This window comes from Rhamphochromis longiceps, linkage group LG11 (assembly GCF_057381845.1).
Source record: "Rhamphochromis longiceps isolate RC_006_pf linkage group LG11, R_longiceps_female_GT1.1, whole genome shotgun sequence".
Lineage (NCBI taxonomy): Eukaryota > Metazoa > Chordata > Actinopteri > Cichliformes > Cichlidae > Rhamphochromis > Rhamphochromis longiceps.
In genome coordinates this window covers 32,396,815-32,468,903 of record NC_140567.1, presented here as the reverse complement: position 1 = coordinate 32,468,903, position 72,089 = coordinate 32,396,815, and the positions used below count along the sequence as shown (strand labels likewise).

The window sequence follows — 72,089 nt, the reverse complement described above, 5'->3', positions numbered from 1 at the left end:
TAGAGGATGTGACAGACACAGAAATTCGTTAACCAACCTTCCATCCATCATGCATTTTCCTAACCACTTATCCAATTGAGGGTTCTTGGGGGTGCTGAAGCCTATCCCAGCTGACATCAGACAAGATGTGGGAACCACCACAGATGCATTACTAATCCATGACAGGGCTTACAGAAACAGACAATTTAGAATCACCAGTTAACCTAACAAGCATGTCGTTAGACTGCGGCAGGAATCTAGAGTAACCAGAAGGAATGCATTTTGCAAACCCCACAGAGAGAGGCCTCAGCTGGCCAGCAGATTCAAACCCAGAAACGTTTTCCTGTGAGGTGACACTGCTAACCCGTCCACCATCATAAGTAATAAATTATATGGGTAAAAAAAAAATTCCAAGTCTTTAAACATGTCTACAAACTGTGACAAAACACTTTTGGACTCTATAGCTAATTTCCTTCACACAAACTGTAAGTAATGCTTAAAGTTAGGCCACCAACTATCTAATAGGCTTCACCTCTAATATAACTTACAATACTTAACTGTTTAACAGAGATTCAAATTAAGTCTCTGATCCAGTTTTGGAGAAAGTTTGGTGGAACTTGTTTTTTTTGTTGTTGTTGTTGTTGTTTTTACAAATTTGCAGATATTTGTGTTTGCACACATGCAGTTTATGAACTGCTACTTTAGCTTAACACACCATTTCCTGTCTAAATATGGTTACTTTTTACTTCTGGGGGGAAAAATTCACTACAGTTGTACTGTACGTTCAAAAAAACAATTCTTCTGCCTCAACAGTGAATAAGATGTACTTAAATGTATACCAGTCAAGGAAATTTGTATTTTACGATTTTACCCTATGCTTGTAAAAAAAGAAAAAGAAAAGAAAATTCATGGAAAATTTACATGGTCCAGTCATCTTAAATGTACATGTGAATAATATCCATCCATCCATTCGCTTCCGCTTATCCTTTGCAGGGTTGCTTGGGGCACTGGAGCCTATCCCAGCTGTCATAGGGCGAGATGCAGGGTGCACCCTGGATAGGTCGCCAGTCTGTCGCAGGGCTAACACACAGAGACAGCATCGCAATCACATTCACTCCCGCATTCACACCTATAGGCAATTTAGATTGTCTTTGGACTGTGGGAGGAAGCCGGCGTACCCGGGGAGAACCCACGCAAACACAAGGAGAACATGCAAACACCACACAGAAAGACTCTGGACCTTCTTGCTGTGCAGCAACAGTGCTAACCACCATGCTGCCCATAACCCATATGAATAATAATCCTGGACAATCTACAGAAACTGATTACTTAACAGACACACCAATGCTTAGTGAAAAGGAAGACATTTACACACAGATTTTTAAAGTGAATTAAAGGCTTATATATAAAATAATGTAAAAGGTCAGTTTTTATAACACGAGTATTTACATCCCCCTTTCTTAATAAAATGAAACAACTGACAGCGTATGCCCTGAGAATATTTAGTTACTGTATATCCTCTCTGGCTAATGTCAAATTAGTTCGAAATATGCATGATTCTGATCCCTACATCAGCATGGATTAGCACTCTCATCACTTGTGTGTTTTCCGAAAGAACGAGCTGGGATGGCACCACAGCATCAATTAGTCATGTAAATGTCATCATCATTATTTAGACTGGGTTTTGATGCCTTTATCCTGAGAAGCCGGTTTTAAATGAAAGCTTAAAATGAAACAAGAATGGGGAAATCTCCGCTGATGATATCCACACAGCTGTAGATAAAATATTAAACACAGACCTCCAGGGCATGAAGGCTATCTGATTGGCAATAAAAACGGCTTGAACAATTTTAAACAACGCTAATTGGGATGGGAAAGACAATGAGATACGGCAGCAGAGGAAACACAATGAGAAAGTTCAGAGATAGCATGTGATCACAGATCAGTTTGCATTATGTTCCCCTTTATTACCTAAGATTTAATTGTACACGAAAACAATATGCTCTATCCTCCCGCCTGTTTCATACGCCTCACCATCTGTTGTTTTTCTTACTCAACTGTTCTCTTATGTTGCACTTCGCTCTAACAGTGGCCAAGATTGTCTAACTGTACCTCAATTTCTACAGAGATGAAAAAATGAAATGAACAAAAGGCCTCTTTCGACACACGTATATTTTCTCTCAGTCCAGAATAGAATGATTCTATCTGCGGCCATCACAGAAAATCTAATCATACAAGAAAAAAGAAAGAAGAAGAAGAAGAACGTGGCCACCTTTGGCTCCTCGTGATGTCAAACTCAGGATAAAGGTAGACAGATAGAGCTGCATACCTCCTAAAACTCTGAGTACTGTCAGTGCACAGCATCAACAAAGTACTTTTCTCGGTGCTTCCTCTCAGGCCTTTGATAAGCTTTAATAAATGTTAATAGAATACAGACTGCTTGGGGTAGAGTTTAGGAATTACAAATTGCTGAGCTCATTCTCAGGCATCCTCAAGGGACTTCTTGGACTGCAACACCTTGACACATTCCCTCGAGGGCACAAACGGAAAGGAATGAGAATTGTGCAAGAATGTGAATTTGACTACAGGGAGATGCTGCCAAGCAAGCGCGCAGATGGCTGTGTCAAGCTGGCAGAGAACGACGGAGAGAGGAGGGGTGGGTGGCACGTGGCCGTCTTTGGCACACCACAAGCATCTGGCACAAGAGGAACGTGCATCCCACCAACATCACTGCCACCCTCATCGCTGACGACAGCCCCGCCTCCCCCCTCTATATTCGGTTTATCGCACCACCCAGCATCTATGAAGACAATGGGACAGTGAAATTCTAGCGTGTCTGTGTCCCCTCGTTGCTGGAGCATTTCTCTTTGTGATATGAATGTGCATGGCTCAAGGTTTATGATAATCTCATCCCAGGGCTGATGGTGTCATGCAGGACTGGGTGGTCGCAGGGAAGTGAAGCATAGAGAAAATTTGCAGCTGTTGTGAATGAGAGGTTTTGTTATAAAGGTGGGAGCCTTACTGCAATGGCACAACCTTCTTTGCAATGAACTGATGAAGTTGTACACATTGAGCTCCCAAGCGGTACCCTCTTACACACCGCATGGCCGTTTTGTAAGGTTTGTCTTGGTCTTGCACACATTTATGGGTCTAATGGCTATAATAGGGGATCTTTTCCCCTGGTGCTCAGTTCAAAAAAGGCTCAAATACAGAAAAGGCAGAAACATTTCAGAAGTTTTTCAACATTATATGAACCCAAGTAGTTTGCATCTTCTTTAGTCTTTAGTTGTCCATAATTACATCTTTTTGTAACTGTCATCTCTAGGCTAACAAATTTCACGATACCATGTGCATTTAACATTTATCACATTTTCTTACAGAACCAGTACTTTACACAGATATGCATCCTGGCACTTTAGCATGCATCTCGTTAATGAGTTTAAACATATGAGATCAACAATCTGGTATCCATTTACCGCCTGTGAGGAGATTCCTGCTAAGACCCAATCACTTGGCAGAGACCTGGCCTCACAGCATCCAAAATGAGCTGCACAGCGATACATTGAACACACTGGCAAAACACACAGCAGTGTCTTATCTACACTGGCATGCAAACAAGCCAACACATTACAAGGGCAAAACATTATGGCAAAACACATTCATTTTCAACAATGTCTCACACAGTTTAATGAGTTTTACAACAAAACAATGTACGCCATTGCACTATATTAGTATCACTGCTATGCCTTTATAGTACTTCTCTTTTAGCCAAACCCTTAAGATTCACATTTATATGACGAGTAAATGCTTTAGATATATGACATAGATTTGTTGAGCATCAAATGTATTATATATATATTTGTAATCTTTAATCTATACCAAAATAGAAACTAATAGGCCACCTGATTTCCAAAACATGGAGATACAATAATGAACAACAGTAGCGTATGATTTAAATCAAATTTTGTGACATTCAAATCTGGAGAATTCATTTTTTCTTTATGTTTGTCTCTTTTTGTTTTAATACATTTTATGTATTTGTGTAACATTATTGCAGTGCACATGCTGTAGTCTCATAGCATTGTATTATAAAGCTCAATGTTACACCACTGTATATGATGGTGATGTTTCCTGGTGTGCTAAAAGCATTTTTGCCCAAAATCAAAAGGTAAAAAATGTAGATCTCTGACTTGGTGACAATTGTAAGAAGTAAATAAAATACAATTTTGTTTGTCTTTTACTCTTTAGTGTGAACAGACTGGCCTAAAACATCAAACATCTTAGATAAGAATGACATTGCTGCAAAGATGACAGCAGACACTGATGCACACAGCCATGAATGATAAAAGGACCTCCCACTGCACGGGGACAGCGAGGGTCAAGTTCAAATTTTTTGTATCATCTGCACTCCAGAAGAATCTATAGAGAAATAAAAAGGATTATAGATCTACTCCCAACCCATGCTGCAGGGCTTCATCATCAGGCCCTGTGCTGGGAAGGGGAGCGTGCAGAGGGCTTTGACAGACTCACACCATTTCAGTGTCGAGACAAAAGCACCATGCTGCTTTATCCAGCAGGAGGTGTTTAACCAGCTTCAGAGGGCTACTGGGACTCGCTGCCTGCCAGATGACCTGTTTACTGCTGCGTGCTGCCAAGATTTTTTTTTAAGGACAATTCATATTTTAGACTGTTTTTTCTTTGTTATGTTGTGTTTTCTGGATATTCTATGGCCAATTATTGTGATATACATGTTTGTAGACCTTTTTTTAATCTTTACTCTGACATTTGTTTCTTACTTTTCTAGAATTGATTTTCCAACACTGAAAAATAAACTGTGCAGTTATTTTTATTAGTTTTGGGTAGAAAAGGATATATAATACATCATATATAATACATCAAAAGACAAACCATGCTATTGCTGCATTGTAAACTTTTCATTTTCGCTAACTGGATTGTAAAAATAGTTTTTATGACTTTCTTTGAACATATCGCTGTATCAAAGCTGAACATTACCTATAGGGAAATTATGTCTACTCATTTTTCATCATTTTGAATAACAATAAAAATATCACTATTGATGTTTTTTTAATTATATTAAGTAACACTCACCATGCAGGTTTACTTTACTTTACTATTGACATGAGAGGTGCAGTGGCACCAGCATCTTTGACAAAACTGTTATATTTACTAAACTTTACTACAGTAAAAAGAGTTGACCAGTCAAGTATTATTCAATTATTATTGAATAATATAGTATTATCTCTGAAATAATAACAGAGTGGCTGGGTAGTAAGCATGACCCATTATTACCCACAAAGCATTTCATTACCATTATCATCGACCTGCAAGTAAGAATTCTTAGGTTTCAGGCTGTGCTAAATGACAGTTAGTGACGAATGTGGTTAAAACTGAGATTGAAGTTCACCCATTATTTCAGTGTAAACAATACTTCAGCCGTGATCTCCAAGCCTCTGCCGCATTGTTGTGTGAATGATTTACGACACGCACTGCTGACTGAACCGCTACACCACTGGAAGCCCGTGTGTACATGTAACAAAATACAGGTAGTGCAGAATTATTAGGCAAGTTGTATTTTTGAGGAATAATTTTATTATTGAACAACAACCATGTTCTCAATGAACCCAAAAAACTCATTAATATCAAAGCTGAATGTTTTTGGAAGTAGTTTTTAGTTTGTTTTTAGTTTTAGCTATTTTAGGGGGATATCTGTGTGTGCAGGTGACTATTACTGTGCATAATTATTAGGCAACTTAACAAAAAACAAATATATACCCATTTCAATTATTTATTTTTACCAGTGAAACCAATATAACATCTCCACATTCACAAATATACATTTCTGACATTCAAAAACAAAACAAAAACAAATCAGCGACCAACATAGCCACCTTTCTTTGCAAGGACACTCAAAAGCCTGCCATCCATGGATTCTGTCAGTGTTTTGATCTGTTCACCATCAACATTGCGTGCAGCAGCAACCACAGCCTCCCAGACACTGTTCAGAGAGGTGTACTGTTTTCCCTCCTTGTAAATCTCACATTTGATGATGGACCACAGGTTCTCAATGGGGTTCAGATCAGGTGAACAAGGTGGCCATGTCATTAGTTTTTCTTCTTTTATACCCTTTCTTGCCAGCCACGCTGTGGAGTACTTGGACGCGTGTGATGGAGCATTGTCCTGCATGAAAATCATGTTTTTCTTGAAGGATGCAGACTTCTTCCTGTACCACTGCTTGAAGATGGTGTCTTCCAGAAACTGGCAGTAGGACTGGGAGTTGAGCTTGACTCCATCCTCAACCTGAAAAGGCCCCACAAGCTCATCTTTGATGATACCAGCCCAAACCAGTACTCCACCTCCACCTTGCTGGCGTCTGAGTCGGACTGGAGCTCTCTGCCCTTTACCAATCCAGCCACAGGCCCATCCATCTGGCCCATCAAGATTCACTCTCATTTCATCAGTCCATAAAACCTTAGAAAAATCCGTCTTGAGATATTTCTTGGCCCAGTCTTGATGTTTCAGCTTGTGTGTCTTGTTCAGTGGTGGTCGTCTTTCAGCCTTTCTTACCTTGGCCATGTCTCTGAGTATTGCACACCTTGTGCTTTTGGGCACTCCAGTGATGTTGCAGCTCTGAAATATGGCCAAACTGGTGGCAAGTGGCATCTTGGCAGCTGCACGCTTGACTTTTCTCAGTTCATGGGCAGTTATTTTGCGCCTTGGTTTTTCCACACGCTTCTTGCGACCCTGTTGACTATTTTGAATGAAACGCTTGATTGTTCGATGATCACGCTTCAGAAGCTTTGCAATTTTGAGACTGCTGCATCCCTCTGCAAGATATCTTGCTATTTTTGACTTTTCTGAGCCTGTCAAGTCCTTCTTTTGACCCATTTTGCCAAAGGAAAGGACGTTGCCTAATAATTATGCACACCTGATATAGGGTGTTGATGTCATTAGACCACACCCCTTCTCATTACAGAGATGCACATCACCTAATATGCTTAATTGGTAGTAGGCTTTCGAGCCTATACAGCTTGGAGTAAGACAACATGCATGAAGAGTATGATGTGGACAAAATACTCATTTGCCTAATAATTCTGCACTCCCTGTACAACATGACTGCACATGCACAAACGTAAAGGGGCCTACAGCAGCCGGGCTATGACCCTGTTTTAAATTACTTCTTTGTGATGCAATTACCTCTCTTGCTGGAAACTAATGTTGGCTTTTTGTCTCACCATCTTTTGTTTTGTCAGTGTATCCTCTGGGGACCATCTTCACAAACACTCTGTGACCTTGCCTCCTATTTAGACACCAATACCCAGCCACGCAAAAAAATAAATGTGCTACTCTTAGAGACGTTCGGGATGATGACAACTGTCAAAGGACTCTCAGTGGAAACATGGGGGATAGGATAGGAATAGGAAATGGGATGCTCAATGGTGTGTGGAAAGTGTGTGTGTGTGTGTGTGTGTGTGTGTGTGTGTGTGTGTGTGTGTGTGTGTGTGTGTGTGTGTGTCTGTGTGTGGTGTGTGTGCCACTGTGTATGTGCATTGATGTGGCAACAATAAACTACAAAAGGAGATGAAGGAAAGCACTGAAGGTTTATCATCTTTAAGTTGTTGTCTCCTGTTTCCTGTGCTGTGTGGTCAATGCAACAATACCAGGTAAGAGAAGAACTGCTGTCTTCAGCACTTGTTCAAGTTACCAAAATAAAATGCAAAACTTTTGTTTACCTCACAACCACTCTCTCAGTGCGTACTCTTTGCCTGCCACTTCACAGGGGCAGAAAAACTTCCACGACTGGAACTTTCTGTTTCCACTTTTGAAGCCTGCAAAACAAGAATACACAAATCATAATTGTGAACTGATCTTTACGAATAATATAAAATGCAATGTGCCAAATGGTTGTCATTTATGAAATTGCATGTGAAGTCACTACCTATTTTTAGCATAAAATCAAAACAGAATTGATGCCAGCATTACTTACAATGTGCTCAGTTATCTGCTTTTCGGTGTCATTCATTCCAGTGTGGGCTGTTTGGACCATAAAAATCAATGTGGGCAGATGGCTGAGCAGTAAATTACATATAAAAGTCAGTTAATGCAGAAACCCACAGACAGAAAACAGATAAATGGAGCAAATGCATAAAGTACTGATAGTCATAATCTGAATTAAATACCATGCCGCCACCCTCCCCAGTCAGTGTCCTTACTTCACCCACTCTGTGCATGCAATGTCTCCTGCCTACTAATAATACAATCTAGGTGTGAAATCAACACGGAGCTGTAGCATCTGTTTGCAAACTGAAGTTACTCCAGTAACAATTGAATTTCTTGTCTGGAAGAAAATGCTTTAACTCTGGTGAAATGCTGCCTTTGCACACAGACTTGACTAAATTTACCAAATACAGATCACTGGCTTGTCTACTAATTTGGAGGAAAAATCCAATCCAGCAATATCCTTGTTATAAACCATATTACACATGCCAGCTTAAGTAAATATGATACAAAAAATACATTCTGACAGAGTAACTATGATTTCAGAACTGCTGTTAACTTGTCTTAAGTTAAGAAATATTCAATATGGACTAAGACCACCGGACTAAGACCACCAGGTACCGGAACAGCTTCTTCCCCACAGCTGTCAGACTCCTGAACTCTGCCTCCTGACATCTGACCCACGTTAAACTCATGGACTGAACATACACACACCCACAATGGACAACTGTACCCTCAAACACAATAATAACATGGACTGAACCACCACTCACAACCACTAGCACTTTATATAGCCTCTGTAGAAACTATCTACACCCTCACTTATCTTAACTGCACTACTGTATAGCTCTGTGTAAATAATCATTCTGTACATTCGATAATTTTTAATCCTACAACTGTTTACAACTTGCATAGTTCCCATTTCTGTATAGCTGTATATCTCAGATTTCTGTAAAGTTATTTATTTCATATTCTGTATAGTTTTTCATATTTATATCCTGTTCATATCCTGTACATAGCTTGTACTCACTACAGCCTGTACATACTTATAGTTATAGAATATTCACAACATACTTCATACCGTGTACATTATAACATACCATAATAGACCCATTTCTGTAATATACTCACATATCTATATTATTGCTAATATATATTGTAATATATCTATATCACTAAAGCACTTCTGGATGGATGCAAACTGCATTTCGTTGCCCTGTACCTGTGCATGTGCAATGACAATAAAGTTGAATTCTATTCTATTCTATTCTAATATGATTCTTTGTATAGAAATACTAAACTTTCCTTCCCATTCCCACATATTCCTGCTTCATGAAGTTTACCATCCTTCATTCAAGGCTTAGCAGCTCAAGAACAATGTCATACTACTTAAAGCCACATCTCTGATGAAGAAAAGTCATAACTCACTGATGATATGACAGCCACTGGAGGTCCCTCAATCTTGGGTTGCCAGAAATCTGGACATAAGAGCAATAAAAGGTTGAGGCCTACAAAATTGTGAAGTGATGCAATATATTCTTGAGGTAAAAAACAAAAATGCAGCCTTGTGTTTGTGTGTTAAAAGATCTACAGATTTCAATTAACAGTTCACAACCCAATTTTGAGTTTCTATTGAGCAGTAATATTTTTACCAGACCTTTAAAGAACATTTTTGGTGTCGTGCTGCATTTCTTACCGAGTTTGTTGTATGGGAGTGCAATTTTCTCATTTCCAGCAACTATAATGGAATTTCTATACCATCGGTTAATGTTAGCCATTGCTGTCAGTCACTCTGAATCAAAGAGCCATGGACTTATTCCTAATCTCACAATTCTGCACCAAGATTCAATAATCAAAGAGGGAGAAATCCATCATGGAAGGCGCACAGAGACTAATTTCTCTACCAGCAGTATCCCCAAGAGGCTGATGCAATACAGCCATGTTTCGTGCTGAGAGTAAAAGAAAGACTAACACAATGTCTAAATCTGCTTCAGAAGTCTAGTCATGTTAATTTAACAAAATTGGAGTGTATTTTTACAGTTAATGAATTCTTAGTAATATGGCAGAATGTGATTGGAAAGTAAAGCAAACACTCAACTCTGGAATTATATTACTGCCACAATACAATACTATAGCATTTTGTCATTTACTTAGATATTGCTCAAGCTTTCAGCAGCAAGTGAACCTTGAGTTTTGCTCTATCACAGTAATATAGTGGGGTTTAAAGGATCAGTTCTTCCAATATTGAATGAAGCCTGTGCATTATTAAGAGAAACTAAGTAACAGTTTTTGGAAAGGCATGTTATTGTGGAGATTTTTGTTTCTTGAAATTATTTTTGATTAAGGAAGCTTTTTGATTTGTAGTCTCGAAGCAGGTAAAGGCTTCTAGCAGGTAAAAACGTCCGCGTGGATAGCATTCATCAAATCTCAAAACCATCGACCAGTGTCTGATGATGATGATTTACCCTTCTTACTGTTTTTATGAGTGGGTGGGAAAAGAAAAATTGGCCCGGACAGCTACTACTGTAGCTGCCTTTAGAATGGGTTTCCAGTCTCATTTTGGTAAGTCTTGCTGATAGATACATTAGAACCTGAGCAAAGATTCCCTTCATACTGTGTTACTAGTCGTGTTTTGAACGTCATACAAATGTGTGTGAGATTTTGTGCGTATGCATTGTAAAGTGCACACCTGGACATATATGTATCCCTCAGCGTGTGCATTGTGTAGATACTGTATGTGACCTTTCAAAGTGTGCATGAACCACTTATGTGTTTATGTGGGTGCATAAGGCGGGTGGAATCGGTACACCAAACCACGTTAGAGCTGTCACAAGCAGAGCTGAAATTGGATTAGTGTCACCCGTGATAAGGAGAAGGGGCGAAAGAGGGAAGAAGAGAAAATTGGAAGAAAGGAAGCGGCTATTTCACCACCAATACTTCCCTCTCTACCTCCACCTCCACAATAATTTCATTTCAAATTCTAGGCTCTGAATACAAAACCGCAGAGCCATACCGTTATGGAGCCAGCTGAAGTTAATAGAATATTTATATGCAGACTGCGGAACCCTGAATTCTCTTTCTTTCCGAATAGCACCCCCCCTACGCACTTCCCTTTCTCCTATCTCTAGTTTTAGAATTGCCTTTGTTAGGATTTGACACTATTTTTACACCTCCAAGAGCACTGTATTTCCATTGGTTGCAGTTGAAAGGGCCTGTAGAGAGACTGAGTGAATATGAGCAGCGTTTGGTCAGGTGCTGTTACCTTCACCTCGCAATGGCACACAGAAATAGGCGTAAAAACATCCTCACACCACATGCTTTTAAATGTCAAAGGAAGATTCAGTTAAATTAATGCAGAGTAACGCAGACGGGGGGTTACTAGATATGTTAAACCAAGAAAACACTTAAATAGAGTCTGTCTGATAAATTAAAGTTGGTTAAATGATTTCCAAAAGCAACACATCATACCACAATCTAAAGAAGCAACTGAGAGACAAAGTCATTAACCTCCTTCTAGGTTGGAAGCAGTTAAAAAGCCATTTCTAAGGTTCTGGGACTCCAGCAATCTGCGGTTAGAGCCATTATCGACAAGTGCAGAACAACTGGAACATTGATGAAACTTCCCAGGAATGGCCAGCCTACCAAAATTACTTCAAGAGAGCGTCAACAATTTATCAGTGAAGTCAGAAAAGAACCCAGAATGACATCTAAAGAACTTCAGGCCTCACTTGCATCAATTAAAGTCAGTGTTCATGATTATACAATAAGAAAGAGACTGAGGAAAAATGGCATCAATGAGAGATTTCAAAGGAAAAAACCACTGCTGATCAAAAACAGCGCGAAACCCCAAAACATCCTGATAACCTGAAGACATTTGAGAGAATATTCTATGGATTGACAAGACAATCTGTTAACTTTTTAGAGTTCCGTTACACCTGGCATAAAAGCAACATAACATTTCATAAAAAGATCATCATACCAACAGTCAAACATGGTGGTGTTAGAGTGATATTCTTAGGCTGCTTTAGGGACCAAAACAAATCTGCAATTCCGCTCTCTAAAAGAAAACCATGAAGGACCCAAGTGTGCTGAAGTTCAAGCACACTTGGGTTATGTAGTAGGACAAACATCTGAAACACACTAGCAAGTCCACCTCTGAATGGCTAAGAAAAACACAAAATAAAGCTTCTGGGGTTACCTAATCAAAGTCTGGACTTAAATCGGACCTTTCATGCTTGAAAACCCTCAAATGTGGTTGAATTAAAATAATTCTGCAGAGAAGACTGGGACAAAAATCACTCACAGTTATATGGAAAAAAAAAACATTGCCAGTAAAAGCAAATTCTTGATTGTAGTTCTTTGTGCCAAGGGTGAAACAGGTTTGGTGATCTTTTTTTCCTTTAATAAATGAAATCATCTCTTATGAAAGGAAAAAAAGCTACACTTTCCAACCCAACTACATTTCGGATTTCCTTTGGTTATTTTTGTCTAATATTAACATTTGTATGATGATCTGTGTGTGACAAATGTGCAAAAAACTAAGGAATCAAGGAGATGGAAAACACGTTTTCACGGCTCCTTATTTGATGAATCATAGCAATAATCTGGAAACGCTGCCTTAAATGATGGTGGAAAGCTGGAGACAGCTGGTGTTGGAAGAGACTGAGAGTTGGTCTTTGTAGAAATAGTAAAAAAAGAGAGAGAGAGGGAAAAGTATCAGGTGAAGTAAAGAGTACGGGGAAAGATAGAGATGCTGACAGGTGAAACTGAAAAGAGAGGGAGGGAAGACAGGGGGAAGAACTCACAGAGGAGCTATAAATACAGCAAAAGTGAGGACCTTGGTTGCTGCATAAAGTCACAATAAGATGCTTCGACATTGTTAGCATTCAGCTAGCGTCGCTTTATGGAGCAGCTCCTGCTGTGTCTACAGTAAAACCAATAAGAGTGTGGTATCATGGGATTGTGCAGGATAAATATGGAATATTCGTTTGCAGTGGGAGGTGTGTGTGCACGCGCATGTGTGTGTGTGCATGCGGGGGAGAAAGGGGTAGGTGTGGGGGGCATGGTTCAGTGGATTGAGAGATAGGACGGCTGGGATACAGATAGACTCCCATTAAGTATTCCACCACAGGGTCACAGCAGTTACAGCTCCTCCACAGAGGCAGAGATTTCCATTTTGTCACATCGCAGAATTCATACCTGCAGCTTTAGTGCAGTCACAGCCCTGCTACAGCAAAGGGATGTGTAATTTTATCTTGAAGGGCTGCTGGTTATAAAATATAAGCAGCAGTTTATGGTGCGAGTTTGTCACCCGATAACTCCATCGCCCGAGTCTGCTGAAATGCTCCAATAACCTGATTGTGCTTTGTGCTGATGCTTTAATCAATGTCTCTTATTTGAATGGTGAAGTTGTTTCGTGCTTCGATGATATAAAACTTATATAAACCGCTATCTTTTTGCCGTAGCTGAATAAGCCCAACTATGCATGGCTTCCTCCAGTGACCCCGATTCTCTCCAAAGATTGGATCCCCGCTCTGTTAGGGGAGTTATCAGCATCAGCCAGCCCAGATAACCAGCAAGGACAGAAAAGAAACATATATGAGTAAGAGTGAAAAAGATACGGCCAGTGCATGCGGTGGAGTAATAGGAAAAACAGGGCTGGGTGCCCATTTGTGTAAGTGTGTTGCTGTGTGTGTTTCTGTTGTTCACATCAAACAATAGGAGGGAGGTGTTCCTTGGCTCCCTGTTAGCATTTGAAAAATGGTATGAATGGACACCTTTTGAAACAGCGGCACTTCTGTCTTTATGAGAACGGAAGGAAGGCGGGGTGTAATATTGGTGAAGCAAAAGAAGATGAGTCATGTCATCTTTAATGAAAGCTCTCGCAGCATCTGTGTGGAGTTGTGGTTGGCACCATCAGCACATTGTTATCTCCCTCTGTTCCCAGGCTAAGAGGCAGCAGCAGACCTCCCAGACCAGAGTGTGGTAAAAGCTGCACTAGAGGCCATTAAAGACAGAAGGCAGCATGTAGAATATGGGGGACAGCTTGGAAGAAAGAGGCAGGGAACGGGGCAGGAAGCCATACAATAAATGGAACAGAGAGTGCCTCATTATCGCTCAGAGCAGGTATTACAGGTTAGCTGTCATCACCCTTTTGGTTGCCTGGTGGAGAGTAGGTGCGGTGGAAAGCGGTGGCTAGATGGCTCAAAGTGTTTTCTTAATTAGACCTCCACATGATAGGAGTAAGTCTCTCAACCTTCCAGGTCAAGATTTAAATATTAAAAAAGTTAAAGTAAAAAACGTATTTCTCTTTGTTCATGACTAAAACCAGTCTTTTCATGGAGTAAAAGGATATTTTGAACTAGGTCTGTATATTTTGCAACAGGCCAAATATAAAAGGCCACAAATGTCAGAAAATGACAGAATGCTTGATCTTCGCTGTCTGGCCTTACCAAAAGGCCACAGCCACACATTTTTTAGTTTTTAATTTCTGCCAGTGGAAGCAGAAGAAGAGCCAGTAATAAATAAAAGATGTTGTAACAGTGCCCCCTTGTGGATATGTTTAAATATTTACCTCATCTTAGAAACTGAGTAAGCCCCAATAGCTGACAGGTTTTTTTTTGTTTTCTTTTGTTTTTGTTATTTTAAATAAAGCTTCACTTATCATATGTGCCTGTTCCAGTATGACAAAATACTCTTTTCAAATGCAAAAGTACTTTCTGGTGGTCAAAACAGTCATGATATGAGTCAAAACACAAATGTTTGTCAAATTTTAACCTTCACTGATCAAGGGGTAGATAATAGTAGCCTTAACAGGAGGCCCGAATGTTTTGAATGGATCCATTTAGCTACACTTCACAAAGCAACAAAACCTTTCAAATGCTAATCTCAACACAATGCCTGTCAGTTTAATGTGCACCTGACTGTAATTATGCAAATTTAAAGTAATTAGTCAAACAACCTGTAGCCCTAATGAGTTTTTGCAAAAGAGTACAAGCTAATTTCGGATAATGAGCCTGACACTGTGAACTAACATGGAAACTGAGCTTCTTTTTAAGGGATTCCCATAACCAGTCACAACCAGCCACAGACCTCTTTCTTAACAAATGCCTCACAAATTAAACTTTCTTATTTTTTTATTACCTGCCACAAACATGCCTTGGTGTTACTATGTTGGATGAGGTCATCTATTGACCTGGCATCCAAGAGTCAGGGGAGAGCACACGTCAGCTGCAGGTGGAAACTCTCAGCACTGGGTAATGCTGGCAGGCACAGTCGGAGAGCCTTGGGTAATACAGCACTAAGTGAATGTAGGTAAGGGGCCTTGTCTTTGCACTTTTTCATGCTTTGCAGAGTTTTTTGTCTTCATTTTATGGATTTTATTGTCGATAACTGATGGGTTACAAGCATTACACACTGGTTGATTACCTAGCGATGCATCTTCAGTGCCTTGTATTTTCTATAACAATAAAATTTTACAGTATGTGTAAAACAAAGCAGCAGTGGGTGTGCACAGCTATAGCAGTTTTTTGTTTAATACTTTCCCTGACATTCTTTCCTAGATGTAGCTGGAGTCTGGAGAAGCTGCCCGAGTTTCCATGACTGTTGTGTGTGTCACAGGTAAAAAGGATATTATCTTGTTCTAATCAATGAATACATGTGGACTCAATATGAACTGTATGCCCTGTTTTTTTTATTTTATGGAGACTGAGAGCTGACCCAATCTCAAGTTTCTGAGACATCAGATGTATAAGTCTGTTTTTGTTTTTCATGCCACAGTATATTGTGATGATTGCTTGGTTTAGGAACAATCTTCACAATATCTTGGATTTCTGTACTTAAACAGAAATAATCAAATTCTGAACAGAAACTAATGATGCTGCACAAAAGAGAGAATACCCAAAAAAGGGTATTCTCTCTTTTATACAGTGACAACTTGTTCCTGCAAGGTAATATAGGGGGGGGAAACCTGTATATAAGTACCTTATATAGCAATAGTGGGGTTGAATTGTGATCTTCAACCCCAATGAGGAGTGTGTAGAAACAGCACAGAGTAGGAACAGATTACAAACTACTAAGTTTTGTGGCAACATGAAAAAAAAACCTTTACATTAAATGTTATTTAAATTATACAAACAACATTTTGTTTTACTGCTTATGAATAACCGTGGGACCATTTTTTTAGGTTTTGGGGAGAAATGTGCATGATTTCATCAATAAGTTTGGCAACTTGCTTCCCCAAGCTGCAGCCACCAAGTTTCTGTGTGGAGGAGGACTGTGAGACGAGCCTCATGCTGCACTACCGCAGCACCCGCAAGGGCTTCACCCTGTTTGTCAAAGGTAACAAGAAACATGATGGGGTAAACAGCGGGTGTGCAAAATGGTTTACCAGAGCAACAGGAAATTGGTTTGATCCCAAACCCTAGACCTATCTGTAATGCAATGCTTACATCTCTCCTGTGTTTGTGTGACTTTCTTTTTTATTGCATGCTGGGAAAGGGTCTAGTCTAACAGGTCTAAGTGTGATCAAGTAAGAAAAAGTTCTTTAACAATAAAAGTTGCTTTGAAGTATTTTGGCCAATTTGTGCCAAAAACACAAAATGAGTGTTTTTTAACACTCTACACTAGCTATAGTATACATACAAAGTGTGTACATGTGTATGTACTGTATACTATAGCTGCTGTAGTATATTAACAAAGCTCTGCTTTTAATCTGGCCAAACTACTTCAAAGAGTATATGTATATGTATATGTATTTTAAGGAAATGGAGAGAAAAACCTTTTGTCAACAAATGAATGAGCACAGTTGTTGAAACGGAAAGGTTTAACCTATTCAGTCCTTCATTTAAAATAAAACTAAATATAAACCTACTACAGACAGCTCATAAATTAAGGTTACGCAAGCCGATTGTAACTTAATTTCCTGTGCACGAAGTTGACCTCTACACATTCATGAGCAGCATGCGCTTGTCTGATTGCAGCAGGGTAGCTCTCCTAAGTGGGACGACAATTCTACAACACAGATATTGAAGTAGAAATCCTATCTTAGGAGGAAACTGAGAAAATGACATATGTGGTAGGTACTCAGACTTTGAACTATCAGTCCAGCTACTGTATGCCTGATCTTGACCCTATGTCAGTTTGTTGAGCATGCAAAAGATATCATCCTCTTCAGTGAGGCACCAGGCAGCGTTTGTGTTTTCACTTGGAGAGCAAGTGGTTACTGCATCTAGATAAGTGTTTATTGGGATGGGACTCTGGGTAAAGACAGGATTCACAACGGAACAAATATGAATTATGCAACCTAGTGAAACCTGCATGATTCTGTCAGTATTGTCTGCAGTTACTTGTACACATTTCTTTTCTTCCATATTTACTTGTGATTTCAGATTGGCTTACATGAAATGGGACTCGCTCTGGTATTTACATGCACAGATGCAATTAAATTGAAACAATGTAACAAGTTTTGAATATGTCATGCATGTTTCTTCCAGAGCGAATAGCTTATTTCATGTGTTTGATTAGCTTCCTGAAGATAAATATCTATCTCCTAGATCTTGTTATTATGTTGCTCTTAATTCGTTAAGAGTCTTAACTCTCTGCAGAGGATCATTTCCTTCTTTTCTTCCCTTTTGGATCACTTTGACACCACACTTAGAATTGGAGTGAGTCAAAGGAACTGGCAGTCTACAGATATTCTTAAACAATACATGAGTGATTTGGTCTTTGCGATGCTTGGCGCTCATATCAACATCACCCCACTCTCAGGGATTACACCTTTTCACCAGTACACCACTCACTGTCTCACTTACACTAGTTTTTAGTTAGCAGTGTCATTTTGAGGGATATCACAGACACTCAGATTCATCCTATCACTATCAACAATCATGCACCGATATCTATCTCTCTGACAGAGAAAAGAGTCACACCACCAATAATGAGCTGGAGATTTAATACATCATTATTGGAAGAACAAGATTTCATTAATTTATTTCAAAAAGGAATGGGCAATGCATTTAAATAATAATGACCTGCCAGGAATATCACCGTGTGTTTTATGGGGAGCAGGAAAAGTAGTAATGGCAGGCAAAATATTATCTTACTGTTCATATAAGAAAAAGAAGGGGAAAAATGCTGGTATTAGAACTAGAACAAAAAATTTAATCACTAGAATCTGCCTATGCTGCCTCACCACAAGAACATGTAATTAATAACCTGAGAAAACTAAAAGTAGTATTAAATGAAATAATTAACAGAAGAACAAACCTTCTGATGCACAGTTTGCTTTGGGAGAACTTTGGAGATGGTAGTAGGTAGTTGGAAAACATTACTCATGATCCACAACAAAGAAACAAATCTTTTAAAGAATTTTATGATGCTTTATACTCATCACAGATTAATCCCTCCAACGCTGATGTCGCAGAATTTCTTAACAATATAAATCTAGCAAAACTAAATGACAAACAGATTGTGGCTCTGGATTCACCTCTTTCAATCTCTGAAATCCATGAAACCCTACAGTATCTCCCAAACAATGAAGCCCCAGATCCAGGTGTTTTTTCAGCAGAGTTTTACAAAGATTTATGGCCTATTAGTCTACTTCTTAAACCAAGCAAGAATCCTGCTTCCCCATCCAGCCCAGTATCTCTTATAAACATAGACCTTAAAATATTTTGCAAAGTCCTTGAGAGAAAATTAGAAAAACAATCACTCCATTCATAACACAACCTGATCAAACAGGTTTGATTAAAGGCAGACACTCATCGAATAATACACAGACTAATATATATAATAGGCTATTGTTCCATCAAGAAATCTGAAACCACAGTTGTCTCCCCAGATGCAGAGGAAGCATTTGACTGGGTAAACTGGAAAACATACATTTGGATTTAGTTCATTCTTCATATACAGGATTAAAACACTGTACAGCACTCCAAATGCTTGTGTTAGAACAAATGATCTTACTTCACAAAGCTTCAACCTACAGAGGGGCACCAGACACTTTCACCTCCCTCTTTGTTATTTTTATCAAACCATTAGCAGCAGTAATCTAAGAAAGTGTAGATATCAAAGAACTGAAAATACCGACCATAAGATAAGCCTATATGCTGATGATGTATTACATTTACTCGGGAACTCACAAACCTCGCTTATAAAGACAATCACTACTCGATCAACTGGAGTAAGTCAATAGTTTTACCTTTGAATTGTAATTTTCAAAACACCACCACTTCACTACAGTCAGGTAACATTAGATATCTAGGTATTAACTTTTCCACCAAGGTCTCAGACCTGGTACAGTTAAATCATATTCCTTTATTAAAAACAGTGGAGGATGATCTCACACGTTGGAGAACTTTACCTATATCACTCATGGGAAGAGCTGAGACCATGAAAATGATGATTCTGCTGAAAATAAACTACTTATTTTCACTGATCCTTAATAAACCCTCTCTTATTTGGTTTAGATCACTAGATTCAAACATTTGGAACTTTTTATGGAAAATCAAACCATCACAGATAAGCCTAAAACCAAAACACAATGGTGGTGTAGAACTACCAAATTTTTATCACCACTTCCTATCCAATAGATTGCTATATCTTTCAAAGTGTTTTAAACCAAGCGTATTCGACAGCTCTTGGCTGGGCCTAGAACAAGCATTCTGTGGAAATGTAAAACTGCCTTTCATTAGCCCCACTATTAAACATTTCTCTGACAGCCTGGTGGGAATTCTAAAAAAATAAATAAATATGTATCACTTATCCATGTAAACTAACACCCATTTGGAACAATCTAGATATTTATCAGAAGAAGAATATAATAAGTTTTTCATTGTGGCAAGAGAAAAGGTTAAAAAAAATCTGGAACATGTTGTACAAGATGGAAAGTTTATGTCATTTGAAGAATTTGTATCAAAATCTAGAATCAGCAAAGGTAAATTTCTTGAATTTTGGCAACTGAAATCCATACTGGGAAAAATAAATCCCTATTATTGTTTTTTCGTGAAGGTGAAGCAGTTGGTGATACATTATGCATTCTCCCTAAATCCCCACCCCCTCTTCCTTTTACCCCCCTGCCTTTTCTGCTTTGGACATTGTCATACTATAACATATAATAAATGAAATTACCCAAATAGAAATTACAAAATAAACAGATAAATGATTCACATGAACAAGAGGAGGCTATAAAGATTTTATATAGCTGTTCTTGGAAAAGAAAAATGTGTTTGGCACCACAGTGCATTCAGATCACAACTCTGATTGCAAAAGCTGCCAGACAGAACAGGATTTTTTTTAAACTCTCTGCAGAGGATCATTTCAGTCTAAAGGCCAGCATTTTTGGAAAGAGCAAAAATGGACCCACACATTTACAGCAAAGATGGATGGTTGAATCATTGGCATTATAAATTTTTTTTCCACTGATCAATTTCCAGAAATATTTAACTGGGGCCCCTGAAACTAACTGAAATGTCAATCCATTTGAGGCCATTAATCCTGACAAGGACTTTTTTTGAGAATGTTTATTCTGTTTTAGCTTTTACAACCATAGAACATATAACATGTGAATTGGGATATTATGTTATTTTTATAGCACTGTTCATGATAAATATGACAAAGTGCTTTATAACAAAACATTATCTGAAACCATAAAGATAAAAACTAACCATAAGCAAGTTTAATAAAATGAGTTTTTAGCTGCTTTAAAAAAAAACAACTGATTACCAAGTCCACAGATTTCAGTCTCAGTAGGAGAGCGTTCCAGATTATGGGGGCCACTGTTGCACAAACTCTGTCTCCTTTAGTTCTCAGGCCTGTATACTGCACACCCAGCAGGCCCTGATCACATGACCTTGGGGACCCGCTGGGGATGAATGGATGTAAAAGTTTACTGATGTACACTGGTGTTTGCCCATGCAGAGCTCTAAAAGTCAAAACCAGAATCTTACAGCGGACTCTGAAGTTAATGGTCAGCCACCACAACAATAGTGCAATGCAACAGTGTGAAATGTGAGTAGTTAGAGGCCTCGCAGCAGACGTTCCAACACAAGCGAACACTGAATTACAATAATCCAGATGTGGTGAAATAAAGGCATGAATAATAATTTTGTATTCAGACCGTGACACAGTAGAGCTTAACCTGGCAACATTTCTTGAGTGACAACAAAGAGCAAACCACAGATTTCATGTGAGTATCCAAAGTGAAGGCTGAGTCAAAAGTCCCAGGTTCCTGATAGAAGATTTAGCAACAGTGACAAAGGAATATAAAGTTTCCATTACCTTAGGCACAAATCTGTCAGGGCCACAAACAAGGACTCCTGTTTTCTCAGTTGAAGAAAATTGTCCACCAACTTTTAATAGAGTCTAAGTGCCTATGCAATATCCATTTAGACACATCTTGGGAGTTAAAAGAGGTATATAAGTGAATGTCATATTAGGCTTCACATGGACATTGTCATCCTTATTATTCTAGAACTGTTCCTCGAGCTAATGTTTCTGAAACAGTAAACCAGCACTTTATCCAAATTATTTGCTCACTACTTGGTGTACTGGGAAGAAACAAAATCTTAATATGACCAACATGTACTGGCTTCAAAGAGATCTTCGCCAACCCCCAAGGCAAGAAAGTCAATGAAGAGTTCACTCTGGTCAGACCAATGTGGAGTTCAGCTGGAATAATGTGAGTTTGGCAGGAGTTATTTGTCATAATTCAAATTTAGTTTAAAGTCCCACCTTCCTGTTTTATCGTCACTATTGAATATACTTAACAAAAATGTATCTTCTTACTTGTTTCTACTTGTTGATCTACGCCCATTTGAACAGTGTGTTTGAGCTTTTGTCGAAATCTGTGGTGGAAAGCAAGCAGAAGATAAATATCCTGAAACTCAGTACGGAGGAAGACGAGGAAAGGAAGGAGTTTGACGAAGCAAAAAGAGGAGAAGAAAGGGGTACTGGTCTTGCCATGTCATTTTTTATTTGTTTTTTGCTTGTCGTTTCAATGTCAAATTCATGGTGTATTAAAAACATTTTTAATACGGTAAATGGGATCACAACTTGATGGAAATAAAAGTCCCCATCAAGTTTAAAAATGTAGAAAGAAATAGATAAACTTTCAGTACATAAGAGACCCTTATGCAAACCTTGTAGACCCAGTACAGACTGAGTAATATGTCTCAAATATTCATCACTAGAATAAAAGGGGATTAGAGGAAATGAAATAAGGAAATTAATCTGAAGCACAATACTGTGTATAATTATTTCGAGAGGATATCCCCTTTATTTTATCCTCTTGCCGGCCAGCGTTATTCGGCTATTGCCCAACTGTGTGATTTGGATTTGCATCTTGACACATTGTTAATTTTGCATAGTTAACTTTTCCTGGTTCATTCGGCCACCTATCCTCTCACAATTTCCATTTCTCACCCTCCATCAGAGCCAAAGGCAGTGGAGGAAATGAAGGGTAGAAGAGTACAGCAGTTTTCTCACTCAGTAGAACAGCTCTGCCAACTCCGTAGGCGAGGACATCAAATTGTTGGCATTCCACACTGTAACTGGTCAGAACATTTTACCCTTTTCAAACAGCCTTTGTCTTGAAAAGACAAAAACACAGCATATCTTACTTTCCCTGTGCTTATCAGTAGGATTGTAAATAAATAGCTGTTTTAGGAAAACCAATCTATCACTGTCCCTCCTTAATTATCTTAATGAAAATATTTTTAATTAATTTTATTAAAAAAAAAAAAACCTCTGTAATTAAAATGCAATTTAAAAAAACTCTCTTAAATGATATTCAGGCAAATGTAGCGAGACCATCTCTGAAGACATGTGGGAGCCTCCTAAGAAGCCTCTACACCTGAAGAGCCAGATTAAGTCCCCTAGTGGGATTCTCATCTTCCTAGGAACACCCATGTAAGACCAAGGCATACTGTGACAATAGTGACTGATGATACTGATTCAGGACTAGACATCTAGGCACATCCTTAATAATAGAGACCTAACACAAGCTGCAAGAAAGACTGGGTATATTCAGTCTAATCATGTCTGACTGGCCATATAGAGGGTCAATCAGACAGTCGTGTTAGTCTGTAGCTTATTGCGCCTAACACCAATATGGATCCACCTACATCATGTTTAATCATTATAGTCGATTTTTTTGTCTTCTAAGTATTAAAAACACATAAATTGAGGCTCTCTTTACCTGAAGGATCACACAGCATCATCAACAAATCAAGACCAGAAATAGAAGATTAGAATGTAGACTTCATACTATGAGATATCCCCGAGTGCTCGAAGAGACTTATCAAAGTGAGGGCGAGTACAAAGTATATTAGCCCTGCTCACAACCACTCCACAAATTAAGGCACAACATAGCAGAGCAACCTCAACAGGACAAGACTCTACTGTACACCTGCACTTCAAAGAGAAAGGATACTCTTTTGAAGAACCCAGCGTTCACATTTTTGACTATCTTACAGATCTTTCACATCTTGGCATCTTGGTGATAGGCCCAAGCAGACTCTCAGTCAGTTTTAGATCCTATGAAGTCTCTTAGATAAGAGGTCAAATGTCTTTTCAAGCTCTCTTAATATCAAATTTACATTCTGATTTCCTCCTATTTGTGGTCTTAATTTGCTGTTGACACTGTTTAACTGTTTAAGATAATTCAAGACAGCATATTCCTTTGATTTCCTTACAGTGAAATGGTTTTATTAATATCAGCTTATTAGAAAAAAGTAATAACATCCAGAACAGAACAGAAAATGGGCTATTTCTGTTGTGCAACAGTGGAAAAAACAGAACTTCCACATTTTAGCCTAATGTGCTGACATTTGATACTAAATTGTGTGCTTCCCAATCACTGCCTCATTTTCTTTCTTTATTCTTGTAGTATAGACTGCGGAGGACATGCTGAAAATGGGTGTTTATGTGAACGATCTGAACCTGCATGATTCTAGCACAGCTGATTTTGGCCTGAACACAGCAATCAGCAGAGCTGCAGCTGGCCCTGGATCAGGTGAAGAAAATACCCAGAATGCCCATTCCTTCGAGAGAGGGAGAGAGAGCACATTATGCCAACAGAGCTGACTTTTCTTCAACAGTGAGAACCGAACAATGCTGCATTTTAAAGGGAGTTTGAGGTAGCTCACATAACCTTATAAAAAGTAAAAGGCTTGTATGGCTTAAAGCATCAGTGATTTTGTAGAATGATACACTAAGTGCACAAAATAATGCCAGCTCTCCATAAAGCAACCTGACCAAGTGAACCCAGGTGAAAAGCTTTGCTACCCTATTGATTTCACCCATTAAATCCACTTCAGTCATGCAGGAAAGATGTGGATTAAGAGGATTAGAAAATGCAAAGAGGGATTTTAGAGCTTTAAAAGAGGTGAGACTGTAACTATAGACTCTTGTGTCCCATTTCTCATCCTGTAAAAGCAACAAAAATTTACTCAGCTTTAGGAAATTCTCAAGGAGCTGGACAAAGAGAAGAAGAGACGCGATTTTGGGCTGTACCGTAAAGTCGTTGCTGACCGCCTCAGAAAGGGAATCACTGCTCTGGAGACATGCCAGGTAGAAAAAAATGCTTGGTCTGAACTACATATAAAAACATTATGCTATTTAAAAAATGGTCAAGAGGGAAATTGAGGTCATAGACTTTTCTTGTTATTTGAAAGTCCTGCTGTTCTAGTTATTAAGAAATGATCACCAAAGCACCCAAGTCATGCACAGGGAAAGCACATCTTGCATCTAAAGTAACTTTTATTCATTCACAAAAGAACTCAGGTGTCAGAAGAACACTTTATGAATTAAATGCACTTTTTCCTGGCAAGTGCAACAGTGCAGGTTTGTCATCATTTGAAATACACGTCTTGTGTCCCGGGTCTTCCAAGATGCGATTGTCCTGTCCATGGACAAAGTTAAGTTTAGCGAGATCTGTATCCCCATTACACCCATACAGGTGGTAGACATGTTAATGAGATCTACATTGTCTTTGACATTTTAAACACAATGTCTACAAAGTCAGTCCAAGAAAGCAACACAAACAATTGTATTTGTATATTACTCTGAACCAAATTATCTGACATATGCAGTTTTTAGGGTCTGTCTGAAGCCTATTTTCATATTTCAGAATATGACAAATATATTTTAGCACATTTACTTGATAAGAAAAACAAATAGGAAAGGGAGGGAAACACATCTCAGGTTGCAAACAGAGAAATATATTTATTTGCAGAACATATAAATATTTATTGCGAGTTGAACAGTGTGTAGGAGTCTGGTTGTTATTTCTGGAAAATAAAAGAAAAACTGATGATTGTTACATTTGGCCTTTTCCCTGTTCAGCATGCAATTCTGTGGAAACAGATCCATCCATGTATGCCTATCCCAGCTGACATGGGGCAAAGGTGGAAACACTTCATTTGATAAAGGAAAAGGAAAATATCACTTATGTGAATAAATACATGATTTAAAAAATGATACATTTCTGAGTTATTAAATGAAATTAATATTTAATGAATTAGAAATACTTTAAAATACCTACTGACTTTATTTATACACTGAGTTTTGTTTGTTTGTTTGTTTGTTTGTTTTATTCTGTCTTTCCTCCCCACTGCTGTCAGACTCCATAATAAAGACTTTAACTGATCAAGCACACACATCCATACATATGCAATAATACTAAGTGCAATAATCCTTTCTGTCATCGTTGTATTTTTACTCAGTTGTATATAGTATTTGTATTCTATTTTTATCTTATTGTATATTTATTTTATTCTACTGTATATAGTATTTTATTTTATTCTATTCTGTACAGTTGTGTACTGTATTTATTCTTATTGTATTCTAATTTTTGCCTCATAACTTTTGCACTGTCCACTCCTGCTGTGACAAAACAAATTTCCCACGTGTGGGACTAATAAAGGTTATCTTATCTTATCTTATATTTTAGTTTTAAAATAAAGCATAAAACACATTCTGGCATTTGTTGGCCAAGAGAAAGAATTATATTTTCACTTTGAATTTCCACTTTCTGTCCAGGTGGAAACAATAATGATGCTTACATGGTGGTTGCAGGTGCGCCTAACAAGAGCACCTTCCATGCTCACCATATCTGTGATATGGTGAGCATGGAGCTACATCGCATAAATGGAGCTACATTGACCATATTAAAGATCATTCTGCCGGGAATAACATCCAAATCAGAGTTGGTGAAACAGTAAAACTGTCTGGAACTTTGGTGGCTTCAAAGTCATAAGGCACCAAGATTATTTGGATGTTTGTGGTTTAAATATTGCTGTTCATATGTTGGTGATGGTATACAATTAACTATACTTCTTGAAAGGATTCAGCGGATTGATCCTTGCACTTCAAACAGTCTTGGTTTTGGCATTTTATCTACTCAGCTATTCAGCAATGTTCAAGCAACCGTTCAAAAACAGAAATTTTGAGAGACAGAAGTTTAACAGATGCATCTTTTTTCAAATACACAGATCACAAAGGGTCTCTATTTTGATTTTGTCCCTGACATCATTAGAGCAAACGGGGGAAATCTAAATGCTTCGATTTAAAGGAACATTAAACAATGCATGACTAATGTACTATACTACGCAACAGAACAGCTGTTTTATGTGTTTTCCTACCATCTGTAACAAAATGAAAAGTCGTAATGTTGCACTGGGGTGTGACATATACACAAAGCTAAGTTAAAATATCACTGTACTAAACTGTACATCTACTCTGTAAACAGCTTATTCTGATCAGCTTCTCGTGAAGCCTATCCTAGCATGTACTGAGATAGATTATTGTAGATCATTATTGGCTCAATTTTAATATTCTAGATTTTAAACATCTGAAGGAAGCACTGCTATACAGAAAACTTTGTTTTTCAACTGGCAGAAAATTTGCAGGTTGGAGACACTTATTAATTGTGATTAAACATGTATCATGGCTATGTTAACAATAGCAAACATTTAAAATTACTGCACCTTCAAAGAAAGAATGGGTGAGTTTTTTATTAATGTGAATTAGTTCTGAATTAATTGCTTAAACTATGGGTGGAAGCTAGAGAAATAAATGTAAACCTCTTCTCATATGTCAGCAATAACTACACTAAAGGTATTCATTCGAGTTTGGGGGTGGCTGGCGTTGCGGGTCTGAAGAAGCCTTGCTACTGTCTGCGTGGTGACACTGTTAACGCAGCCTCAAGGATGAAAAGCAGTGGAGTGGTGACAACAATAACTTTGTTAATAACCAACTGTCCTGCAAAATGTTCCAAATAAGCAACAGCAAAAATATAAAAAAAACGGTAATAATATTCATGACTTCATGCAGTCAAATTTCATATAGTTTAGAATAGAAAACCATTTTCCGTGTAATGATGCCACTATGCGTGTTACTCTTTGGTTGATGCAACATGCTATTCACTTCATTTCCTTTCAATTACTTACAATAATAGAAGTTGATGTCATGTTGTGTATGAAATCTGCTCTTGATGAAAAGAAAAGGAAAAAAAGGAAGCCGCTTGTGCAGACATAATTTCCTCGCTATACATTCCCACAAGGCAAGTAAAAGAACTGTCATTTACGAGTTCAGTAAACTGCACAAAAAAAGATATTTCAGAACAAATAGGCCTTATATCTCAATAGCCAGCTTTAGCTTAGTTTTGTGTTTGTGTGACTGAGCAGGGCATGCAGATCCACATACATTAGACCACCAAAGACCACTTGGAGCATGAGCCCTATATAACTGAGGCCAAGGGCAAAATTGTTGTAAAAGCGAGTAGAAGCCAAGCATACATATCTTTTTGCTGTCGGTCATGCTTCGGACAAAAAAAGCATTCTTATCCTCCCAGAAAGCATCGAGATGAACATTTTGATTACAACTTTACACACTTTCTGTTGTTGTTGTAACTGTGTTGGTGGTTCTTTGTGTCTGGGGGTGGGCGTCCGGGTGCACACCGGCTCACTCCTTGGCGGCCGCTTGTCGGGGCCTGGGGCCTGGGGCTCGCTCGGGCCCCTTTGGAGGTGGGGTGCCCCCGGCCTCTCGGCCTAGGGCTCGGTCACTCAGGCGCAGCTGGGGGCCGGCGGAGCTCACGGGCGCGTCACTGCAACTCCCCCTGACTTCTGCTCCGCGGCTGCTGGGCGAGCCCTCATCTGGGACTCTCCTCAGCTCTTACTGGGACAGTGGCGCGGCTGCCCCTCTGTTGGTCTTCCATGGTCTCTTGTGTTCTGGGGGCCTCTGGATGTCTGGAGTTTTGATCTCCTCCATACCCGCTTCACACCCTGGAGGACGGGGCTGTGGCCCCCCCCACACTCCCTAGCAGATCATTACATGGAGAAACCTTTGGAATGCAAGCATGCTGATCCACACAGGTATGCACACATGGGTATTCACAGACGCGGACTAAAGCTTTCTTGGCTGCTGCCTCAAAGCACACTGTGCGCTGTCTATCTTGCGTGCTGCACAATATCGTTTATTACTTAGTAAATACTGATATCTATGACTAGCTAGTTTATTGTGATGGTGCTTTGTTTTCTCTATTATTATGTTGCTCTTTGTTGTTTGCTGTCTCCTCTGTTTGTTTTTGTTTGTTTGTTTTTTTTGTTTTGTTTTTTTTCTCCATACAGGTGACCCAGGAGTTTTTTTTTTTTTTTTCTCTCTCTTCCCCCCCCTTCTCACCGTCTCTTCTCCCCTTTGGTTTTCTTTCTTTCTCTCCCCCTCTCTCTCTCATTCATTCCCCCTGTCCTATTTATTAAAAATAAAAAAAATAAATAAATAAATGACAAAGGATGAACTGAAGCTCTGCCATCACGTAATGTCGCATACTGCTGTTTCTGATGTCATTTAAAAAAAAAGAAAAAAAAAAAAAAAAAAAAGCTTAGTTTTGTGTTTGTGTGACTGAGCAGGGCATGCAGATCCACATACATTAGACCACCAAAGACCACTTGGAGCATGAGCCCTATATAACTGAGGCCAAGGGCAAAATTGTTGTAAAAGCGAGTAGAAGCCAAGCATACATATCTTTTTGCTGTCGGTCATGCTTCGGACAAAAAAAGCATTCTTATCCTCCCAGAAAGCATCGAGATGAACATTTTGATTACAACTTTACACACTTTCTGTTGTTGTTGTAACTGCAGTTGTAAGCAATTTAATTTACGATGAGATGCAAAATTCAGGGGAACATTGCTGTTATGTATTCCTAAAAAATGCCCCCTATCTTAAGCCACTCTCTGAGATATTGCATGAAATATTCATTCCAAAATGTACACAAGAATTTCTTTTTTTAATCAAATAATATATCTTCCACATTTTTCCAGGGTAAACATGAAAAACTACTGGCTTAAAGGAAAGAAAGATCTATCATTCAAGCCCCCAGCAGAGCTGCACTACAGCAGTGAACAGAAAGACTCTGATGAGCTCTAATGGGTGAGTAGAGAAAAGCAGAGCAGTCAGCACCAAAGAATCACTTATCTTTTTCACACAGTGTGGACTCAGGATGCCCCCTGTTGATTTAGTCAGAGTTGTGCTCATTGCCCCCTGCAGTATGAGACAGAAAGCAAACTGGAAGGCACTTAAGGTGCGTTTGTCTATTGGAAGGAGCAATACTGCCTACGAAGAACACAACTTAGCCTCACATTGGGCCTGAAACAATGAAAAAAGAAGGGGAAAGATTCATTAACTTTAGCAACATAACTGCACTTTTTACTCAGTGATGTTTCCCTTATTTCCCGAGGTTTATCTTAAAAATAAGCAACAATTTGTTGAAAGAGTGGATTAGAAATGCACACATTTTATTTTTGAGGGAAAATATTCCATTTAATGGAATAGTATTACTTGAAGGAGAGATGCTGTAAGAAAATAAGACTTTTTTCCCCAAACTATTGCCCGTGTGATCAGATGTACCAAAGCCTGCTTTAAGCCGTAGAATTTCTGAACATTTTCTATGTTGTATCTGTGAATTCAACTAATGTATAACTGCACTAGCACCAATCCTAAGCACATGTCCTGTAGTCTGCACATTAATGGCAATGAGGCATATTCAGAAGGTAAACCAAGCCCAAGTGACCTTCCCTGCAACACCTTGCCTACACGAAAAGCTGCTAATGAGCCCCCCACCACTTCAGCAAAACTTCAAGCGAAGGAGGAAGCCAAAAAGGCGAAGAACAAGTGACGAAAGCTCAATAATGTCAGAATCCTCTTCCCTTGCTGATAGGCTGGAGAACCCTGGTCCTTTACTCAATAACAAGAGAAACAGCTTCAAACAGGACTACGCCAAACTGCCCGCCAACCCACTTCTGTTCAGTTTTGCCTGCTGCATCCTATAAGCAGTGTTGTAGTGCGATTAAAACAAATAAAAAAATTATATCTTTTCACGTCAATTAGGGACAAGATAAAAAATTCTTACTAATGAACAGAATTGTAATGACATTGTCTTGTTTTATAGGTTTGTTACTATTCTAAATAATGAGACTGTGCAGGTTTTACAACATGCCTGCCTTATGGGTTGGTTTTTTGTTTTGTTTTTTTTCTCAAAAAAGAGGAAGTCCAATTTCCTCTACATGCGAGAACAGCAGGCATATACAGAAGCAGAGAACCTAAAACTTGTACTACAGGTAGTGACCAGCATGGGAATTGTTCGTGTGCTATTTGCTGCATTTTATATCAGTAAAACATTTATGAAGTCACTGCAAATAGTACAGTGATATTACTTTCCACTTTTCTTAAAAGAGGTGCGGGATTATACAGAAATGGAAGCCTGATTAATCAAGAATAGATACAATCAGAAGTCAACTTGTTTATCCTGTTTTGTCCAAGTATATGAAAAATCTATGATAGACTTTCTTCTTCCTGTTTGTGATTACAATTTTCTTTTGCTGACTGTGTTGTTTTTTTAAACAACTGCATTTACAACCTCAAATAATTCTGTTTTGGAAACGACAGTGACACGGCAGTGACACCTAAGTGATGATTTGATAAAATACTGACCTACAGAAATACACATCTAATGTGTTCTTGACTTGGAATGTTTGTGAACTCTCAATCCTGATTTCTAAGTATGATAATGAGGTGACCTCAATTTACACAGGCATAAATTCCTAAAAATTAGGCAATTTCTTATATCACTTGATAACATTTATATAAAAAAAGAAGAATTTCATTGAAATAAGCAAATATTCATTTATGAATGTTTCATTATAACTATAATGGTCAATCTCTATTAGACAAAGTCTATACTGTGGACAACTAAAAGTTTATCTGAATTACAAAAATACAGCTTAAGTGGTGATAATAAGCTGCTGTTGTAGTTTCCCAAAACTTAGGAGATTCTTGAAATTGTAAGGACATTAAAAAGGTGTGTCTAAAAAAGCACGAGATTGCAAAAGGATGATGATAAACAACTACTGTTCAGGTGTTATCTGTAAACAGATGGCATTAATTTTAACAACCACTAGGAGGTGATGCACTAGACACACAGCAACAAATAAATGAATTAGAGACCATGACCTAGTTATTTTTTGGATCATTGAGGTTCTTCACAGCTAAAAAAAAAAAAGCTGAGCTGTAAGGGTTTAAAAACTGATTCTCTGTTACCTTCAGAAAGACCATATCACGCCTCTAGCCTCACCTGAAACAGCATTTGTTCACCGTATAACACAAAGCCAGCATGAGTGCAGAAAGCACCTAAGCTCACCAAATCCTCCATCCAATTCAGACTCCAAATCTTCAGGTCCAATTTTCTGACCTCAGTGGTTATTCTTGTCTTAGTCATCTGGTGATAACACACTGCCATTATGTGAGTGCCTGGATGTGTGTGTGTGTGCAAAGTTGGAGGCTTTGAAGGTTCCTGTGATCTTTTAATGAAACATAACAGGCATAATTTAAGATGCTCACATTATCTCATGACCAAAAGAGGAGCATGCGTCAGATGTGTACAGTATGAAGGTGAGAGAGTTAAGAACTCAATTTCACCGCGTGCACGTTCCTTCACAAAAACACACTCGCTCATATGCACAAACATAGGCAAGGGTGTAAACTCTCACTCACAGATATACAGCTGAGTACTCCCTGCTGATGTTTCCTTGTGAGATGTCATTACATGATAAAGAGGAAGCCATCAGGAAACCGCTTAAGCACTACTTCCTGTCTGTTGCCAAGGCGACAGACCTCATTCTGCAATTGCAGAAAAGTTTACCACGACTTTACTCATGTTAATTTCTTGCAGAAGGGCAGGGTAGGTGGCAAAACAAAGAGGCAGGTGTGCTCGATCGGATACTGGTGGGCTGTATCCTGTCCAGGCACTCCTCTTAGTCCAGCTGGGTCTCAGTGCGACTTGTAACCTCAACATCTGACAACAATTACCATTTGCAAATGCTTAGTGGATATGTCTTTTTGAATGGCACAGGCCTCGGCCAAAAGTCTTTCAGCACAGCTGGTTGTCATTCAGAAAAAAAAAAAAAAAAGATAAACACACAGCTCAAGAGGCAGGGGACACTTCCTGATTCTAAATGAATCGTTGAATCGCAGACATTTGCTGTAACTGCTGAGACTTATTGAGACCTTTATGTGTATTTGCATGCCTCCGATTCAGATAAGACTTTATGAGTTTTATGGCCACTGATTGAACAATAGTTCATTCAGGGGAGCAACACTTTTGGACTTTAGTTTTTATTGTAATCTGATAACAACAGAAACATTTCAGCGACAATGCGCTAAGTTAGCTTGTAATTAAAATGTTAGTGTAAAGATTTAAAAAAAATTTAAAATGGACAACTTACTACAACATTATTAAACAACTAAAGAAAAGAACTAATATAAAGCTTTAACTTTGTTAATTATCACATTGGTGCTGTGTTTCTACACAATCTTTAAACATAAAAAAAAAGCTGTAGAACAGTTAGTGATCTCTGACTGTTTGTGTACGTCAGACACACTCCTGGCTACTCATTGTTTTGATTCTACCTTCAAAAAGAGACATGCGGGGAGGGACATGGCGCGCAGCAGAACTGACAGGAGCCACATTCCAGCGAAGGTGAACAGCAGTAAAAAAAAGAGTTAAGCCTCTCCCCTTTCAATGGGCTGCATCACTGGATTATTCGTAAATTCTTTCTGGGTTTTTCACTAGTCAGAACAAGCAGAGGCACAGCGTCAGCAATACAGAGAAGAGCAGGGAAAGAGACAAGCCGATTCAGAGTGCCAAATTGTGAAGAGCGAGGCTAAGAGAGAAATACAGTGGTTTGGAAGAGTTTGAATTTGAATTTCAGAGGGAAACACATGATAGCGTATAGAGAGAGAAAAGGCAAGAGAGAGAGAGGAAGAGAGAGCGAGGGAGAGAGAGACATACACACACACTAAGGGGTGTGTCACAGCAATTTAGTTCCTCAAGGAAGTACAACTCAACACTATCTTAAGAAAAGGGTGGCAAGCACTGACAGAAGCGCTGCAGGAGGGCTCTTTTTAGGTTTTGGTTCTGTTCGTAGTTAAGATGAAGGGATCCCGTTAAATTGACCAGCCTGTGCTGTCAACTTGATACACAGAGCAGAGGCAGACATCTGACACAGACAAGGAGGGAGGGGGACTCAGCACGCACACACAGGTAAGAAACTTCTGCTGTGTTCATATGCCAGTAAAAAAAACAACCTCTGGGACTAGATATCTGTGGTCTCTCCATTTCTTTAATCTCCTAAAAATTAAGAGTATTAATTAAGGGTTTCCAACAGAGGTTAGCTAAGAAGAGGGATGACTGGAAACTGTGTGACTTTGCTTCACTTCCCCATCTTGAACACGAGTTGGAAGATATGCATGTATGCTCACAGTCATGCTGGGACAAGTACAGTGACAGGCACAGATGTAGAGCTCTCATTTTTTTGTTTGCACAGGCTGAGAGTTGCTCAACTCAAATCTCAAGGCAGTGAACTTTAGTTCTTCTTTGGCCTACTTTGATTTGAAGCATGTTAAGCCCAAGCCAAAGACAGTGAAAGCTTGCAACATAGCTCTCATGGCCGCACACATTCAAGGGACAAATACAACGCTGAGGGCCTTTGGTAATGACTCCTCGCCAGTGCGCCAACGGCTCTGTTTCGCTTCCCTTTTGAGGCAGTACAGATGTGTGGCAGGCTTGAACAACTCTGCTAAGTTGTGCAATGTTGAAAGAGAAACTGCAATATCTGCTTTAAGAGGATTTCAAAACGCTTCCTCGTTTAACCTAAACCTATAAAGCAGTCATCTTTACTGAAACAAAAGTATTACTTGGTTAATAACAATAACATAAAGCAAAATTAATTCTTAGAAACCTGTATAAAACACTTTATATACTTATATATTTATATAATTGAAAAACAGGATCACAAACTACAACAATTACCCACAGTTCAAAACATACAACGGAAGTGACATTTTATTCAGCAAGATACTGATCTATTACAAAAACCTGCTGAGTAAGGACACAGAAACTTCTCCTATTTTTTATGCTGTTATTGTCTCAGGTTGTCCAGAATATCATCAGGTACTAATGCAACTACCGCCAATCAATGATGACCTTTCTAAAAATGGCATGACAGACTCGTGTCTCTGAGCTGTTCCCAGAATATTCTCAGTGTTCAGTATGAAAAAAGGCAACTAAAGGGAACATACATTCCTTTAGGTCCCAGAAGCTACAATCCAGTATAGAAATCTCAGGGCTGGTATGAGAAACAGTGAGGATTTCATAGATAATGCTCAGCTGCACTCTAGGAACATTACAAAGAATATTTAGATTGGCTCAGTCAAAGGGGGCGTGCGAGCAGATCTATTTTCATAACACAAAAACAGTAGAATAAACAAAGATGCAAGCACGTAAGTACACACGAAACATCAAACAAATCTTTTATTGCTAAAAAGTTGCAGACAAAAACTGCAGGAAAATGACTTTTGCTTGGCCATACACTCTGTCATCCTTGCAACTAAAAACATGTAGAAACACGAACAAACACAAAAACACTCAGGCTTAATGCTTGAGTCATCTGAGGAATGCTAAATATTTACCTCTCCTGCCTGCCTGGATGACTCCACCAATAAGGACAACTCTCTTTGACTGTCCATTAACCTACCATTTAAAGATTCTGCACTGCCTGGATGTTACAGCAGCTCTGAAACTGATTAAGGCCATCTCTGCTCTGATAGTTCTACTTCTGCATTTTTGTGCTTTTCCTTCCAGCATTAGATTTCACACAGCATGCAGTTTCAGGCATTTGGGAGGGAAACAAACACTTGAACATATAATGGAGTCACTCCCTGTGGATGTCAACAACAAACTGATAAATGCTCAAAGGCCCTCTTCTATCCATTTGTACCAGAAAATTGCTGCTCAACATTGAGCGCATCCTCGACATGATCGACTGAATGATGTCCATTACAAAACACTGGTTTTATGGCAATATGCTGCTGTAGCATCGAAATGTTCCAGTGTTACCCAAACAGCCTCAACCCCCTGACAGCGCTGCATAAAATAAACAATGCTGATGCACAAAAGGCCAAACAGCGACCTGTCTCGTGCTGTGGGAGTTTCACTGTGTGGAATACTGGCTGATGACTGCGCACAGTGCACATCCTTCCGATCCCAGTAGTCTTTTTAGCAAATAAATGAGACTGAAGTATGAAACTGAAATAGCTGTCACACTGCTCTACTTTCATTATCACTGTTAAGGGAAATTAATCTTATGAATGTTTTTGAATTCCCCACAGGGACCCCAAAGCTTTTGTAACAAAGGGAGCTATTAGAAATGTGACACTTGTTTGAAATTAATGGTTGTGCATGTAAAATAAACCCTACTAGAGATATGCTATAAAAGTGACTGTTTGCTTATAATGAATTTTGGAGCTGGGAGTGGGATGCATAACAGTGATGGGGAGAATCACAGCGAGTGCTACTTATTTGCATGATATGATCGTTAATGTGACTCGATCACTTTTTCATTCATGAGTGAATGGTGGAGTCATTTGCTCACACTGCTGACTGTGCATTGCTGGCACTGGGCGACTTGAACATCATATTTTAAATGATGTTGCTAATAACAATAAACAGGGAGGAAAGAAATGCATCACAGGAGTTACAGTTGTTGATAGCTGACAGCTTACAGAAAATATGCGCTTAATAAATAGTGTTTACATCCTGTTTCGACGTTCCACTCAAAGGTAGACCCAGTTAGAAAAATTGAGGTAGCGTGTGGATTCAGGGTGCTCACTTCCTGTTCTTGTTCTAGCACTGATGCAATGTGAAAAAAGCAGGCGCGGACATGCTTGAGCTATGCAGCCTCCCTGCACCCCTCATATACTTGTCCATACAGGCCACAAGTCAGGTTTAGTGCAGAAAATGACTCAGAAAGAGGTTCAGAAACAGTCTTATTAACTGGAGACCTGTTTAGACTTTGAGATTCTGCACATGTGACAATACTAAGTGACACAGGAAGTAGGAGAGAATGCACAGCTGCCTCGGTGGCACTGATGTTTGCTAAAGATACTGCATATCTGTTGATTCTGTGTTACTCATAAAACATGGATTAATATGAAGCAGAAGCTAAGCATTTAGGCTCATGCTTAAGCTGCCGTGTTTCTGGAACTGGAGATATAAGGCTAGCGCTTATCTACTTAGCATTAATATTCTACAAACACACTTGTTTGCTTCATCCATTGTAAGAGTCTTATTGCTGTGATACTTTCAATCTTTGTTCTTTTGGTGATGTGGGAATTAAATCTTATTTTGCTTGCCCACTCTTTGCAACACTCTAACAAGAACATCAGAGAAATCAAATTCAAATGTAGTTTTCCTCTGAGAGTGATCCACTTCATATCTGCTTGCTTCCATGTTAGAGATTAGAGGGAAATTAGATGGAATTAAAAAAGAATTAATTCAAACTGTGTTGACAATCAAAGATAAAACTGTGGATTTTGTAGTTCTGTCATAGTGTGCTGTATGCATGCTGATGACTTCCCGAGGGGGGGGTTCTGTGATGGATGTTAGGTGTGGTTAGAATCCCAGGAGTGAAAATTAAGTGCCTCTGTGGAGGCTCCTCCATGGTAGTTTTCCCTTTTGGCAATGTAAGTACATGTCAGATATCAAAACAAACACTGTAACTAACATAAGATGAAGGCATTGCTTCAGAATTTAACACACTACATGTTCAGTGTTTGTGTCGATGTATGTTTCTAATTTAAAGATGACAAATAAAAGGCTTGAACTGTTACTAATATTGACACTAAGATGGAGTTTTATGATGTGTAAGAAGGGTCAGTGGATGATAATCTGAAAGTTAAAAAGTAATGAGGGAAGACTCGCCACTTTGCTGTAAAACATGTTTCTCCTCCCTTTCCAACAGTTAAACCTTGTAGTCAGCAATCGTTCTCCAACTACTCAACTGGAACTGCTGTTTTAAATCGAGGGCAGAAAGAAAAACTGTTTTCTTTTAAGAGTGTACTTGTGTGTCTTCTCCTTTCAGGTTTAAACAGGACCTCTTTAGCACTTCCATGCTAATTCATTCAGCCAAAAAAAGTTGTGCAATCTAGTCTTTACTTGCCTACCAACAGGATTTGCTGTCGATTTACTGTGATGGGTATGGGTAGTGACAGGAAATCTGCCTGAAGAGACAAATTCAAACTTTCAAACTGAAAATGGTTACCAATCAGTTTAATCACAGGAAGCTGAAACTGTAAATGTTGAACATTCTGCCTCTATAGCTGAGAGAACTACACACTGTGTAATGATATCCTGTTGGGCTATTTATGAGCATAAAGTATGAATATTTTATTTCTTTTCACTGCTTTCTTTCTGCAGGTATAATTATGAAATTTTTTTGTCTATACACAAATTTAATTGCGCTCAAACTGAGCTGTAAAATGTTTATGTGGATATTAAAACAGTTGAATAGTTGTATAATAACTTTATCAGGACAGACATTAAAATGAAATATTAAATTAATTGTCTTCATAATTCAGGCAACAATGGATGCGTTCAATGCCAAGGACATGGCCATGAAGGCACAGAAGAAAATCCTCAGCAGCATGGCCACAAAAAGCTCTGTACAAATGTTCATTGATGACACCACCAGTGAGATCCTAGATGAACTGTACCGGGTCTCCAGAGACTACTTGGGAAATAAATCAGAGGCTCAGAAAGTCATCAAAGACCTCATCAAGATTGCAGTCAAGATTGGCGTCCTTTTCAGGAACAACCGCTTCAGCACAGAAGAGCTGGCAGTGGCCCAAGACTTTAAGAAGAAGCTCCACCAGGGAGCAATGACAGCTATCAGTTTCTATGAGGTACACTTCCCAACTTTAATTTTTTATCACAGTTTTCAAAATTGCTAGAAAAACTCTTTGCACAAAGACTTGATAGTTTTATTGAAAAATATCAACTAATACATGAAAACCAATTTGGATTTCGTAAAAATAGGTCAACGGCATTAGCGTTGTTGACTTTTATTGAAGATATTTCATCTGCAACACATAATAATAAATACACAGTGGGAGTATTTGTTGATTTAAAAAAAGCTTTTGATACGATACAACATTCTATTTTGATTTCTAAATTGTATAACTATGGAGTGAGAGGAGTAGCATTGAATTGGTTAATGAGTTATTTAGAGAATAGGTTGCAATATGTTTATTATTTTGGCAATACTTCTGAAAGACTGAAGATTGTATGTGGTGTTCCTCAAGGTTCTATTTTGGGACCTAAACTCTTTAATTTATATATTAATGATATTTGTGACGTATCTAAAAGGTTAAATTCGATTTTATTTGCAGATGACACAAATTTTTATTGCTCTGGAGAGAATTTGAAAGACTTGGTTGAAATTATGACTTCTGAGATGTTAAGAATAAAAAAATGGTTTGATGTAAATAAATTATCTTTGAATCTGACAAAAACGAAATATATGATATTTGGCAATCGTGTAAAGGAGGATAAAGTCATTATGTTTATAGAGGAAGAATTGATTGAAAGAGTTACTGAATTTCGTTTTTTGGGTGTAATAGTGGATGAGAATTTGACATGGAAATCTCATATTGAACATATTAGAAAGAAAATGGTCAAAAGTATTTATATTTTGGGTAGTATAAGAGATTTATTAAATTATAAAACAATGCGTATTTTATATTTTTCTTTGTTTTTTTCATATATCAACTATTGTGTTGAAGTTTGGGGGAATACATATGAGAATACCATAAAACCTTTAAACCTATTACAGAAGAAAGTTATACGAATAATTCATAATGTTAAATATAGAGAACATACAAATAAATTATTTATAGAATCAAAATTATTAAAATTAGGAGATTTAGTGAAATTACGGACATTATTAATTATGTTTAAGGCTAAAAATAATATTTTACCTTTTAAGTTACAAAGAGTATTTTTGATGTGTTCAAGGGGAGAAGAGAATAGAAGGAAATTTTATTTTAAACATCAGTTAGCCAGGACTACACAAAGATTAATGAGCACAACGGTTAGGGGTATAAGACTGTGGAATTCACTTCATTATGATTTAAAGAATTGTATAAATTTACAATGTTTTAAAAAGTGTTATATGTTTAAAACGATAACTCAGTATGAAGAATGCGAATGAATGTGATGTTGGTTTGGGATTCGACCGGAGAGAAATGTCAATATTAGTTTGTTCCTGATTTTTGGTGCCCACCGGTGATATAAGTTCGATGGTAGATAGGGGGCAGGGTTTAATAAGAATATTTTCTTCTTCCTGCTCCTTTTCACACATGGTTGTTGTGTTTTGTTGACAGAAGATGTGGTTGTTTTGTTTGATTGTAGTACCAAGTGTGAAATAAATAAAAATGAAATGAAATGTATGAGTAAGCATACATCACCTGAAAGAAATTTGTGCCAATGCACTTGTTTTCTAGCTCCAATTGCAAAAGAATGCCAATTACTCTCAAATGGGGAAAATGTTTTGTGCGCAGCATGAACTTCAAGGCTGGAAAATCAGGCAACTTCAAGAGGTTTCTGACCTTAGTTTTTCCACAATAAATGCAATTTGCAGTTGTGTTAATATTTCCAATTAAAACAGATAAATAAATATATTAATCACATGGCATCAAAACGTCCAGGTTAATTCACTGTTGAATAGGATTCTCTTATGCATCAACGCGTGGCTCAGACGTTGCTTTAAAGGGTCGCTTGTTTTATTTCAGTTCCACATAATCAAGTGCTTGTTTCTCTGCTTTGGTAATGTGAGAGAACAATACGTTGATATTGAAACTTCTGTATTGGGATTAAAACTGAATATGCAGGAAGATTAATGATGCAAAATAACAAAAATATGCAATCTCTAAGAAGTCTTTAAACCTGGTAGAATATTCATACATCATATCCTGCTACTTCACATTAAGATATTATACAATTTGACTTGTATGAAATACGTAACATGAATGCATGTCTTGTCTGACGCAGGTGGACTTTACCTTTGAAAAAACAGTGATGGCAGACATCCTGACCAGCTGCAGGGATCTGCTGCTGAAACTGGTCAACACCCACCTCACCACTAAATCTCATGGTCGCATCAACCATGTCTTCAACCATTACTCCGACCCACAGCTCCTGACCCAACTGTACAACCCTGATGGGCCCTTCAGACCCAACCTCACCAAGATCTGTAAAGGACTGAATAAACTAGTGGAGGATGGGACAATATGACATCAGAACTAAATTTCAAACAGACACTGGGAGATCAACAGACAGACTCAACTAGGACTCCGAACTGCTTGTTTTTCTGTTACTGAGGACTGGCAACATAAAACAAGTCATTTGAGAACCAACCTGCTTTCCCATAGTTCTCAAAGAACATGAGGGATACAAAAAAAGCTTTGTGGAGTCATTCAAGTTTTTGATATTTTGGGTCCATAAATATATATTATGTAAGTGATGCTAATCTTCTATTCAGACAGTGTCCAGAGAAAACAAACTTGAAATTAAACAGATATATTCTGCATTGATTATTTTACTAGGACACAAAGTATCATCTAATATTTGTGACTTTGAACTGTATTATTCAGAACTACTGATATTATGCATTATAATCACTGATATGAATCAGGTGGACCGATGCATAAGCAAGTTAGGCCTGGGAACAATACCACTATAGTACAGCACTGCCATCTGGTGGTTAAGATGATGCTTCTGCAGCAACAAACTGTATTTACTGAGGTGTCCAGACAACAATCAAGCCAAAAATAAAGATAATGACCCCAGAGTGCACAATTACTGCGACCATGACTGTATTTTAAAAACATGTTTAGCTCAACAAAAAGACAGACTCTTTACTCATGACTGCTTGGACATCCAATCTATAATTCATGATTTTTGGATCGCAGTAGGGCTTAAAAAATGTTTAAATTCATTGGCCTACTGACTATTCGTTGGTCTTATATGGCAGTTAAAACAGATAAAAATCAACTCCAATTGGACATTAAATCTCCCAAAACAGCTAAATCTACATGTTATACTAAAAGAAATATTTGTTAGCAGTAATGTGAACAAATGTCATTTAACATGGGATAAAAATATGTATTTTAAAACAAACAATACAAAATTGAAAAGACATTAGAAATATAACCTTAACAATACAATCATTGCTATCAAATATTCTAAAGCCTACAACATTTTTTCTTGCATTTTCAGCATTAATAGAAAAACCATCATTCTAACCAGTTCATTGTCATCATCATTATTACAGTAAACACGACTTGTGTTTTAGATTCCATTTCCTAACGTTACAAGTCTGAAAATATGAGGCAGTTACACACAAACCCTTTTTGTGTTGACCATATGATCATCTGACTATAAATATGATTGATTTTTAATTCTTCAAATTTCAAGTTTCCAACTTCCCAGATGTGAATAGTCATATGAAGCTTTTCACAACCTACAGCATGTCTCACCAAATAAATAACAAGTCTACAATTGTGCAATATAAATTTTTAAATGGAAGTGTGAAAACACTTTTATACTTTAAGCAGCAGCGGGATCACCGGGGATTCCTTTTCATTCCTTTATCCGTAACGCTCCATTATTCTGGAGATCAAACAGCGCATCACGGCTCCCTGGGAAAGCTCCATTAACGTTCTGAGTGACAGACATGTCACAGTTCAAAGATCTCATCTTCCTTGTCTCTCAGTTTCCTGGTCAGTTTGGTGACAGTGAGCGGTACTGTCCCCTGTACTGCCATCCTGGAAGATGAAATGACACTCTGTGACCTCGTAAGCAGCCGGCAATCTGATGTCCTGTTGTTGCAAGTTGCTTCTAGTGCAGCAAACCTGGCAAATAAAATAAATATATAACAGAGCAAGTCGTTCAGAGTGTACTGACTTTAGGCTAAATTGATTGGTATTCTTAAAAAAAAAATATCGCTGTTGCACTGGTACTATCACCAGGCCATTAGAAACTGCATTTAAAGCAGCTATTAAGCATTGGGAATCTTTTGAACAGCCACATTGTGAGTGGCTGATGAAATATTAAGAAGGCCAGAAAGGTGGATGACTATACTTGACATGACAATCTAGGCTAATCTGACTATCAGATACTATCCATGCATATCTATGCTTAGCATCAAAATGCATTATATTTGACCATGACCTCAACATTACTTACACATCAGTGAAGGTACAATATTTGCAAATTACACTGCCACTGACCATTTCTCATGCAGTAATATGTTCCAATATTAACCTGGAGGAAAAAATGTTAATCTGAGTAACATAATATTTCCACTGAACTGTGTTTAGGAATACGAATGGCATGAGTATAATGGCCCAGGGATTATGACTAAAAACATATGCATAAGCAGGACCAACTGATCTAACTATTAGTGACTTAAATACGAAGAGAGTAAGTCTCTGTAATGCTACAAATGACCCTGACTGGACAACAACTGTGCAAAGAAAAGAGCAACCAGCGACAGGCACAGTTATACCTTTTCTCTGCTTCCTGGCATCCTTTGACTGCAGCCTGCTTGGACTGGCTTATCAAGTCATCCAACCTTTTCAAAAAATCCCCTGGAGTGAGATCTTTTCTGTCTTCTTGCTTTTTCTCAGAGGAACTCCCTATGTGTCCATTGTGAAGTGAAGCAGAGTTACCACTGCCTTTGTTGCCATCCTCCTCCGCCACATCCAACCCATTACTGCAGTCATCCAGGTCTGATATCACAGGGATTGTCAAAGACTTCTTCAGGAATATTGAGTCATTGGTGTAAAGCCTGTTTGCTCTTTTGATTTGCTCCATCTGAAAGAGAAGATGTCCTTGTGAACCTTTTGTTAATTAGTATTAGACTTGGCTAAATCAAGTCTCACTTTTACCGAGATCAGTAGGCAGACAGGAAACCAAATAAATACATGCCATTTTAAGGCAAACACTTTTTCATAGTATGCCCTAACAGCTGAATAAACAACTTAATTATGTAGTTGAACGTTTTGTTGAACCACTGAGATAACCTACCTCAATAAATATGAAAATAAAACAACGACTATAAGAAAAGTGAATATTCACCCACATTTACATTTCAGTATTGGCAAATCAAGTATTCAGTTAGAAGACATCATATCGCAACAAGTAAATTTCAATATAAGCTTAATATGAACTGTTAAAGGCGCAAAAAATGAATACTTGAACTAATTCAGTCTCAGAGTCAAATCAACACAGTCATACTCACAGACACTCCATACTTCAGCGCCAGGCCTTGCAGTGTCTCTCCCGGCTGAATTATATGTTCAATGCGTCTCTGGTGCACCGGGGACAGCGGAGATCGGATCAAACTGCCGTAAGATCTTGTGCGGTTCCCTCGGAGTAGGCCGTCCCCTCCGGCTGGTAGTGGAGCTCGCTCCCCTGACATTGTCGTAAAACACTTATATTGTTCTTTTTTCGTGTGGTGGTAAACAACCATGTGGGCCTAAAATGCGCTTACCAGCGAACTTCACTGCTGATAACATCTTTACAATAATGGCTTCCGCTTTAGCCCATAACTATCAAACTAGCAGCTTAGTTAGCCTGCTAGCTAAGGCTATCAACTTAATTAATGTCGTCGCGCGTTATTTTTCCAAGCGTTCAATATTTTCTCCAAATGACAGCCGTTTAAACTCTATAGAAAATTTCTTGGATTACAAATATAACGTACCTTATCTGTCAAATACACACCTAAAAGTCGCTGAAAAACTTGTTTTCAAAACTCTTGCAGTCAGCTGTCTACAACCATATGTTGCCATGGCTGCCGTGTTCACTGACTAGTCCGATGATTCGCCACAACGTGTTGCATTAAAGACTGTAAGGGAAAATTGTGCGTTTTATATTAAGTTGACAGAGTTTGGGTTTTTTTTTCGCAAATTTAGTAAATATGAACTATAGCCACAAATCGAGCTTTCAAATGACTATGCGGACTTTATGTTATAAAAACAAGCAGATATCGTTGTAGTTCCGATAGCCGAAACAATTATCCACCTCAAAGCTGAGCACATAGGGGGGGGAGTTGTCTATATTTCCCATCTTCCGTTTGTCCATGAATGCAGCATTGCTATTAGCTTATATATTATAGCCAAGAAGCTATACGCTGCTATTCAGATTAGTTTTTAGATTGTCGATCATAACAGTTATGTCTTTTAAAAGAGAAGGTGATGATAAAAGCCAGCTGAATCTCCTTAAGGTATGGATCAATTTGCAGCATTTTATGTTGGCTTAATAACAGAGACTTCAGCTAAGAGCACACATGCGGCTAGTGTTAGCATCTTTAAGCTAACAACATATTGTAGTTATTTCTTTGGAGAATAAAATAAGTAGTAATACTTACATACTATCTAACGTTATCCACTTCGTTTTACAGAAACGTCGTGTGGCAGACCTTTTGTCTAATTTTATTCCAGAAGATGAGGCTGCTCTTATGAAAAACGGAAGGTGAAGTGAACTTCAAAACATTGATATGTTTGGGAAAGAAAAACTTGTGTAGCTAATGGCATTAAATGTAATTTATCCCTTTATCTTATAGGTACACTTGCCTTGTGTGTTCCTACCGTCCTGTGTTTGATACAGTCGACATGTTGGCAGTCCACAGAAAAGGAAAGAGGCATCTAGACGGTGAGCACCTTGAACCTGTAAAGTTATTTAAAGCAATTTGGGGACCCAGGGGACCTGAAGTTTCGCTCCCAGTCTTATTAAGAAGCACTGTATCAAGGGTTAGCCATCTGCACAGCATTTCTATCCCTTGTCTTTCGCCCTATTAATTGAGACAGTGCCCCATATTTTAAATGGCTCTGCATTTCAAAGTCAATGCTGCAGGAGGGGCACTTGTATGAGGTCGTGCTATCATCTGAGGTGCTGTGAAGTGCAGGTTAATATGCCATCCTTGCTACATATGCTACACAAAATCAGAGGAATACAGATACATAAACTATGCATATTTAATACAATCTGCTCAAAAATAAAATACAACACTGAAGACTGAAAAGCTACTTGTGAGAGGGAGAAGCTACATAACTAACTGAGGATCAAAGAAAGATAAGATAAGATAACCTTTATTAGTCCCACACGTGGGAAATTTGTTTTGTCACAGCAGGAAGTGGACAGTGCAAAAGTTATGACGCAAAAATTAGAATACAATAAGAATAAATACAGTACACAGCTGTACAGAATAGAATAAAATAATATACTATATACAGTAGAATAAAATAGAATAAAAATATACAATAAGATAAAAATAGAATACGAATGCTATATACAACTGAGTAAAAATACAACGATGCCAGAAAAGATTATTGTACTTAGTGTTATTGCACATGTGTGGATGTGTGTGTTTGTTCAGTTAAAGTCTTTGTTGTGGAGTCTGACAGCAGTGGGGAGGAAAGACCTGCGAAATCTCTCCGTCCCACACCGTGGGTGCCGCAGTCTCCCACTGAAGGAGCTGTGCTGGTCAGTAGTTGTGTCCTCAGTAAAATGCCAATGTAGTCATCAGGCAAAACAACAGTCAAAACAAGACCTGTATTGTAATTTGATGCAGCAGTTGAGAACCCAACAGAGTAAATGAATACACTCAATAAAACTCAAAAGCAGCAGCCAGGGGGGAATTTTGTATTGGATTTGTAGATATTCAAGTCAAGATAATCAAGATAACAAAGAGTTGAAATATTGGAAAGTTCAGTAGTTTTTGGATTGCGTCATTGGTAAGCTGTTTTTGTGTGTCTTTTCTAATGCTGCGTCACAGAGAGTAGTTTTTCTTTTCAAATTATCTGGATTTGATATCCCCTCATTATTTGGAAGAATTAAAAACCCAAACAATTATACATTGTCGCACTTTTTTACGCTAAAACTGTATATTTACAAGTACATAGGGATAAGTAAAAATTCCATGCTTTTGAATTTATGTTAGTTTTTCCATCACTTTAAATGGCTGTCAAACAAATTGTACTCTTTAAGTATCAGAGTCTTGTACAACTATCTAATTTTTCTTCACCTCATTTTTTTTTTTTTTTTAAATATCCAACTTTTCTCATTCGGAAAAGCAAAACTCTGTCTGTTGTCTCTTACACAAACAGTCAAAGACAAGCATGTGTACCCTGGAGGTTTTCTTTATTTTCTGATGAAAAAATGCCGGAAAGTGTATTTTGAATAAGGGTATCACCGTATAACATGTATGTTAGATAAATTACAGCATATAAAAAATGTTGTTTTTACCTACATTTCAATACGAGTTTAATTTCTACAGTATGAAGGTAAAGTTTTGCATGTCTTCATGATATCTACCAAACTTGCTGTACTTCAAAGGGAAACGAGTATGACTTTTTTTTTTTTCAGGTTTGGTTCATTTTACATTGACTTTTTAGTAAACCCAATTGTTTGTTGTGTGTTCTACTCAGGGCTAAAAGCATTTTATGGCAAGAAAGCACGGCTGAAGACTGAAATAACAAAACGGCAACATGAAAACTATGTCCAGGCTGAAGAAAAAAGGCAGGTCAGTAACTGTTAATCATGCGTTCTCTGTCAAGGTTACAAGTCTCTCATAGCCAACAGAAAAAAGCTGTGTTTAACAAAGCAACAACAGATGAGAACCAGCTGGGTCATTCTGCCAGCAGACGGTCAATGAATCATCACAGGAAAAACATCACAAGCTCGACAGATGTAATCTTTCATTACTGCATGACATTGTTATTCCATGCTGTCTCCTGTTAAATTACTTATGTGGTGCCCGTGTGACTACCATATGACCCTAACAAATTACACCTTACTAAACAATTCAGTGTAGTTGTGTAATGGTGGAAAATATGAGCTACTCTTGTTGTGATTTCAGGAGCCCTCCAGTTCAGCCCCATTACTAGCACAAACACGGAAGCTCACCCATCATGCTTTGCTGAAAACGGTACCATATAACAGCTGCCATAGAAAAACCAGGTGAGTGATTACTTGGTATGAGAGTTGTTGTCTGTATTTAAAGCCATACAATAAAAAACACAATTTAAATTATTTGTCATTCTTTTTAAGTACAAAATCTGAAAAAGTGACAGCAAGCACCAGCTCAAACCCCAGTGACAACATGACATCTGCATGCTGGGAGTCTGGCATTTCAGTGAACACGTCACAAAGCAACTCTACTGTCTGTTCAACAGGTAAGATCTGCTAGAGAAAATGTTTTATTGTCAGCTTTTATTTTGAGCAAACCTCGGTCATGATTTTGCTTCAACTCCTTTTGTAGCCAATAACGAGCCACATCCATCAAAAGATACTGCCGAATGTCAGGCTGCAGAGAGACAGGAGGCTGAACCCATTACCGCTCAGAGGAAGAGGGAGCTGGAGCACTATCTCAAACTGAAAAGGTGCCTAAATGTTGTGGGACTTTCACTTTCTAATGTTCTACATTTTCACTACTTTTATCACATCTGCATGTAGGTCACTATTAGATTTTCAGTGCATTTCATCTATTTTTTTTGTTGTTGTTGTTTTATCATAGTGACGGGTGGCTGCAAGACCACAGCGGCAAGTGGGTTAAAGACGAGAATGTCGAGTTTGATTCAGATGAGGAAGAGCCGCTCACGCTTGCCCCAGCGCCTGCAAATAAATGAGAGCACCAGAATGGTGTGGACACACAGATAAAACCTGTACCACAGTGGTACGTTCACGAGGCACAGTGCTGCATAAAACAGACAGCTCAATGTGAAAACAAAAATTTAACAGATTTATTCTGTTCATCAGCCTTTTTATGTTTTGTTTTTTTTTGTTGTTTTTTTGTTTGTTTGTTTGTTTGTTTTTTAAAGCTACTGAGTGTTCAGCGTCGAACTATTTCTTCCATCCAGGATGTGATCAATAGAGGTTGCTACAGAGTCAGTCTTTATTCAAGTGACAACTTTTCATATCCAGTTATATTTTATGCTTAAGGCTGAACCTTTGTTGGCTTATCATAGTCCACCCTGAAAAGCATTGAGTTGCAGGAAAGTGACAAGAATTAACCAATGGTCTCTGAATTTGAGTACTTATATTCTCTAACAGCTTACTTATCAGGGAGGAAATCCCTCTACACCCATAAAGAGTCCTGAATGGAAGAGTCTGAAATTGTTTACACCTGTGACAGAGACAAACCACTCAGTTACCGGCACTTTTCCTTAAAATGTTCTGTGAATATTTTTTGTTACATTAAAATCCAACACCGCTCCTCCAATCTGTTGAAAAGATTTGTGTAATGTGACCTCTGCTTGTGACCCTCCCCCCGACAGGTTGTGCTTCTTCATGCGGGAAGAGCAAGTTTGTCCCAAAGATGTGTTAAGATTTGGCTCTTTTGTCTGCTGCATGTTTGATTCCCTACTTGCACAAGCAGATTAAGGTAACATCAGAATTCTGGGAAAGGTGATTTTGGAAATATTCATATTCAATACGACTGACCAAACTCTTCATGTTATTAAGAAGTTGGAAAATACTCAAATTGGCATTTGCCTGATTATCTGGCAGAAATTCAGAACATTTTTAAAATCTGTATAGAATTTATACATTAAAACATCTGCCTTAGCTTTAAAGACATAAAGATTAAGACTGAAAAAGTCATCCTGGACTGTTGAACAACTTTCTTCTTTTGTGGTGGATCACTCACAAAACATTGTCCCAACATATGTGATAGCTCTGTTTTTTAAAACTTGTTATTGTGATGTAGTTGGGGGTTTGTGTTCATTAAATGAAATTAGTTTTATAAGAAAATCATTCTCATTCTTGATCACCAGGATGTTCTTTTGCCAAAACATCCCGCCTGAACATGAAACATCTTAGAAGTCTGGAAAGACTGGATAAACTGTGCCATCCTCAGTGACATTAGCCTTACATCTTTTTCATGGCTCCTCTAGAATGAAAGAAGCAGGTTTAAAAGCTCGGGCAACAATTTTCAGCTGAACTTCTGACCTTTATAATTATTGTGACTATTTTCATTACCCTTTTCTTGTTCATCGTGTCCTTTCCATTTGAGTTCAGTGAGCTCTGTCTGATACGATCAATTCTCAGCCAGCTTTCCTATAAATCAGCAGCAGATTGGCTGTATTGGTGCTAATCTGTGCGTTCGTTTAAAGCTCCTCTCAGCACAGTTGGTATAAATTGGATAACATCAGGGTCAGTGGAAGGGGGCAAAGGGACTTAACATGGGTTAGTTTCTGATGACATGGCTAATATGTTTCAGAAGCTCACTCACTTCATTAGTTTGGAGTTAAGAGCGTCACCACGGTCTTAAAACGTCTTTGTAGGGATTTGGAAGTATGTTAGAGCGTTTTAAGACAAATTCAAATCTGATATTTCAGTATTACTGTTTACGAAACAGTAGAAGCATAAATACAATGTGGTGAATACATTTGTGACAGGGTTACAGTCCAAAAATACATCCGTGTTTTACTGGAAACTAAGAAGTGGAAGAGAAACTCTCAGAATAGATGTGGTAAGGCAACACTGACTTGAAAGTTTTACACAAAGCCAAATGTCAGTGAAGCTTGCAGTTTTAAAATGTGACCTTTGAGAAATCTAAAAAGCATATGTGGTCTTGTCAAACTTGACATTAGGTGAGAAGTCTTTCAAGAAATGGATTAATGAAACGAGAGGTGGAAGGCAGGGATGCAAGCAATGCTGTGAAAATCCTGAGAGGTTAGCAGCTGTTTCTGCTCATAAATTTCTGTGGGTGCATTAGGGTGCAACCCTCTTAAAGTTAGTTCTTATATTTGGAACAAGGTAACTCAAGCTCAGTGGGCTAGGATCCGTTTCACATTTGCGTTGGGCCGGGTGGGATGTAAAAATAACTCAGGTGCCTGGAGGAAGTCTAAAGATCAGAAGAAACTGTAAGCGATTAAAGGGCTGTGATTTATTAAATCAAGGGTTTTTTTGAGGGGGGGGGGGGGGGTACCTAAAATGCTGAATGTGTTAGTTTTAGGAAATAATTTCATATAATATTTACCACAGAAAATGAGATTATGATTATAACAGTTCCGATTATGTATAGTGCTGTGAAAAACTATTTGCACCCCTTCTGATTTCTTAAATGTTTCAGATCATCAAGTAAATTTTAATATTAGACGAAGATAACCTGTAGAATGCAGTTTTTAAAAATCATTTCATTTATTAAGGGGAAAAGAGTTATCCAAACCTACTTGCCCCCTAAACCTTATAACTGGTTGTGCCACCCATGACGGCAAAAACTGCAACCAAGCTTTTGTAAGGAATTTTGAATTGAAGGGATGAAGAATTTTGGTCTGCTGTTCTTTGCAGAATAGTTTTCATGCAGTCACACTGGAGAGTTTTCCTGCATGAACCTGTTTAACGACTCAGTTTTGCCGCCTAAGTGGGCTTGATGCTTCAGGTCATGAAATGATGGCCGGACATTCTGATATTCTGATTCACGGTTCCATCAGTTACCGATCCTGAAGCACTAAAGTGCAAGCCCCAAACCATCACACTGCCACCACCAGGTTTGACTGTTGGTTTGCTGTTGTTTTTTTATGAAATGCTGTTAGCTTTGTGCCAGATTTACCCCACTCAAGCCTTCCAGAAAGTTCAGCTTTGTCTCATCAGTCCCCCAACATTTTCACCAAAGTCTTGGAGATCATCAAGATGTTTTTTGGGGGGAAATATGAGATGAGCCTTTGTGTTCTTTTTGGTCAGCTGTGATTTCTCTCTTTGGAACTCTCCAATGGATACCATTTTTGCCCACTCTCTTTGTTATTGTTCAATCATAAGGGAGGCTTTTGGTTCTTTAGATGTTATGCTGGGTTCCTTCGTGACCTCCAGGATGAGTTCTTGATGTCCTCTTGGAGTCATTTTGGTAGGTTGGCAATTTCTGGTACGGTTCACCATTGTTCTAAGTTTGGTCCATTTGGGGATAATGGCTCTCACCGTGGTTCGTTGGAGTCCCAAAGCCTTCCCATATAGATGTCAAGGACTTTGTTTTTCTTCTGTTCTTGAGTCTAAATCTTTTAGCCGACTTCACTTTGTCAGTCAGGTTTTATTTAAGTAATTTCTTGATTCAGGTTTACAAGATGGCAATTATTTGATGGACACAATTTTGAAAAGAAAATGCTGTCACTTTTGTAAATAGCAGTTTATCCAGTATCAGTGGCTCAAATACAGATTACTCACAACCTGTAGATAGTCTGCTTAAATGTGCCAAAGTATGATTTTTTTTTTCTTGGTGCATTTAAAACAATATTTGTTGAGTATAATATTTATGTGTGCAATAAGAATTAGAAACAATAAAATTAAACTTACCAAACAATTACAAAAAATAATCGAATATATATTTTTATTTAAAGTATTTACAGATTTTTTCCCCCCTCTCCCACATATGATATAGCACCACATTGAGTTAGTGAATGAAAATAGTTAACTATTTGTTTGGGTTGATGTTGGTGACGCATAAACTAAAAGCACAAAAAAGACACTTCAGGTTGTGCTTGTGATCTCTACATGCCTTTATGAGAAATTCAGCAACCTACAAAACTCTTGCTGCAGTAAATGAAATGAATGGTTGAACATGGATGTTAGACATGGTTTCCCCCAGGCACAGTGACCAGAATTAATTTGGAAGAATTCATTCAGCTCTGCTGCACCACAGTGAGCTGGCACAAGAGTCATCCGTTTTTGCAGGCTTCGAGGGGCTAATGGTTGCTCTTCTGCTCACTCCTTGTCGTGTTCATCTTAATCTTTGCTGACGAACTATGTAAAAGAGAGAAGATGCCGATTTCATATTCTGTTGCACAATCCAATAACACTTTAAATGATTCCTTGTATTATACATGAATATTTCAAGACTATCTGACCATGGATTCAGGTTTCTTACTCATGTCATTGTTTCGTGTGATGGCCATGGCGGCTCTGGCTCGGGGACCCTGCTGGGTGAAGTGGTAGCCAAATCTCAGGATACTGGAGTTGTTCTCCAACATGGAGGCAATCTCCATCTCAACCGAGTCTCCAAGTTTTTGTCGCTATATGATACATGAAAGGATAACACAATCAAGCACTGAGTCCTTTTTTCCATTGTGAATTAAATTTGAAAGCAGTAAGAAAAGCATGTCATTGGGTATGAGTATTAACTCAGTTATTTCATACTTGGACAATAAAAATTAGGATGTCTTGTTTTGGTTGCTGTGCATAAGTCTTTTTTTATATGTTACCATGAAAATGGGAAATGCATGCATTGATGGAAATGGCAAAGTCTGCACAGTTCTAATGAGCTTGAAAATTAATAGTTGGTGTTACCACCATTTTTCTTCTTTTAGGCAGACTTATAATTTTTTTTTTAAATAGTCTTCAGGAACAGTTCTCCAGGCTTCTTGAAGGACATTTAAAGCTTCTCTGCCAAGACGATCCCACACTGCTTCAGTAATGTTCAGGTCCAGCCTCTGGGGAGGTCATTCCATGTTTCATTGTGTTTTTCAATTTAATTTCTTTCTTTTTTTTTAGATTACACTGCACATCATACTGAAATATGCCAAGTCTTCGGTTAATAGCTCTTTTGGAATCACTTTGTTGGTACAAAATTACAATTTAATGTCTGTAAAACTGTAGATGTTGGCATTGTTTTGCACACAAATGGTACGTTTGTGTGCCAGGCTTAAATTATTCTACAGGTGAGTATCAAAGTGGCTTGCAAATTATCAGCTGTAGATGCACAGCATGTCCAATAATTTGTTTCTAACCTGGTTGTCAATCTTGAGCTCCATCAGTGTGGCGTTATTAGCCATTGCTTTGATGATCGCCATCATGCCGTCTGCAGTGATGAAGTTAGACTCGATGTTAAGACTCTGTAAGCTGGTGTTCTCCTGCAGCATCTCAGCGCATGCCTAGAAACACAGACAGAAACGCACATTGAAACTATATTTTTCTTCCACATTTTAAAAGCTCTTAAGGACTTAAAAATATTTTTTATAGTCAGGTGGCAGACACATTCGGATATAAACTATAGTTTACCACAGTGCATCTGAAGAGCAGGTGACAAAGAAAAGGAGATCTTTATAGAATCTGAAGGAAAACTTCAGTCATTGCAATTAATCTCTTTTTATGTGAAACAATATTACACAGTAGAGGTACAACAGTACCTTAAGTTGATATTTTACACTACAAATAAATATCCTCTAATACCCTCAATCAAGAGTCATTCAGTAAACAAACAGATCTGTAGCTAGAACGAGATATAAACTGTAAGACATTTCTAAGATTTTTATATCAAAGAAATAAATACCATAAAAATTGATTTAAACTTTGAGGAAATTTGCTGTCATTGGCAAGCAGTTGATAATTACAGTGGGTAATTTACTCACATATGCCACAGGGTCGTTGCTTCGGGTTGCAGCGATGCTCAGAAACTCCACGTGAGAGTTTCCTTTCATCGCTTCAAAGATCTCTTTTAGTGTTGGGATGGGAATGTCCTGCAAGGAAAATACGGAGATGTTCAGTTCGCAAACAAGGAATACTTGATAAGCTTGCAGATCCGGGTTTTGCAGCCAAGGATCAGTATAGCATATGACATGAGCTGGTTCACTGAAACGATTGTGTAATATTTGTTGTCATATGGGAAATTAATCTTGTTTGGGCGTTTAAGGACTCTGAGTCCAGCTTCAAGCTCCCTTTGACAAACATTTTTTTTTTATCTGTGCATAATTTTTTCATAATTGTGACGTTCCAATGAGCTGACCTTGATGTTGTTAAGGTTGACTTCAGTCAGACTGCTATCATTGTTGTGAATTCTCTCCAGGGTTTCCTCCACATTGGTGGGGTTTGGAGGTTCTTCAGGGAAGACCTTGAAAGGATCTGGTTTCACAACGCCTGAAGGAGATAAATGATCACAACTTTGGCTACAGTGTAAACGGTACACAATAAAACATACAGTACTGTCACATGTCTGTCTGCATTTCATTTTAACGTCTGTCTGTGTGAGTATAAGCAATAGCTCATAAATGTCTTTGGCTTTCAGACATACTGTTGATGCCCTCGGTGTTGGCGATGGTGCCTGTGGTGCCCAGAGCATCGTAGTACTGCTTGTTACTCATCAGCGTGTACATTCCAAGGATAGCTGTAAATACAGGAAAACAATCACCATGAATACATTCAGATAAAAATATCTATACTATTTGAATAAAATCAGAGAGTTGTGCCCCTGTTATACTTATTTTTTTTTAGCTAGTTTTAATGGTGTGTCCTGTGTCCCTGTACTGATATACCAAAGGCAAGTTTGTTAATATTGCTTTGCTAGGAAAAAATGTTTCTGTGGCGAGGACAAAACCTAAAGTGCCACAGTTAGTTTTTCCTTTTCCTTCATCTCCTGTGTGTGTCTATGTGTGTGTGCACAGGTGTTTGATGAGATAAGGAAACTGTTGTCTGAGTTCAGTGGGGACTTCTAATCTTACACTTTCGAGGGGCCCCCAAGGAAGTAAAGATACCTTGCACAATACACAACTTTCAGGGTCAATCTGCGGGCCTCTAGAATTCTTAGTGTTATTATAGCTGACATTGAGACAGTGTTAATTTGTGACAACACAAAGTTAAAAGAAGAAAAGACTCTGTTTAGGGGCACCTAAAGTATTTGTCAGGTCAAACTAATCCTAAAAATACATCAATAGCAAGTATTTAGAAAAGGTGAAGGAAGTACTGCTTTTCTTAAGTAACACTAACTATATCTTTGCATCATTCCTGTTGCATTAAGTTGAAGTTATAGTTCAGTGTTCACTGGCTTTTTTGTTTTCCTGTTTTTAGGTTTGTTATGGAGGTTGCCAGTGGTCACAATCAGCAATACGCTGACCCATGTCTGTCAGCTGTTTGATGTGGTAGTGCAGGACGGGCGTATCGCATTTAGATTTTCTTAAACAGCTGACACCTCAGCAAAACAAAAACAATAACACTGCAGGACAATAAAACCAAGACATTCACGTGATGCACAATAATTGTGTTCAGCGTTAGATGTTAAAAATAATTATTTATACCTTTTTTGTTTTACAGTAACTGCTAACATATGCTAAAATTGTGATGTAAAAAGATATTCTCCTGCTTTTACATGTTATACCTCTAAGCTTAACTGTATAGCAATATGAGCTGATCATAAATGCTATAAAGACCATTTCAAAATACAAAGTATACCTGTCATATTAGAGTAGTAATGTCAAAGTAGCATTTACTGCTGAAATGTAGCAAAGAGGAACCCAAACTGGAAATAATAAAATATTAAATAAGAACCTCACAATCTGCATATTAGTGCAGGAGTTAGTATTGTGTTATTTTATTGTGTTTAATATGCACTGTAATATTATAGTATCATAATATTCACGGTAGTTTTAGTAGTTTGAAGATTAGGTGACAATATACTGTGATAATTTTTTTCCCAATTTCTGCAGTTTATCATTGGATAAAATTACTGTTGTCTTCATTATTATATTCATGTGAACTAGAAAAAAAATAGAACTCACGCAAAAAAATAGAACTTACACTTATATAAAATATTTACTAATGAATACCTTCTACAGCTGTTGAATCGGGGCTTCTTTTTCTATTGCTGTTACTCTTTACAACCAGGAGGAGGCAGACTTCAAGTTGTTTTGTGTTTTTTTTTGCTCTTGTCGAAACCTGCCAGGTCCAAAGTCTCTGACAAACCAACTGCTGTGACAGCAACACCTCCCTGCATAGCACCTTCCCACCAACCTCCTCATTCAACGTCGGAGTATTTCTAACCATGGGAAGGTCCTTGTGTGTGTGTGTGTGTGTGTGTGTGTGTGTGTGTGTGTGTGTGTGTGTGTGTGTGTGTGTGTGTGTGTGTGTGTGTGTGTGTGTGTGTCGGTTAAGGGGAGTATTTGCCATGGACACCCATGCCATCCTAAAGTGGCTAAATACACTAACAGCAACCTAAAAAAAAATTAATGCTGGAATTCTTTTAAATAAACTGAGATAAATCTAAATAAATCAAGACAAGATCAATTTAAACCAATTCAAATAAACTGCTATTGTCTTATATAAATCAAAATCCTTAAGTGATTTGTTGGACATGCCAGCCAGGCTATTCACTCCCTTCAGTCTGTTTACCAGAAAGCCCCAACAATAGACTGACAGAGGCTAACCGAGGTTTAATCCCCATCTGGACTCTATCCAAGCTTAAAACGGCGGTCTCTCTGTCAGACTCATGGTGCTGGACAAACATGTTCCCCTACTATGCCTTTCCGGATGCCTGCCTGCCTGTTTGGCACATCAGGGGAGTCTAACCGCCTGTTCAGGGTTTCACACTCAATAAAGCATGTTTTATGCTTCAGTTTGACTTTGCCTAAAATACCATCCGGCATTTAGGATTAATGGTGTGTAGAGGATTTTAGAAAATCTAAGGTTTTCCGTTTTCATTTTTTCTGCATTTGTAAAATAGCTCCCCCAAATAGGTCTTGTCCAATTACTGATGAGCAACGTAACTCACTGAGGAAGGCTGTAAGGGTTTTGATTTCTCTCTAACATTTAAGAAACCCAGAAAGGGCATTGCACAGGATACTGTTAACTTTGACAAAGCTGCAGTTGTCATACTGTCACTACATTTTCTTTAGTTTGGCTGTTTACCATTACTACTAACCTAAGATGCATTAGTACATTAAAAAATGTCAAAATCACCTCTTAAATGATTTTATTATTCAAGAACAAAGCAATCCAACAAGTGTGAACTTTTTTTTTAATTTCAAGTTTCTGGAAACATGGAAAACTGAGGCTTTATCTGCAAACACAGTATGTTTTAAACAGATACAATATCTTTGCCTCCACCATCCCCATGTCCACTCCACCCTTCCTTCGGTGGCCTGGAGCCAGACCTATTTATTTTTGTGTTGCTGAGCGTGGGGAATTGGACCCCGTCACATGTTTGGCCATGTCATTAACCGAGCTGTCTCAGTGTTGAGGGAAACAATATAAAGCTAGCAGTAGAAAGAGAATGGATCTGTATAATAGAACTATGTGGGTCAAAGCCGCTGTGATGAAAACACTGAGGTCACAGTATGCTGTGCATGTCATTGTTGGTTAATAAGCACCGACTGATGGGAAATTGCATGAGGACAAACAGATGACATCACACATAAAAAAGATGTAATTACAGACATTTTTACATGTCATAGGTGAGTCGGGGTCTTGGTGTTATGAATGCCGGCTCATTAGTACGGCTTACTGGGACAGAACCGTTGCTAATATTCGCATTTAACACTTTATTTTACCCATTTCATCCCTCACAAAAGTACAAGAGGGCAATGGCTCTGGTTTCAAAAAGATGTTTGGTTATGTAGAAGTCTATGAGAAAATGACCCTCCAGCTCCTTTGCCTGTGATCTCAGTAAACATTTCCCTAACAAGTTTACGGTCTCGGTCTCTAGTTCCAAATCTTATCAAATAAAAACAATGTTCATTTTATAAATTAATGGTCCTCATTACAGTTGGAATGAATGATAAAGCAACGTATGCTTTACTTCACAAGTTGCTGAGCATGCACTGTTCCTTGATTTCTCAGTCAGATCTGTTCACTGGAAACGATGAGCAGATCTGACTGAGAAATCTGTCTCCTATTGTATGTATGTGATTCATGAAGGCAACACTGGTTCCCCTCATTACAGTATTAGGGAGAGAACAAACTAAAGGACTATTCCTTAAATATGAGATTGCTGTTATGTTTTGTCTTTTGTGCATCCTGGGATAAACTGCCACCCTGTCCAGTATGCACCCAACCTCTCCAACTTCCCTGCAAGCCTCCACTGGATAAGGGGATGGATGGATGGATACATAGTTTTTTTTTTCTAAGAACTTGTGGTCAGAGTAGTAGTTGCAGTTCCCTTTTACCTGTGATTACCTGTAGGATCGTTAGATGTTTAGCTCCTGAAATACAGACTAAATATAGATTTTGGAATTATCTGCAGCCTGATAAAGCCTGTCATAAAAGCGCCCTGTTTACTAAGTTGCACTTGTAAAAAACCAATGTGTATATAGTATATATACTACATAAGTATAGTGCTGCCAAACAATTAGTAGTAATAGTAAACAGTAGCAATAGTAAATCTTACCTGCAATATCGCACATCTCTGCATCAGTGGCATTTTTCAAGGCCTCCTCTAGCTCTGGTTCCAGGATCACCTGCTCATGCAGGGGGATCTCTGGTGCTTTCTTGGCCACAAAAGGCTTTCCTAGATACAGAAAGAAAAAGATGATAAATAAGAAGACAAAAGCAGGCAAAAGGGTAGCAAAGGCCAAAAAAGGTAGTTAAAAAAAACTACAAAATATCTGATGTTTGTTTATATATATATTTCTTAATGAAGTTATCTATCTAATAATTTCACTTCTCATGAAAGCTTTATTTGTATGATTTTTCCCAAAACATATCACAAATGGAGCTTTAATAAACTCAGGTTTCACTTAATCCTACACGGTGCTTTCTCAGCTCTTTTTTGTGCTCATTTATCTTCACAATTTCAGTGGTGAATCCCAAGAACATCTGCTTTTCGCATCACTAGTTTCCATTTATTGCAAATTCCATTGTTGATATTAGTGACTAACTATTCCCAATTGAAAGGGGAGATATTGAAAGTGCTTAGATAGATTTTTACTGTATGTTCAAACTTTAGCCTGAAAACAAAATTAAATGACTTGCTGCATATTATGTAACAGGACACCTACATAAATCCTCAGACAAAGAATCTGCTTTCCCACCTTTCTTTTCACCGGTGAAGGGCACCAGGTCCTCCCTGTCCTCGTGCTCCATGGCCTGCTTCTCCAGGTGCTTCATCAGGGCGTCACGGTCAAATGGCCCCGTCGGGGTCTTCTTTGTCTGATCTCGTTGCCTAAAGCCAGCCGGCAGCATGGCATTCTGGGAGAACATCGGATCATATTATGTTGATGGGAAAATAAGACTAAATTAGTAGAAAGTTTTAGGTATATCAAATGATCTGAACAGAGAAGCAGCAGAATTTATTACCCAAAAGATAGCTGAGAAGGTTCCTTGTTGTCTTCCCTCCTTGTTATCTTACTTTCCTTCTAAGAATTATATAAAACGTCTAGACTCACTCTTCTTGCAGGTAATGTTCTACCCTGCACTGAAAGTGCATCAAATGAACATTTTCTGCAAATGGATGCTATTTTTTTTTTTTTTACATCTAATGTGAAAAGTGAGAGACCCATTAAAAAAATTTTCTTTTATGAAAGAAGTCACTAAAATGAAATGTAATTTGTAACCCATGCACTTTCTGCATTGTAGAACCATGTTATTTTATCTTTATAATTGGGTAATGTTTGATATGGCAACACTACAGTTTACTGACTGAGAGGTATGCTTTAAAACTTCATCATTTGCTTTTACTCTCCTACTAGTAAAAAATTTACAAGTAACAAAGGGTACAAAAAATGTAGTTCTTGCTTTAGATGTCACATACTTCCCACATGTCTGATGGTTAACAAGCTACTCCTGATGTCGGGTAGATTTTCGGCACAAAGGTAAGACTTGTGAATGTCAGGAACCAGCTATTAAAGCCCCATGACACTGGAAAAGCAGGTTTTAGGTCAAATCATCCATACCTCAGGGTCCATCTCCTGCAGCTCATACTCCAGCTGATCCAGCTCCGCGGCACTAAGGCCTTTGAGGATGGCATCCTCATCAATGTCCCTGGGGTCTGACATGGTTCCTGAGGCTGTGACTCACATATACACACACACACTCATACACACTGCTGCGCACCCCTGGGTAAGAGGGCACTGCCAGTAAAAAAGGGGGGAAAAGAAGAGAGGACAATCAATCTTTATACTCTTTTATCTAAAATCTTTTTTCTGTCATACCTTGGCTTCTTTTACTGTGTCCTATTTCCAACCCTCTTTTACTTATCTTGTGCTGTCACTTATTATGTTAGAAACTCTTACAATAATATCAGTTTCATTGTAAAAAGCTTAGCTTTGACTGTTAATCATGCAAGACAAAGGAGTGACTGAGTACTGTTTTAGCATTACTATAGCCTACATTAAACATGTTGCAGTGTAAACACAGGCTTTTGAAATCCTCAGCCAGATGCTAACAGAGGATGTTACAGCTCATGGTCAGAAAGCTTAATCCGCAGATCTACTGACTATATAAGTAAATGATAAACCACCCAGCTCTTATTTTATCTGGGATCCTCTTGGAAACCTGTCAAGGACCACAAGGGGTCCCCTTCTTTGTATTTTGTCAACCACTGTCCTTGGCAAGTAGCATCATGATCTCCTATCAGCTGCCCTATCCAGAGTGCTTCAATAATGCTATTATGATAATAATAGATGCGCTTCCAATAATACATCTGCAATACTCAGGAAAGCAGTGTCTGTGGAAATATGCTACAGCAGCCCCCAGATCACATTCTTGCATAGTCTTTATTTTCACCTTAAAGCAAACTGCAGCAGAAGAGCCCACTGATGCTTTGCAGTTTTAACAGAAGAGAGTCAGTGACACGAAGAAGTGTAAGCAACGAAAGACTGAGAGCGAGAATGAGGTCTTTGTAACTTTAAACCCTCAGCTTACCACACAGTGACTAAGAATAGTCAAATGGAGAGAAGAGAGGAGTGGAAAGTGCAATCCCTTATTTATCATTGACAGACACTCGCTGATACAGTTGTGGACCCACCCGAAACATATCTGCACCCAGGGATGAAAACTCAGTGACACAGTTATGCTTTTGACACATTAAAACGTTGCAGTTAATTCACACCAGCCTCAAATAACAAAGAGTGTGGTCTACATACAACACCACAGGGCTCCCCAAACATGAAAATACCACAGTGACAGAACATGTATACATCTGGGTCAAAGTATGAGTAATGCAGCTATCAGGTTAAAGGGCCAGTGTTTTCATTTTTACTCCAAATTTTTTCCCAACTTGGTAACAGAGCGAAAACCATTGCAGATCAGGTCATACAATATTGTATCTTGCAGGCAGTCTGCTAGCGTGATGTCAGAAACCACTCACATCTATAACTCCGAGTGTTTTATAGCAGGCAGTTCTTTTGCATGACAACATAATCACGTGCTCAAGGATGGATTAGGACAGCATAATTCAGAGTAACTTTCCACTATCCAAAGTGATCTGAAAAGTGTACTTTTCCAGCACTCAAATAACTCTATTGTGGTTGCGGGGTTTTGTGTTTCAGGGAGCCCTTGCTCTTTATTTTCATTTATACTGAAACAAAGTTTGTCGAAACACATTCAAGATGGTCCAAATTAGTGACTGCATATGTGCAGCAGATGTCAAGTTTCTCATTTCCATTTTTAAATGAATTGAAAATAAAAGCTGTGTATCAAGATATAAATTATTTATAACAATGGTTTACAACATACAAATGAGCCACATCCCCTTTTAGGATTTTCACTTGTTTTCTTGATCATTGTTTTTTCAAAACAAAAGCACAAACACATGAAAAAGCTGAAACATTTAACACACAAAATTTCTGATATGAAAAGTTGAATAAGGACATCGGCCTGAGGTGGAAAGGCACACCTTGTGTTTGTTTGTAAGGCCCTGTGAGTTTGTTGTGTCACCAGAGTTTCTCTAGAAAATCAGTAAAAAATAATGTCGTGATACAACACAACCAAATGAGTTGGTTTCCCTGACGACGCCATGGGAACTTGGTTACCATGGAAATAGAACTGAACTGCACTGTTCTGCATTATTCCAGAAGCTCTAAATAACTTTGCGATTAATGGGCATTCTATTCTATTCTATTCTATTCTATTCTATTCTATTCTAATCTGTTCTATTCCATTCTATTCTATTCTACTCTATTCTATTCTATTCTATTCTGTTCTGTTCTGTTCTATTCTATTCTATTCTATTCTTCATAAAACGTCTGAGACTGAAAGCTTGTTTGTGTTCTTAGAGTCACCGATCAGGTTACATTTTATTAGAAAGGGCAGACAGACACACACAAACACACAAATACGCATACACATACAGGACAAAACAATGACATACATCAATTTCACAGACCTAACCTAACCAAAAGCCATGTTTCTACCCATAAAATTTCAAATCTTTATTGTGGGGATTTCTTTTCATGCCCACAGTAAAGTCTAGTCCCCACACATAATGTGACTGTGTAATACTGAGTACTGTGTATACACATATGTGTGAAAACTCTGAATTCAGAGTTTTTTAAACAAAATATAGGCCATTAAATTATATTGTACCCCACAAAATAACATGTACTAAAGTATATCTTTATTTTCATCAACACTGCGTGCCTCTAATGTGTAAAGCCAGGGACGCAAACACTGGATCGCATAAACCAGTGTTGAGGAAGATAGAGGAGATTTAAAAGATGCAGCTTACAGGTCAAGGTGAGGCATCAATCTACTTAGACTCACTTTTTACCACGGATGAAAGGTTTTACCAGTCTCTTGACAGTAAAGCTCCCCCAGCTCTTTAAAGTAGACTCATAGCTATAAAAAAAACCCCACTAAATATCAGTCAGCTACAGAGTCATTCATCTTTTGCTGGACCATCATGTCACAGATGCAGACAAAAATGCTTTAATGTGACTTCAGATCAATAAAAGTCATTACAGTGAACTCCTTTTTTAAAATGCCTTTTTTTTCACAGAACACTATCTGGTAATCTGTCAAATCAAATCAATAAATTGGTAAATTTAAAGATGCATTGTGGGGCTTTTTTCTATGATCAAAAGAAAACTAATGATGTAATCTGCAATGCCTGATAAATGTCATTTTTTACCTATTCATATATATTTATGTTAGTCTGACTCATGCATTTGAAGCAGACAGTGTAATAAATCCAAAACATTGTGACATGAAAAAAAATGAGGCTAACTAGATCATTCATTTTTCCCTTTTTTTAAAGTGGTTTCTGGCCAACCTCAGCTCATGTGATTTGCCTGCTGTCAAGCCTTTGAGCCTTACTTATTGATGAGCTAAATACATGGCTGTTCTGACCAGCTGAGAGTGAGGGCTCAGACAACTGGATACCAACAGCCTGCCAGCGCCGAAGAACATATTTTCTTAACTTATAGAGGCTTGAAGGGTCACATAATCACAAAGGGAAGATAGATTAGGGGGAAAATGACAAATCAGAAAGCTAACCTTCAAAGTATCAAAAGGCAAAACTACCACTGAGACATGAAAACTACAAAACAGAGTCAAAACTTTACAATTTTGAGGGAATTGCTTGCTGTCAGCTTTGGTAGACTATAGAAAATAGCACTCTGGTAAACTAACAGTCTGATCAAATGATGTGTTTTGACACATTCCAGGAAGCCCCTGTCCACATTGGAAACAGATGGTGTATTTGTGCATGTGCATCTGTCTCCAGCAGTCCCAGCAGGGTTTCTGCATGATAGAAAGCAAAGTGGGTGTGGAGCAGTGCAACGACCGTCACCTGCCGCTGCCAGCTGGCTCTGGACCGTTCTTTTTCCAGTTAAAATCTCAACCACGTCCTGCACCTGCAGCTGCTCTAGTTATAGGAGTCGTGATCTCAGCTAAGCCTGGCTATAAATGTACAGCTACATGTTATTGATGTTTCATTGAAATACAGTTTTGTTTTTAACCTTTAGTGAGATCACAAAAGTCCAATGGGTCATATTTTTTCTGTTTTGATCTGAAAAAGTTTTTTTTTTTCAAATTCAGATAAATTTGATTCTTTGTTTCAGATAAGACTGTGTCATTTTACGTAAACCTTAAACCGTCTCTTGAGATAAGTACTGCTTTTGTAAGCAGCATTCAATCCAGGTCCCTTTTAACCCATTGCTTTGACTCATTTGTATAAACTGTTTTGCATCAAGTAATTCTACCTCCTAAAAATTAAAACTAGAAACTAAATGTTATTTTAGCTGTAAATCAAAGACTGTCGCTATTGACGTATCCCCCACTCTCCTTTGATTAGATCACACCTATGCAGGCCAACTTCATATAACTTGCTCAAAGGGAGCAAAAGTCCAGTCAGTCAGAATAACTGAGCTCACAGGGCAAATTTCAGCTAAGACTGATAAGCACACGGAGTTTTCCTCAACAGGAACAGACGCCTGGTCTCCACTCCCCTTGATGACTGCACCTATTAAACCAGTGTTAAGCCAGTGTTACAGTTTCTGCATCTACAACTATGCCCACTTGGGTCCAAGTGACATAAATTTGTTTTGATCACACAAACTTGTTTTAGCAGACACTACACTACACTGTGCACTGCTCAGGCACAATGTAGTGTCTCCAGGCATATGCCAAGAAGGCCTGAAAAAAGTGGAATAAGAACAACTGCTCATCCATGGTGTCTGCAGCTGTCAGTGTGTGTGTCTGCAACAGTTAAAATCCTGCCCTTACAAACCTTCCATCTCAAGCCATCTATTGAGTTTCTACAAGCATTTTCACAACTATGTTGTCTACAGCAGCTCCAGTATTGAGAGATTTCAATGCTTGAACTTCTGTGAAGTTATTTGAAGAAAAAAATGGGTGCAGCTTCATTTTGGAGCAACGATTGTTAGAGGTCTGAAGGATAGAAGCACTTATTGTGAATGCATTAAAACCATGACTCACTATAAGGTAACTTTTATCATCGTATAACTTTTATCATATTTAATTTAAATGCAAGGAGTTCTAATGAATACATGTCAAAGTACTGCATTTAAGCAGGCAGCAGGGATGAGTTACAGTGCATTTTACAAGTAAAAGACCATTACAAGCGTCTAGATTTCATAGTGACAAAGGTTACGCACTCATAAATGCTCCAAGATGATTTACACTCTGCTTCTGTGTCAGTGCATTATCTTTCCTGGAACATAAATAAACTTTAAAGGGATTCCAAATACTGTACTGCACTGTTTCCCTTGCTCTTTTGGTAGATCCAATTTTCTGTAACGTTAGCAGAAAAAGTTTTTTTTTCTTTTTGCTCGTGAGCAGGCTAAGGCCTCGTTCTGCCACCGAGAGCTCAGAAGATTTGTCACCAACAGCGAGCCATCTTCTCCACGTCTTACCGACCAAGTGTAACATTCCAAATCACCCTTCAGCTTAATTTTAGCTTCACAAGTCAGCTACTTACAGCTGTGTGAATCCTCCCCAGCTTGGGTTGCTCCGTGAGACCAAGTCAGAGCACCATTTTGAGCACCCTAAGAACCACTTTGCTGGGGGGTTCCATTGAAGAAATTCATTTTTAAGACATACTGTGGCTTTCACTAACATTGTACCTGAGCCAAAAAACCCAAAAGGTCCCATCTACATAAAATGAAAGGTCCCTGCTTTTAATATAATTACACCATTCAATCCCAAAAAGACAATCTGACCTGGTGATAATAGTAAAACATCAGGCACTAATGGATGTTAAATGGAGAGGACGAGCAGGCCACGTGTAAACTTTAGCCTTTTCTGGTTTCCAAACTTTGCAGACTCCTGAGACAACATCTCCAAATCCCCGGTGACAAATTACTTACACAGTGATGGGCAGCCTACAAATACCATACTGATAGATTCATTTAAGTGAATGTCTTTTAGATGCTATATCTGGGAGAAAACCCCCCAAAAAACTCATTTCTGATTTATAGTTAAATCAACCACAAAAGCACAGAACTTTACAGAAACACCATATTTTTGGACAATACCATTTGTCTAGCACCTTTCTCCTATTTTACAAACACCTCATAGTGACACAACAGAGTGTGGATGAAGGAAAGCCCCACAAAGAGGCAAAGAGATGCCATTAAAACATGCCAGTAAAAACTCACTGAAACAGACACAGAGAGCAGCCTCACACCTACCTTCACAGAAGTGCAGTGCTGAAGCCCCTGGGCAAGGCAGAGCCTGCTGTCAGAGAAACTTGTTTCTCTTTTTTCCCTCCTCTCACTCTCTCGACCCCCTATTTCTCTCCCCACCCCCCACCCCTCTCTCCTGTGTGTCAAGCTTCAGGGCTGCTATGCTGAGACCGGCATACTGACAGCACTTTGAGAAGTCAGCATTTTATTATTTTGGCTGTGTGACGGAGATGGTAGAGAGTCGTGTAGAAAGGGGGGCGAGAGAGAGAAAGAGAGAGACTGAAGTGGGGAATCAACCACATTCATCCTTCAATTAAAACTTAGCGGCGGGCAGAAGGAGGATGGCTGACATCTAGTGGTCAGAGCTGAGATGTACATCAAAACGGTAAAACTTCAAACCTTTTTTATTTCAGTAGGTGTTTTGGTTTTGTTTGATTATATTTTATTGTTTTTTACTTCATTTGGCAATTCATGTTCTTGAAGTTAAGTTTGCTTTTAATGAAATGTGGTATATAAATAAAACTGCCATTTCAATCAGAAATGAGATGACACACTCACATTAACAGCACCTTTATCACACTTTTGTCTGTTTTATCATTGCTTCATTGTAAATTTTTTGCTTTGATAAAGTGAAGAATTGTACTTTTACACTACAATCAGATAGACCTTGAAAGTAGCAGGACCCTCTTTTGTCTACGGAAGTGCTTTAATTCTTCATAGCACAGATTCAACAGGTTGCTGTCTAAATCTATGACCTTGGTTCATATATACATATTGACATAATATAAAACATTTTTTCATGTTTTATTTTAATGTTTCACCAAATTCTGAATGTCACAGCAGAAATGTTCAGTTTTGTGTTCTTTATTAACAGGAGTGGTATCCTGTATTATTACTATTTATTATTATAATATATTGCTGCTGCAGTCCATTTGTTTTAAGGTACAGTTTGTGTGTTCAGATTTGCTCCTTACCTTAACTGTAACCAGTGGTTGTCTGAGTCACTGTTGAGCACTGTCCTGTTGACTTGAAGCAGTGTGGTCGTTCTCAGGTTGTCTTGACCATATCTACATGCATTGAGCTGTTTCCGTATGACTGTTTAGATTAACTGCATTTCCCAATAACTGTGTAACAGTGACCTTTGACTGCAGAATGGATTAAAGTGTTTTTTACTTTAGAATCAGTAGATGTGACGTATATATCTTTCGACCATTTAAGGGTTTTATCTTACACAGTTTTTGTTGTTGTTGTTGCTGTTGTTGTTGTTTTTATGTACAGCTAATATGTTCCATAAAAGCACAATGACTATGACGAGACTGTTGTTTGGTTACTTTTTAATCCAGTTTATGTTTTTTTTTCATTGTCTTGTCAATATGAAAAATGAATAATTATTGAAATAAAATGAAAATAATAATAATTCTTGGGACTGTCAAAAGAGTTTTTACTCCAGTGGCCCACAAATGTAATGCAACTTAAGAGAACAGCAGCCAATGTTCAGATTAAAGGGCTCCAGAAGGGCCTGCCTGGCGACACTGTCCCAGGCAGAGTAAATTGGACCCTTGATTTTTTACTAATAGGAGCTGCCAAATTTGCTCTTGGTCTGGCCTCTCACCCAGGATCAATTAGACTTGAGAGACCCTACCAGGGGTGAATTGCCCCCAACAACATACATTATATTGCCAAAAGTATTCACTGATCTAGCACCTTGGCATGCAAAATGCTTCCACAAACATTTGTGAAAGATTGAGTCACTCTCAGGAGCTCAGTGAATTCCAGTGTGGTACCATGATAGGATGCTTCCTGTCTAACAAATATAATCATAAAATGTCCTCACTACTAAATATTCCACAGTGAGCTGGTTTGTAACAAAGTATTATAACAAAATGGAAGTGATAAGGGAACAACGGAAAGTTCGCCATGAAATGGTATTACCATGTAAAATTACAGAGTGGGATCAGCAGATGCTCAAGTGAACTTTCTGAAGCATCTGTCACTACAGACCTCCAACTTCATGTGACCTTCAGATTAGCTCAAGAATAGAGTGTAGAAAGCTTCATGAAAAAAGGTTCCCATGGCTCAAAAGCTGCATCCTAGTCTTGTATCACCAATCAAAATGCAAAGTGTCAGATGCAGTGGTGTAAAACACGATGTCACTGGACTCTAAAGCAGTGGAGACACGTTCTCTAGAGTGATGAATCAGACTTTTCCATCTGGCAATCTGATAGACAAGTCTGGGTTTGTCGGTTGCAGGAGAGCGGTACTTGTCTGACTGCATTGTGCCAAGTGAAACATTTTGTGGAAGGGAGATTATAGTATGGAGTTGTTTGTCAGGAGTTAGACTGGGCCCCTTAGTGTCAGTGGAAGGAACCCCTAATGCCATTTCATACAAAGGCATTTTGAATAATTTCATGCTCCCAGCTTTGTGCGAACAGCTTGGGGATGGCTCCTTCCTCTTCCAACATGACTGCGCACCAGTGCACAAAGCAAGGTCCATAAAGACGTGGCTGAGGGAGTCTGGTGTGGAAGAACTTGACTGGTCAGCACAGAGTCCTGACCTCAACCTAGTAGAAAAGCTATGAGATGAATTAGAGCGGAGACTGCGAACCAGGCCTTTTCACCCAACATCAGTGTCTGACCTCACAAATGCACTTCTGGAAGAATGGTAAAAGAAAAAAAAAATCCCATAAACACACTTTGGCAATATAGTGTAGCTCCTCAGATCACTGGAACACACAAATCCCTGAAACACAACAAGGCTTGGAACTTTATAAAAGAATAGAATGGAGTAAACAATGGATTCAATTCCAGTTTCATTTCAATAGTATTAATATAGCACCAAATCAAAAGTTGCCTCAAGGTGCTTTATATTGTAAGGTAAAGACCCTCCAATAATACACAGAACACAGATAAAACACTGGCAATCATATAAACTCCGCTGAGCAACTGCTTTGGTCACAGTTGGAAAGAAAAACCTCCAGTAGAACCAGGCTCAGGGCAGCCATCTGACGAAACCTGTTGGGGTGAAGGGAGGAAGACAGGCTAAAGAGCCAGAGATTAATAATAATAATAAACAAATGTGTGGGAAAAAAGTGACATCATGGGAATCCCCAAAGCAGGGGGTGATACGGTAACAGTACTATGACGTAATTAAGATAACTAAGACCCAATTGCTGCACATCATAACATCATTATTTACAATAATGCTTTGGATTTGTCATTTATGTAAAAACAACATGATAAAAACTCTCCCCTGGAGGGGAAATCACCAAAACCACTGTGATCTCCCTGTTTTCCCTGAAAAAACAAAACAAAAAAACCCTTTGGGAATTCCATTAAAAGAAGCTCGTGGTTTCACTCCTTTACTATTTTTTTCTTAGTATTTTTGCTTTAATTTAGAGTCCATCATCTTACATCTGCAAGCTACAGATGTAAATTGTGCTCTTCACTGTAGATACATTTCACACCCCTTCTCTTTCACCACTAGATGGCATTGCAAATACAGCCCAGCACCTTTCGAGGGCTTGTGAAAAAGTCTTTAACACTTTTTTGTGTTTCTCTCTGTGATGCCTGCCAGGACTCGGCTTTTGGTGTTTAGGCAATAGCCTGTAATATGTGTCGATATATGAGAACAAACACTGTTTTAAAAAATGTCACGCAAAGAGCAGTTGTGAAGATACATGACTTTGTTATAAAGTTCTGCATTATGGTCAAGTACTTTGCAAAGTCATGATGGTAACTTTTTTCTGCACATCCATGCAGAGTCATCCCTATGACCAATCCTTAGTCGTTATAAAAGGAGTAACTCCAAGTTCTCTGTATTCCAAAGATGTCAGAAATTCCAACTGACTGCATTGCGCTCGCTTTAAAGATACCAATCATAGCAACAACAAGCACAGCATTAACTCAGCATCATCTATGACTGCAAACAAAAAAACACCTGAGTTCTCAAACTGTTTGTGTTCTGTTTTTTACCTTCAGTGTGCAGGTGTCTGTTTGATCTCGTGGTGTGATCTATTGCACCTGCAGCCTGTGTAAGCAAATAAAATGTGCTTGTGTCAAAAGGGTAAATTCACTCAAAACACAAAACTAGATGGGCTCCAGGTTACACTCAAAATATTATCCCTGGTTATTATTCTGACATGCCCTTTCAGGTTGTCTTGGTGTATAGCACAGGTTTGGACTTAACTGCATCAACACCAAACCAACACCAGTGGATGTGTTGCACTGGTCTGCTGTCCCAAACCTGATACTGGGCTTTTCTTTTTCATCTCATCCTTTTTATAGGGACTACATTCTGCAAAGAAATAGTCCCTTTGACCTGCCAACAATCATGAATAGGGATTATCCACACTAACCACAACAAGGAATAACAAGAAGACATATTTTTGTGTTCCCCTGTTCCCCTTGTTAGTATACAGTGTGCGTGTGTGTGTGTGTGTGTGTGTGTGTGTGTGTGTGTGTGTGTGTGTGTGTGTGTGTGTGTGTGTGTGTGTGTGTGTGTGTGTGTGTGTGTGTTTTACTTGGCTAAATACCAACCTGACCTGACTTATCGGTTTCGCATTAGATTTCCACTGAAGTCTGATGAAACACCACAACAACATTATCTTTAGCTTGTTGCAACATTTGACTGCAGTTCAATGATAAATGATCAAACATTAGCATTCACATTCACGTGGCGCTGAAAATGTTTTGAGCTTTATAGTCCATACACACAGTAGTAATCAACAATGTTTTACTGCTGCAGTATAATCAAAGTGTTATACGTTCTTCCCCCTCAAGGTCTGCTTCCTTCTTGTTGTCATTTTCAACTTGACACTTTTTTTTAAATGTTATGCGCTCTCTGGTTTATAGATTCCCCCTCGCCCACACAATCAAAACAACGCATCGCTTCTGAAAATTTCCTTTCAGATGTTTAGGTCAGTGGAATTCTTTCAAACAAAAGGTTTTTCTTCTGTGTGTGTGTCATACGTGTGGTGTGGGGGTGTTTCCAGTTAATGGCACTTGGTTGCAACCACAAGAAAAGAGGAAGTGCATACTAACTTAGAAAACTATTTTTTTTTAAAAAGAAAGAAAGAAAGAAAAAAAGCCAGCCTGAACGAGATCCCCCGGAGATGGCCCAATCACATTTTGGCAGAAGTCAAAAATTTACCATCTGGGGTTTTACCAGGAAAAGTGAAATTAGGTGTGAGATGCTGGAATTTGACTGGGCTCTGAGTAACAGGAAGTGCAGCTCACGTGGATTAGCCAAATCAACCTTGGTGTTGTTTGTTCTTCCAAAATCAAACATGACTCATTTCGTGACACCTCAGTTCAAGTTTGTGTGAAATTTTGATATTACCCCACTTTAAGGTTTATGCTCTCAGTTAATAATACTAAGCTTTACGTGTGCCAACAAATGCAGTGATGCTTGCTGCTACTTTGAGCTAAAAATGTTTCTATATTTTGGGAAATAAGCTTTTTATGCTTCTAAAATACTTTAACCTTGTCCTTTAAGTGAATGTGCGCCTTTTACTTCACAATAAATGACACGAGTGAGACACTTCTTCATGAATTATACATTTTACATAGACTTTTTGAAGCCTGCTATTGATACACTGTATTTGCATCCTGTCACTAAATCTGAATTTAATTTGAATTTTTCGGAGATGTGAAAGAGGCGGGGATTGCCCCGCGTTGACAGGAAGAGGCGGGGGCTCCCCCTTGACAGTCACTTTCAACAACAAAGGGGTTTTTTCTTTCATTTTTACTTTCTTCCTTCTTTCTGCCACAGCTCCCAACTCTTGCAAATATCCGTCGCTCTGTTATTTCCCTGTGTGTGCGCTCTGCTCTCAATCACACGTCTAAATGATTTCTTCTCATAGCCAACC

At 38.5% G+C, this 72,089-nt stretch overlaps 4 protein-coding genes and 1 pseudogene across 4 annotated transcripts; 3 read left to right on the top strand and 2 right to left on the bottom strand.

Annotated features, from left to right (window-relative positions):
• The first annotated feature begins 14,085 nt into the window (after positions 1 to 14,085).
• Positions 14,086 to 30,320, top strand: LOC146659598 (soluble guanylate cyclase 88E-like; annotated as a pseudogene).
• Positions 30,321 to 33,107: 2,787 nt separating this feature from the next.
• On the top strand, positions 33,108 to 41,245 carry tnfaip8l2b (tumor necrosis factor, alpha-induced protein 8-like 2b). Its single transcript, XM_085423693.1, has 3 exons — positions 33,108 to 33,589; positions 37,963 to 38,286; positions 40,433 to 41,245. The coding sequence occupies exons 2-3, from the start codon at positions 37,969 to 37,971 to the stop codon at positions 40,673 to 40,675; spliced, it is 561 nt and encodes a 186-aa protein (XP_085279819.1). The 5' UTR covers positions 33,108 to 33,589; positions 37,963 to 37,968; the 3' UTR covers positions 40,676 to 41,245.
• Positions 41,246 to 41,531: 286 nt separating this feature from the next.
• lysmd1 (LysM, putative peptidoglycan-binding, domain containing 1) lies at positions 41,532 to 44,238 on the bottom strand. The gene is made up of 3 exons (XM_085423692.1): positions 43,686 to 44,238; positions 42,951 to 43,258; positions 41,532 to 42,294 (listed from the first exon to the last, which is right to left on the bottom strand). The coding sequence occupies exons 1-3, from the start codon at positions 43,914 to 43,916 to the stop codon at positions 42,120 to 42,122; spliced, it is 714 nt and encodes a 237-aa protein (XP_085279818.1). The 5' UTR covers positions 43,917 to 44,238; the 3' UTR covers positions 41,532 to 42,119.
• Positions 44,239 to 44,477: 239 nt separating this feature from the next.
• Positions 44,478 to 48,964, top strand: scnm1 (sodium channel modifier 1). The gene is made up of 8 exons (XM_085423691.1): positions 44,478 to 44,669; positions 44,847 to 44,917; positions 45,009 to 45,097; positions 46,873 to 46,967; positions 47,304 to 47,404; positions 47,495 to 47,619; positions 47,706 to 47,826; positions 47,961 to 48,964. The coding sequence occupies exons 1-8, from the start codon at positions 44,619 to 44,621 to the stop codon at positions 48,070 to 48,072; spliced, it is 765 nt and encodes a 254-aa protein (XP_085279817.1). The 5' UTR covers positions 44,478 to 44,618; the 3' UTR covers positions 48,073 to 48,964.
• A 2,776-nt stretch (positions 48,965 to 51,740) lies between these two features.
• tmod4 (tropomodulin 4 (muscle)) lies at positions 51,741 to 66,349 on the bottom strand. The gene is made up of 10 exons (XM_085423689.1): positions 66,229 to 66,349; positions 60,031 to 60,207; positions 59,170 to 59,326; positions 58,527 to 58,646; positions 54,444 to 54,536; positions 54,159 to 54,289; positions 53,785 to 53,892; positions 53,164 to 53,307; positions 52,305 to 52,449; positions 51,741 to 52,180 (listed from the first exon to the last, which is right to left on the bottom strand). The coding sequence occupies exons 2-10, from the start codon at positions 60,130 to 60,132 to the stop codon at positions 52,158 to 52,160; spliced, it is 1,023 nt and encodes a 340-aa protein (XP_085279815.1). The 5' UTR covers positions 60,133 to 60,207; positions 66,229 to 66,349; the 3' UTR covers positions 51,741 to 52,157.
• Between the last annotated feature and the right edge of the window lie 5,740 nt (positions 66,350 to 72,089).

Excerpts from the sequence above, each read along its gene's own strand:
- tnfaip8l2b (XM_085423693.1), top strand. The coding sequence starts at position 37,969 with ATGGATGCGTTCAATGCCAAGGACATGGCCATGAAGGCACAGAAGAAA. Across the intron at positions 38,287-40,432 it reads CAGCTATCAGTTTCTATGAG|GTGGACTTTACCTTTGAAAA; the intron begins GTACACTTCCCA and ends TGTCTGACGCAG.
- lysmd1 (XM_085423692.1), bottom strand. The coding sequence starts at position 43,916 with ATGGTTGTTTACCACCACACGAAAAAAGAACAATATAAGTGTTTTACG. Across the intron at positions 43,259-43,685 it reads CGCTGAAGTATGGAGTGTCT|ATGGAGCAAATCAAAAGAGC; the intron begins GTGAGTATGACT and ends CTTCTCTTTCAG. Across the intron at positions 42,295-42,950 it reads TGCCAGGAAGCAGAGAAAAG|GTTTGCTGCACTAGAAGCAA; the intron begins GTATAACTGTGC and ends TTTATTTGCCAG.
- scnm1 (XM_085423691.1), top strand. The coding sequence starts at position 44,619 with ATGTCTTTTAAAAGAGAAGGTGATGATAAAAGCCAGCTGAATCTCCTT. Across the intron at positions 47,620-47,705 it reads CTCTACTGTCTGTTCAACAG|CCAATAACGAGCCACATCCA; the intron begins GTAAGATCTGCT and ends CTCCTTTTGTAG. Across the intron at positions 47,827-47,960 it reads CACTATCTCAAACTGAAAAG|TGACGGGTGGCTGCAAGACC; the intron begins GTGCCTAAATGT and ends GTTTTATCATAG.
- tmod4 (XM_085423689.1), bottom strand. The coding sequence starts at position 60,132 with ATGTCAGACCCCAGGGACATTGATGAGGATGCCATCCTCAAAGGCCTT. Across the intron at positions 53,308-53,784 it reads GCAACGACCCTGTGGCATAT|GCATGCGCTGAGATGCTGCA; the intron begins GTGAGTAAATTA and ends CTGTGTTTCTAG. Across the intron at positions 52,181-52,304 it reads CACACGAAACAATGACATGA|TTCGTCAGCAAAGATTAAGA; the intron begins GTAAGAAACCTG and ends TCTTTTACATAG.